The sequence below is a fragment of the Calonectris borealis genome, chromosome 3, assembly GCF_964195595.1.
Source record: "Calonectris borealis chromosome 3, bCalBor7.hap1.2, whole genome shotgun sequence".
NCBI lineage: Eukaryota > Metazoa > Chordata > Aves > Procellariiformes > Procellariidae > Calonectris > Calonectris borealis.
The window spans coordinates 5194781-5266869 of record NC_134314.1 but is presented as its reverse complement, the minus strand read 5'-3'; the positions used below and the strand labels follow the sequence as shown (position 1 = coordinate 5266869).

The window sequence follows — 72089 nt, the reverse complement described above, 5'->3', positions numbered from 1 at the left end:
CAGGAAAAACAAGGTTGGCAGTTGTGGGAAATGTGAGAGGGTTTTCTTGTTATGGAAGCTGTGGTCAAATATATGCCAGAAGAATTAGTCCCAGTTCAAACGTGAGACTAGGCCAGTACAAAAAAAAATGAAGGTGTGAATTTTAATGGTAGCAAATGAATTCTTCTAGTAAGAGCAAATGAACGCAAAATACTTAGCTAGGAAAATATAAGCTTTGTCTACTTCTCATTTTGTATGAACACATTCATTTTGCAATCCTCTGTAAATCCTATTGAAACAAAAATGTGTTTACAATGTTACATATTCCATAAAACATGTTTGCTACTCAGCAATCTGCTTGCTTCTCTTAAAATGTATTTTTGTGACAAACAATCATTAAACCTCACAACCACCGTGTGCAGATAAATGAAACTAGTGCAGATATTACCATTTGGTTGACACATTTGTTTTGACATTGTAAAAAAGCGTTACGTTTGGGGTTTTTTGTATAAAACTCTTCCTTTTTTCTCGGAAACAATAATATGTTCCTGCAAATGCTGCAAAAGATCAAAAGCTGTTCAGATCATATTTACAGTATTAAAAGCACAATGAATGCCCCTGTAAATGACATGTAAATTACCGAACGATGATTCAACTTCAGTCAGCTTTGCAGATGAATTGAAGGACCTTAATTCCACTTTAGCTTAGAAATCTGATTATTCTACTGCTTGTAAGAAATCAGCTTTAATCCTCTTTTAAATGTCATTCAACAGGTTCTTTCTGCACAAAAGATGTAAATGAATTTTCCTTTACAATATCTTTTCAAATTCATTTTCCTTCCACAGGACATCCTTAGAAATAATTTAAATCTGGGCTATCAAACCAATAACTCTCCTTTTCTACATCTGTTGAAGAATAATAGTCAGATTGCTTATCTTAGCTTTGTGATAACATAACTCCATTGACCTGCTCCTTATTCCTACTGATAGATATCAGATCAGAATTCATGTCCCTGATAACATTTGCAGCTGAATGTATATTCAAGAAAACAAAAAAAATTATCTTCCTTCATGGTTAAATTTTATCTGGAAAGCTAAATACATATCCCTAAACAAGTCATGGCCACATAAAATTGAACACTTTAATATTCTTTCATTATGACTTTATTTTATTCCTTCAGTTTCTTGTATTCATGGAGTAATTCTATGCTACACTGAGATGCTTCTAAATTAAGGACTGTCTTTTTGGCACCTAGCGGTACAGTAGGTCCCAGTTCCTGATTAAAGATATCCTTATCACAGGCAAATGATAATGCTATTTTCTGTTCATGAAGAAAACTAAGTGCTAAAAATCACAGGCTGGCTGAGCCACATGTCCAGTGGGTGTAAAATCAACACATGTCCTTTGGGAGTTGTGCTGATTTACACCAATGGTATATCTGGTACCCCCGGTTAGAATGCTGTTATTTAAAAGAAATGTCCTAGATGATCCACTTATGCAAATAAAATGCAACTCCACAGACCATGTGACATTTAAGCATTTGTTCCTCCCATTTCTCAACAGAGTTTTTGCTCTCTTAGTGGCTGAAAGAAAGAAAACTCAGCCCTGGGTTAGGACTTCAAACAATGCAAAATTGCAAATGAGAGGAAATTCACTCCTCGTTCACATGAGTTCACTCCTCATTCACATGAGGAAGCTTAATCAACACCTGAAATAGATTTATGCCACTAGTAGTATGTAGGACATAGCAGGAGCAGTGTACTGTAAAAGAAATTCCAGGTGACTAGGAATTCAGAACCAAAGAGAATGGATATGGGACCAAAGGTGAGGAACTGGCAGGGACTTCTAACTTCAAGCCTTATTGGGTGCAGAAAGGAAAAGGAAATATCTTTTTCCATAGCACAAGAATATTGCTTTTCTTGTAGCCAATTCAAGGGCCTGGCTGTAATATTAATAACCATACCTACTGTGGCAGTATTTCATTTACCAACGGAGACCAAACAACAAAGTCTAACACTTTCATTGGACTCCTCATTTTTCAAGCAATAGAGTGTCATTGTTTGCCAATCACAGTAGCAGACTCATACTTTTTATATGGACCTACAGGCAGGCCATGACACAGCAAAGTCTCTCAGGATAAGTTAAAGCGGAGCAAGTCCTTAAGCAAGTTGTGATGATTCAAGGTTTCATCCTGTATGTTACACTTCTTTTTTTTTTCTTTTTTTTTTTTTCCAAAAAAAGATGCAAAACGTTTACTTTTTGTATTTTGAGTGGCCTCAAGCTCAAATCAAGGTTCCTATTCTCTGAAGCAACGTACAGTCACATAGCAAGACTCAGTCTTCACCCTGAGGAGCCAACATTGCAGAGATAAGACATAAAAAGAAAAGAAATGGATATACCACACATGCAAAACATGAGGAATGTAGTAATAACTTGGTGGGTGATTTGTCCAAGGTGACATAGAAAGTCAGTAGCAGAGGCAAGGAGTGATCTTCCACATACAGCCCAAAATCTTTACTGACCCCCACCCCAATCATCCACTGTCCTCTAATCACATGCACTGCCTACTATGTCACATATTGCAGCACACGTCACAGTGACTTGGAAAATTCTCCCCTTGGTCTGTCAAGCATAAACTTATAAAATGTTCCTGTAACATGGTTCTAAAGGCTTTGAAAGCATTAAAGAGTCTGTCTGCTAAGGACGTGTTAAGGTCACAATGGCAGGAGCTGCTGCTGAAGGACAGACATTTTTCTGCATGACTTTGACAACAAGCAGCATCCACCTATGCTGTGTAACAGGTGTAAAAGACTTGCACTGACATTTCTCTTCCTAAAGTCCAGGGACACCACTTGAAAATAGAATCTAGCAGAAGCTGATAAAATTCAGTGACATAAATCATGATTAGTGTGACAATCCAGCCTGCAGGATAACAATAAATAATGCAAAGAAGATGCAAATGCATTGCATTTTAGCAAGCGGTGACATAACCCTATTGAAAATACCTGCACTGACTTGAGACTGAAAGGGAATTTCTTTCATGGCAGGAGGTGTTTTCACATTTTAAATGGTCATGTATAAATATTATTAGCCAAGCCTATCTTTGGCCTGATGCTTTCAGTTTGATATGATGTGACCCGAATTTCTGCCCTAATGTAGCTCTCTTATCTAGTCCTCATCCAAGCAGTCTCATGGGCAGCTGCGTTTCTGCTTTGAATACAAGAAACCATTCTCTGCTTTTGAGGGGGAAAAAAGCACAAAAAGGCACAAAGTCTCACAAAAAAAGACACCCTTTATGTTAAGGGCATATTCAGACACCCCCAAAAATTAAATTAGGCTGACAGATCTAGGAGGTATAAAACCCCCTAAAGCAGAGGGAGGGGTTCCACAAAAATAAATAAATTATAACAATAGATTATAGGAGGTAAAAAAATGTCTCCTGAGTCACTGTATATTGAATGTTTTTTCTTATCTTTCTTAAATCATTCAGGCATTCAGAAAGTCTTCTGGTCAGTTCCCAGGAATGCTCCTCTTCCATAGTTTGCAAGAAGAATGACCAGGCAATCCTAGAATAGGATGTTCTCTTCTGAATCCAAAACAACCGAGTGCCTAATTTGATGAGTCTTACCCAGGCCTCACCCCGTACCTCACCACTGTAGAACAATGTATTGTTTAGCTCATCTGAATAAAATCTGAGATTAAATCCCAGCACTGAAATTATATTCCAGATTATTGGCAGATATCTGTGCATTTTGGAGATGGGGAGTGTGCATGGTAATTTTTCTTCTGTATCTCTACACAAAGCCAGTGACACGGTATTTTTATTATATTTTTTGACAGAGCAGTCTATGTTGCTATTTCTGGAGGTTGCCTGACTCAGGATGGTGGCCGAAAGGAATTACCATGAGATCACGTTGTGCCTCATTGAAGTCACAGCAGAACTTCCAGTGAGACTACTCTTAATGTTGATAACTCCATTGATACAATGAAAATGATTGGCTATGAGTCGTTCTGCTGTTCGCACACTGCAAAGCAAACAAAGAACTTGATGATGGAACTTGTCTTGTCTTAATCCCTTCTTCCCTTCCTATGAAAGATCCAGGGCTTCTTTCTTGGAAAGAATAAATGTATATCACTCCACTGAGTTTTTTCTTATGAAATCAATAGTGGCAATGCACTCATTCATTTAAATGGGACCAGAATTTCACCCTTAGCTCATTTTTTACCCAAACAGCCTGAAATATGAATAAAGTAACTCTTGATTTAAACAGCAAAGAATTTCACTGATATCTCATTACCTGAGGTCTTTTTGAATGGATATGGCTACAGTATGGCCTGTAGAAGGAATGCCAGGACTAAGTGCAGAAACCTCTACGTGAGGGAAGGTTTAAACTGAAACAGTCCATCCTCTCTCATTAGTCACAAAAAAAGCCAAGTCTCACATGACAACGTCCTCCTACACACCAATTGCCCTCCCCAGCGAGGAGTTCACAGTAAGGCATTTCTGTACCTGCCTTCATTGGATTTATGGCCCCTGTTTCCTTTACTTAGTTGAAGACAACTTCTTTTGGACCCTTGCCAAAAATCATATATTTTTAGCTACTCCACTGAAAGAAGAATTACAAAGGAGCTGCACACCTGTCATATAGGGAAACTGAGGCTAAAAAAGGAGATGGCGTTAAACAAAGCCACCATCTCCCATGTCCCAAGACCTGTGTGATTTACTAAGTTACCCCGTTTTCCTAAGACAACAGCTCCTTACCTCTCCATCATCATCATCAGGAATAAGCAACAGGCTGTGGGAAGAAATGCCACACTCCAATTCATGCTGTTTTGTTTTGTTTTGTTTTACCTTAAAAGCCTCTTTGATATTTTTATACCACCAGACAGCAGCCAGCTCTTTTTTTTTTTTTCTTTTTTTTTTTTTTTTTAGCTTCCTCCCTCTGGACAAGTAGGATATTAATATTATCCCTGTAACAAGCAGCAGAAGGAATAAAACATCTAGGTAAATACTGCAAGTGAGATTAAAACTCTCTAGTTTTCTGATGTAACCCTGTGACATAGCGTTTCTAGTGAATTAAACCAAATGTACAAGTATTTAACGACTAATCCTTTTAAGTATTTTAATGCCCCAATGAAGATTTCTTATAGGGAGAGGCAAAGCATATGTGGTTTCCGTTAGAGTCTGCCTGCAGGCAGAGGATTGAGCAGATTGGCTTTTTTTTTTTTTTTTTTTTAGCTCTCCCCCCCTCTCTTTAATTAATTAATATTTCCCTCCTTTTGTTGGTGGTGGTTGTTGTTTTTTTTTTCCTTTTGGCGGGCGGGCAGGCAGCCCGTGGGCGCGGGGTGCTGAATGGACAGCTCCTGCCGGCGGGGCCCAGGGGGGACCCAGCCGGGGGAGGGAAAAGGGCGGGGGGGGGGGCGGGGATGGTGCGTCCAAATCGCAGCTTGCTTCTTGCTGCAAGAAAGAAGAGGGATACTAAACAGGCTTTCTTCCTCCCTTGGGTTACTCCAAATAACTAGCCTAGCTCAGGGGGCTCTTTGAAGACAAGAAGGAAAAGTAACTTTTCATTTTAGGAACCCATCCTGCAGGGCAGTAGGTATTAAGCTGATGGGAACATTCCACGTATGTATCTAAAAAATATATATAAAAAATACACACACATATATATTTATATATATTCAGACTAGATATAAGGAAGAAACATTTTATGATGAGGGTGGTGAAACCCTGGCACAGGTTGCCCAGAGAGGTGGTAGGTGCCCCATCCCTGGAAACATTCAAGGTCAGGTTGGATGGGGCTCTGAGCAACCTGATCTAGTTGAAGATATCCCTGCCCACGGCAGGGGGGTTGGACTAGATGACCTTTAAAGGTCTCTTCCAACCCAAACCATTCTATGAATCTATGATACATAGCTTCTTTTTATGTTATAGAACTTCCTAGCCATAGGGAATAATATTTTCTCCTCTGTTAATAGCCAGGCCAGTGTCATGCACTGCAGGGAGAAAAATCAATGCTCCTCACTATAAACAAAACCGATCTTCTGTTTAAGCTAATCTTTAAGGGGTGCAAATTTAGGGTCAGGGTTAAGGTTACATGGAAAGTGAATGTTCATATTTCCAGCTGGGGGAAATCTATCCTCTTCCTATGCACTTTTGATGCACAATAACCAAAATAGTAATCTGGGGGGATATGAGTGTGGATGCAAAGTCTACACTATACACTTGCATATATTCAGGCAGATGAGATTGCTAACAATATCTCAGCACTTCCTATTGATGTGATGAGGAATTGCAAGTGCATAAAGAGTGTATTTCTATATTTCAAAAGAGTAGACCAGAGGTTCAGCTGATGCAAATGGGAAGTGAAACAATTACACTAACATAGCTGTGTTGATTTGTCTAAAATGAAGATACAAAATAGCTGTGCAAAATATTGCAAAATCTCTCTCTTTCTCTAACATATATACATAAAAGTGCATGATGCATCTGTATGATGTGTATATATGTGATATATGTTTATAGAGAGGAAGAGGCAGGGTCTTTATTTATTGTTGTCACAGATTTGTTTCCTTAAGGAAATAGAAAAATATGCATGAGTATTGTTAGAAATAGCAATGTGGAGTCTTTTTATGATAAATAATGTATTCATTTGACCATCATTTAATACATGGCCCATGTCCCTTGCCCCTAAAACATATGAACCAAAATTATATATCCTGGTCTTTGCTAACCTGAATACAAGTTTCTGTTTTCATCCTGAATAAATGTTGCTTACTGGTGCTAAATGCACTTCTTTGCATTTCTTTTTAATTCTACACTCAAAAATGAAGTTAAGCGTTTGTTTCAGCTAAGCACTTTGCTGAATGGGGTCAGTAAGCTATAGCCCATTGTCTTTAAACTACTGAAAACATTGTACTTCAATTGCAGTCATTTTATTGTACAATCAAAAATTGTTGATCGTCCATGTTTCGTTCACTGGTCTGCAAATAATCATTTCAGAGCAGCCAGACGATATGAACTGAGGGAAATTACAGCTGAAAATCACACTTTAATTCACAGTTTAGAAACTGAATAATTAGGCTGTCCACAGTGCTAGTACATATATGTATACCTACATAATAGTATTACTATACAGTAGGGATGGAGGGAAGGAAGGAAGGAAGGAAGGAAGGAAGGAAGGAAGGAAGGAAGGAAGGAAGGAAGGAAGGAAGGAAGGAAGGAAGGAAGGAAGGAAGGAAGGAACGAAAAGGATTTTTTTCTCATGGTTCTAAAAAATATAATAAATGTTTTTCAGCTTTCAGGCTCTGGAGTTAACATTTTAAAATATTTTGTAAAGACATTTTCTAGGCAAACATTATTGCATTCTTGTTTTCCCTTTTATTCTTCTTAAATTTTAGGCACAATACAAATCCAAATACTCGTTTAGGACATTTTCCACAGCTCTTTGAATTCTAGGGAAAGAATTCTATTAACTTCAGATGATCTTTGGATCAGGTCCCTCATGCAAGAGAGTAGTAGTCTTTTACCGCCTGACCCCCCCACCTTCACTAGCGTGCTCAGGCCCATAGAGGTCAAAGAGACAACTGGCTTATACAGGGATTACTGACATGAGTCGAGGATGCAGAATAGAGGTCACAGTGAGCTCTATCAGCACATTCATTATCAATCTTCTAGTAGCTATTGTCAGACTGTGAATGATGTCTCTTCTGTCAGAGATACCATTCCAGAATCAGATCCTGCAGACAAGATCTTATTTCTGGAAAGAAATTAAAAATTAAAAAAAAAATCTCCTTCTGCCAAATGAATTTTAATGCTCAATTTTAAAGTAATAGAAATCCCAAAATCTCTTGATTTTATGCATGAGCCATTATGATCAATTGGGAAATTAAAATATGTTTTTAAAGCATAAATACTTATTCCCTTGGTGGAATCTTCTGTCTCTGAAGTAGCTGGCTTCAGTTTTGGGGATACATCTTATGCATTTTAATAGCAAACGCCTGAATACTGAACCAATAAAAAATATATAGTGGTTTCTTTGCACCTACCCAGTATTCTTGGGTCAATACAAGTCCCATTTTCAAATATGTTAACAAATATATGTGTTCAGTGAAAATTATATATTACTTAACCTAAATACAGATTTGTTTGAACTGTTCAGAGCAATTCCAGGCTCTTGAGGAAAGAATCTCTTTAAAATATTAATATTATTACACCTAATTTTGAAGTGTTAAGGCTACAAATTAAGTGTAAGGGATAGAAAAATCCATGAAAATGTATATCCTTGCAGACACACAGGTGGGGAAAAAATGGAAGAAGCCATCAATACATGACTCATGAGCTGAGGACAAAGATGTCAGCCTTACCTTTGAATTTACTCTTTTAAGTTTGTGACACAACCTTAATGCTATTTAAACATATAGTAGAGCTCAGTGTTTAATTAGGTAAGGAAACTTGCTCACTATTACTGCCAGTGCATAAGTATATGAACACAGTGGAGTACACTCAATAATCCAAAGAACCTGACACTGTATTATTTATTGGAATGTCTACATTCATTATGGATGATTCTAATATAAGGTACATCTTTAATACATCACAGTCTACAGATGTTTTCATTCTTCACTACCAGAGAGAAGTTTAATGATAAGATTTTGCCTCATATATCGAAAGACATCCAGAAAATAATGTGGGTAATGTTATCTTAGCCAGTTCATGATCAGGAGAATTTCTAAAGGCCTAGTTTAGCCGGTTACATGGAGGAGAGTTTGGTTTAAAATTACCCTGTGGGCTAAGACTAGCAAGACAAAAAAACCCTTTTAATTAGATGCATTAGTTAACTGTAAGATTTCCAGTTTCACCACCAGTGTTTTCTCCTGAGCAGCAAAATATTGGGTTGTGATGACAGTTCCCACTGAACTTTGATGGCCTGACACAAAATCCCTGTCACATATGGATTTTTCCTGTTGCCTTCCTTGAGTATGGATATTATGCTACATCAGTAAGCAGGGATATCCCATACAGTTTCCTGTAGTACTTTCCATAGAAGTATGCTTCATAACTTTTCTTTGGTAGTTAATTTTAAAAAAAAAAGTCAGTGTAAGTGTCTTACAAATTTTGTTGAAATCGGTCCATTTTAAGGAAAGTATGGACTTCACAGTTTACAGAGCCAAGTGGAAATGTCAGATAATAGTTTTGCTAACTCTAAATTTTCCCACTGTTCCATTCTGGTCCTGAGGAATATCCCTGTTGAAACCCATAAGCTTTTCCACAAATTATTCGGTCTAGAAGGAATAGGTTCAAATCCCCATATCACAAGAAGTGGAGCAAGAAGTTGAATCAGGACTGTTAATTTTCATATCACATTTTGAGGCTTTTCACCATCATGTGGTTTTCCAGAACCAGGTTTCATTCTGCTCTACCGCTAAATTGCTAACCTCATCCCATTTCATGAACAGAGATGGTTATGTCTGTGTTTCCTTTTAACGGGTTCCCAATGTGACATTAATAGTGGAAATAACTTACAACAGCAATACTGCTAGAGAAATCCTAGATGAAGTGGTTAGAAAGTACAGTCAGAGCAAGAAAATACATGATCACAATTTGGAAAAAAAAAATTGTTATCATAGAGAAAGATTCTTTAAGGGAGAATTTCTGGCTTCTTCCTTGATAGAAACTTCAGGGCACAAACCATTGCTGAGATATCTGTGACTGCTTCCTTTCCCAAAATGTAAAAGCATCAATTGCTTACAAGTAAAGAGGAAGTGACTGACGAGCTACTGATGTGAAGGAAGGCAAAGTTCTGACATAGAAGAGTAATTAGAGGCTAGTTAGGTCTGTGATTATAACCAAACATTCCCTTTCAGAACAGCAAAACACACAGAAGATGAGAAATTTGACAAATCATTAGATAGACAGGAAAAAGAAAGAGATTATTAAAGGATTCTCCAAAATTATGGTGATTCTGTTGTCCACAGCACTAAATACTTTCAGATAGCCATAGAATTGGAAAAGGATTTAAGGGTAAAAAAGGTGACCTATACGAGTGAGATGGATCAGGTAAAGAGAAAAGAGGTCTGGGAGGATTACCTAACGAAGGGAAGTAAGTGTAAAATATGTGAGAGGAGCCACGTTGAGGAATGAAAGAACTGCACAAGAGAGCACAATAAATAAAGTAATATGACGTGCTTCAAGTACAGAAAAGGTCAATAGAAAGTAAAAATGGCCTCTAAGAGATGGCAGGAGCAATCGACAGAAGAAGTAGCTTTTGCTTTCAAGGGGAAGCTGGAAGGAGGGAGGGAGGTTTTTCATTGTCTCGGTGTTTGCAGAACGGGAGGGAGGACAGCTGCCACACACAGTCGTCATGTTACCCCCCTAAGGGATGCAGTAGAGATGCTGAAAGAAATTAGGAACATGGCAGTAAAAGGCACTGGCAAAACCACAGTGTTGTGTGAATATTGGAAGGGGGGAAATCCCAAAAGGGGAAGAGTGGAGGCAGCCTGTTTTTCTTGATGCAGATGCCTAAAGGAGAGAGAAAAGGCGGGTAGACAGCTTGGAAACACAACAGTGGCAATGAAATAAATGCCTTAAAGCAGGAGTGTGTGAAAGACCAAGATACACCAGAGGCCGTTGTCAAGGAGGACCAGGTGGAGAGGCCTCCATGGAGCAGGTACAGCCCTAGGAGCCATGTAAGAAGGGGCCCTCGGCAGCTTCCCCAGTAGGATCTCCACGCCTCTACAAGCCTGAGCCAAGAGAAGCTGTTTTCTTGGGGTCTGGCTGGAGAGCAAAGACAGACGGGATGGGGCACTCAACAGCTCAGGGAGCTGTGGGGAAACAGGCAGGAGAGGGAGAAATGAGACGGCTGCAAGATCAGTTGAGTGGAGAGGATAAACATGAGGAGCAGCTCCATGTAAGAAGTAAACCTGTGGTTGTGGCACAGGGTGCTTGAAGGAGAAAACAGGGAAGTCACATCACTAAGACAGTTATCACAAGAAATAACAGGGCAGGGACAGGGACTGTGAGGCTCACAGCCCCGTTTGGCCAGCAATAGGCAGCCAGCAGGGAAGATAGAGACTAAGGAAGATGAGGACAGAGGAAGGTGAACCGGAAAAAGGAGGGGAAGAGGGTCTCTCATTGACAGGCAGTCAATGGATCACCCTTACTAAATGTCTGGAAAGTCACGTTGCGATGCAGTGGCCACAAACTCTGCCCTCCTGATCCTTGCACAGACTGGTATGAATGGCATTCACTCCCAGTGAGCACTGGTCTGGTTTTTTGCAAGGCAATATTGATCAATATTGACACCTTTGAAGCCATCTAGCCTCTCCTTTTTGCATTGACTCTGAGTGACGCCAGGCACCTGCATTGAAATATAGCTGCCCTTGAGTCTTCATGAAAGCCTCAGCAAGCAAGAAGTGCTGCTGCCATCAAAGAAATGACTGGATACACCAGTTATCCCCTTTAATTCTTGACTAATATATTCAGAGCGTTTTAATTGCTTGCAAATGCATTTTCTCTGTCCCATTATGTTGCCTTTCGGCTGTTGTGGTGAGGCAGAATACAAATTTGCAAGGAGGAGGAAACGTGGTGGTGGGCATCAGGAAGGATAGCTATGTTCAGAGGGAAAGGGAATGGGCAGTTTTTTGTAGGACATCTCTGGTCTTGCAGCTTGAAGAAATCCCCTCCAAAACTCCCCACACTCATTGTCCAAAGCTACAGCCTGTGAACTCCAGTGTCAAATCTTCCTCTCTCCTTTTTTCCCTCCTTGGAAGAGAAAAAGCAATATAATTTAACTTGTATTCTCAAAATAATGATTCTTAAAGGGAAACAAGGAAAAAAAAAAACAAAATTTCTCACTATGGATTCTTCTTTTTTTCCTTTAAGAATCATTATTTTGAGAATACAAGTTAAATTATATTGCTTTTTCTCTTTACTTACCAGACAGGGGTTGTCTCTCTCTGTTTGGATGAGCGGAGAGGTAAGCACACAGACAGGTTTGCCTGAAAATGAAGGTGGATAGTCTGTGTGTGCATGTGGGGGGTGCTACCAGCCCCCTCCCTCCAACCCACAGAGATCTGGGTCTCTCCCAGGGTTTTCCTTGCATGCGAAATTCAGGGAAGGGAGATGAGGTGCTGATGCTCAGCACAGAGGGGGCCTGTGTTCAGATTCACCCCCTCTGCCAGACAAGAGGGAGGAGTTGAGCGGGCCAGGGGAGCAGCAGAAGATTTGCCTGGGGGGATGAGACAAAGGATCGACAACAATAGATCTGCAAACAATGGACAGGACCCAGTGATGCACAAAAGTGACCCCAGGGCTGCTTTTGTTTTAGGTCAGCCGAGTGTCCCCAAAGCACACAGCCCCCAAACTTCAGGAACTGCAGAGGACAAAGGGGATGGAAAAGTGTATTAAGCAAAAAGGCTTTGCTGGAGGGGAGACTTCTCTTTGGGTCCTTTGCAGTAAAGGGCAGTGCAGAGGATGGACCCTACTCCAGGAATTTCCTGGCACTGCTGATTCCAGCTGCCTGTGGTGGCTTGAACTGCTCTCTGGTCTCACTCAGACACAAGAAACTCCAGGAAAAGTCGTCAGAAGTTTAGATCCAGCAAGGACCAAGTTTTGGTGACTCTTAGTGGAAGACAAGGCTCTTAATTAGGAAATAAAATAAACAATTATTGGGCGACCAGCAAAATGCAGGCGCTAAGGCAGGAAAGAAAAAAGAAAAGAAAATTTGTAAATGCCGGCTTCTAAATGTTGGGAAACGTTTGTAAGTCAAACACGAGGTAAGAGAGCTCTGTGAGTCCAGGGAACTGCTCTCACACAGCAGCCCAGACGTCCAGCCCAGCCTCTGTCCCTGCAGCAGCACCAGCCGCTTTGCACACTTCAGTGAACTACCAGGGAAACCGAGCTGATCCCAGAGAGGGAGTTTTTATTTTCTTGGGTTTTTTTTCCCCCACCCCTTCCAGCAGCCCAGTCAGCTTTTTTCTAGACCCCTTAAAAAAAAAAAAAAAAAAAAAAGAAAGAAAGAAAAAAAAAAGAGAGAGAGACCCAAAAAACCCTTTCTGTAGCTTAGGAGCAGAAACAAACTTTAAGCAAGGGATAAACAACGTGCCCAGCCACAATGAAATTCAACGCGAAGTCTGTCTGCTCTGACCATTAGCTCATGGCGCTGGTTGGAAAACCAGAAAGCTCCCAATTAACTTTCCTGAAAGATTTTCTTTGGGAGCAATTAATAAGTGCTTTGCAGTTTGACTCGCGTTATTAATTGGATTGGGGGGGGGGGGGGAGTTAAAAGCGCAAACGGTCTATATGATTTTTTAGGATCTGTAAGCGAAGCTAACAGATGGAACTGACCAGTAACGTGCATCTGGCAAGCCGGGTTTCTTATAAACTTTCCTCCAAACAAAACCATTTTGGTGGCTTTGTTGTTGTTTGAAGCGAAGTTGGGCTCCGAGCTGGCTGGTGTTGTGGCTGTGGGTTTGTCTGAGCTGCGTGTGCGTGGGGAGGGGGGATGGAGGGGGAAGGGGTCGAACCAGGAGGGACATCTCTCGCAAGACGGATCTCTTTCAGCGGGGTGATCTCCTGGCAGCTCGGAAAAAGAGTTGGGAAAGCATCAGCCCTTGCACCGTGCGTGTCCTCCCCCACACTCACAGGGGCTGGGCAGCGCTCAGGTACGGGTTCACGGTACCCACGGGATTCAAAAGAAGGGAACCTGCGCCCAAATCCTTTCCCCGCTCTTCCCACACCCCTAATTTTCTGGGAGGGGAAAAAAAAAAGGCATAGACGGCAAAGTGTCCCGTGGAGGTGAGCTGGTGGGGAGCGCTGCTGTCCCGGAGCGTCGTAAATCACGGCAGGGACTGGGCTGCGCTCCGCGGCCCCCTGCCCGGGCCGCCCCCGTCGTGTCCTCTCGCCTTGTGTGCCCTGTTTATTCACTGAGCTGGGCTTGCCTTGGCGAGGTCAAGGAAAATATCCCCCACAAAAAAAAAAAAAAAAAAAAAGAAAAAGACCCAGACAGGACTAAAGTAACACTGTGCAAATAACCGGCTGGGGGAAATCCGCCAAGCTGGGGTTTGCAGTGACCTGGATGTGTGGGAGGGGGTTTGCCTTCCTCCTCGAAGGGAAGGGACACTTCTACCTCTGTCAGGAGGGTGTGCTCAAGGTGTCTTAACTTTTTTTTTTTGTTAGGTCTAAGCCGTCCTGCTCAAAGCTGGTGTGGCTGCTAGCACTGCGCTTGCCAGGCTCCAACGGGGCATTGGAAAGAGCAGAGTTTGCCCATTTCTACATATTATTTTATTCTCTCAACTACCACAACCTTGACGAGTCCAAACAAAAGTGAACTTGGAAGAGTTCCTAGAATTTTCTCAAATATATATTGGGGAGAAATATTTTTATTTCATTAACAACATTAGAACTGTAGGAAATCCAAATGAAAAGAATTCCTTCCTTCCTTCCTTCCTTCCTTCCTTCCTTCCTTCCTTCCTTCCTTCCTTCCTTCCTTCCTTCCTTCCATCCTGCCTTCCTGCCTTCCTGCCTTCCTCCCTTCTTCCCTTCCTCCCTTCCCTCCCTCCTTCCTTCCTTCTTTCCTTCCTTCCTTCCTTCCTCCCTCCCTCCTTCCTTCCTTCCTTCCTTTCCTCCTTCCTTTCCTCCTTCCTTCCTTCCTCCCTTCTTCCCTTCCTCCCTTCCCTCCCTCCTTCCTTCCTTCCTCCCTCCTTCCTTCCCTCCTTCTTTCCTTCCTTTCTTCCCTCCTTTTCTCCCTCCCTCCTTCCTTCCTTCCTTCCTTCCTTCCTTCCTTCCTTCCTTCCTTCCTTCCTTCCCTCCTTTTCTCCCTCCTTCCTTCCTTCCTTCCTTCCTTCCTTCCTTCCTTCCTTCCTTCCTTCCTTCCTTCCTTCCTTCCTTCCTTCCCTCCTTCCTTCCCTCCTTCCTTCCTTCCCTCCTTCCTTCCCTCCTTCCTCCCTCCCTTCCCGTTTTCCTACCACTTCCCTGTCCCCGCTAGTGAAGGCGGGGCGGGGGCCCGGGGAGGGAGCCCACCTCTGCCCAGCCGAGCCCCCCCGCAGCCCTCCGGAGCGGCTGGAGGTGTTTGCTGCTGACCCCTCTGCACGCCTGGATCATCGCACTTCCCCAGCTCAGACAATGCATTTCCATTCCAGACGTGTGCCTTTGTCCATTTGTAGACAGAAAAGGGAGCTGAATGACAGCTCCCCTTAGCCTGCAGGAACAGATACCAATAAACCCTCCCAAAACCCGGACCTTAAAATAAAAAAAAGAGGAAAGAGAGAGAGGGAGAGCGAGCCACATGCCTATTTGCCTGCGGCTTATTATCAAGACACCTTAAACGCTTAAAAGCAACCCAAATTAAATGGCAATTAAAGGCAAGTTACACCCTCTCCTATCTCCAGGCTTATCATTTGTGGAAGCTAGCCATCAGCAGAGCCGCTCCGCCGGGAAAGGCCATTTGAGCTGGCATCTTCTCGGAGGGCATGTGCCCCCCCCCGCCCCGAGCTCGCCCCCCCTCCCGGGGCGCTCCCGGTGCGGAGCCCGCGGTCACTTCGGGGGCTGGAGAGCCGCTACTTGGGGGCAGAGGGATGGGGAGGGGGGTGCGCAGGCAGAGAGGATTTATTCCCCGAGTGACAAGTCCTCGGACCGGTGTCACTAAATAAATAAATACCGTACCCCTTCAGCTTTGCAACCCAGGGCTACGCAGCATCCCTGCATTTTCCATCACTAAAATATATCGGCACTTGGAAACGTCGAAGGGAAAACTGCTATCAGTGGTCTTTAGCTCATACGTTCCCTTCCCTAGTTTTCTTTCTCCTATATAGGCAGATGTAATTCCGTAGATCTATATGTATTTTATGTATAATTCCATATAATATGTCACTGCAGTGATACTTTGTGGTCTCACCCTAGTTTTATGTTTGAAAACGCTATTTAAAGAAGCCTGTAAGATAGCATATTAGGAAGCTTTAAAAGCAGGTTGGAGTGTGGGGTGGACTTAAATTCGATGTAAATGCAAGGGTAAAAAAAAAAAAAAACACCAAACCAAAACAAACCACATAGTTTTCATTTAGATAAAAAAAATACCGTTCAACAGACACACATACAAATGTGCAATCTTAGATTCTGGTCAGTATTTAAAAGCAGTATAATCAACAGGAAGGAGCACTTACCTATTGAAAAGGATGGTTTAATAATATATATTAATATATATTAGCTTTATGTCTTCCCAATAAAATGTACACAAAATACCCCCTTCGATCAGATTAGCTCCCACATTAGCCTGGGTAAGAAAAAGCATTCTTAAGAGTGGAGGAAAAATGTATAAAAATGTTGAAAGAACCTACAGTTCCTTATTAGGCGAAGATACAATATTTATTCCTTGTCTCCTGGGATGAAGCTCCTCTATCTATTGTCCTCCCAGTTCTCAGTGCTGATGCTTAATTTTCAAAACTTCTATATTACCAAGGGACCTACGACATCAGCCAAAGAAATACCCAGCAAGTACAAAATCTGATCCAGGGAGCAGCTTTTGTGCAGAGGGAAAATTTTGTTCCTACAGGTTTTTAAGGAGGTGCATGGAAAAGCGAGAGATCTGATCTATGCAGATACATTGCAAATTCTCTCTGTCTGTAGAGATTTTTTCTAAAAAAAATTGGGGAAATACATGAACTTTGGATTTTTCAAATTTTTTCCTTTTTTTTTTTTTTTTAATTTGGAGAGGGGAATTTTATCCAGAGTTTTTTTTTTTCCTCTTTTTTTTTTTTTTTTTCGGAGAACCAAAAAATGTCAACTACCTTTCCAGGTCTCGTCCACGATGCAGAGGTATTTTGTGTGTGTGAGTGAGTGTGTGTGTGTGTGCGCGCGCGTGTGTGGATGTGTGTGTGCGTGTGTGTGCATATGTGTGTGTGTATGTGCCTGTGTGGTTGTTTCCATTTTTTTTAAATCCATATTGGACCGTTACATTTAATTATAATCCGGCTTCAGAGATAACTTAAAGAAGTATAGAGAGAAAATTCGTTATGACATCTGTCGCCAGAAAGGGCAACTCATTACCACGTTAAAACCGTTGCCAGAACGAAAATCAGAATAATACCCCTAATAATATAATGAAGTGGAGAGAAATCACCACCAGCTCGCCAGGAACGGGGAGTTCTCACTAAAAAGCAGGACTCCCCTTTTCTTTCGAAATGCAGGAAAAGGAGGGGGGGGGGAATTTTGGATCTGATTCGTTATTTTAAAAAGAAAGAAAAATAGGGGTTCAAAAAAAAAAAAAAGGAAGGAAGGAAGAAAGGAAGGCAAGCAGGCGGCAAAGCTTTCTCAATGTGTAACGCTGTAACATAGGGACGGGGCTTGTGTGTGTTCTCGGTAGTTTCCTCTGTTTGATGACTTTTTTTGTGTCAGCCCCAGATATTACAGCTGTGATCAGGAGGTGGATGGCTAGATGGATGGATGGACAGACAGAAAGATAGATAGTTTTTATTTCAGTTCGTGGATTCCTTTCGCTTGACGGTATTAAGGGCAGGCTGGGCTGTTTATGATTTTTTGAACAGACCTTTATGGCACCAGCCCAAGGTGGGAAAGGATCTTTTGTTGCTGGCGTTGCCGCTCGCAGGCTTAGACGCTTCTGCAGGGGGAGAAGCTATGCAGGACAGCGTGCTTGGAAGAACCGCACCCGGGGTTTTCAATGACAAACCTCCAGTTTTGGGGTCTTCTTTTCACTTCTTCCTTTCAGATACGTCATGACGGATCAAACAGTTACCGTTTGATGCAGCTTGGATGCCTGGAGTCTGTGGCCAACTCGACCGTCGCCTATTCCTCCTCATCTCCTCTCACTTACTCTACCACGGGCACCGAGTTCGCCTCCCCGTACTTCTCCACTAACCACCAGTACACCCCACTGCACCACCAGTCCTTCCACTACGAGTTCCAACACAGCCACCCGGCAGTCAACCCCGACGCTTACTCCTTGAACTCTCTCCATCACTCCCAGCAATACTACCAGCAGATCCACCATGGGGAACCCACTGATTTTATCAACCTACACAATGCGCGGGCGCTCAAGTCCTCTTGCTTGGACGAGCAGAGGAGAGAGCTGGGGTGCTTAGATGCTTACCGCCGCCACGACCTGTCTCTTATGAGCCATGGATCCCAATATGGGATGCATCCAGATCAAAGACTCCTGCCAGGACCAAGCCTCGGGCTTGCAGCCTCGGGAGCAGACGATTTGCAGGTAAATAGCATGCGATCTCCTTTCGAAGTACCTTCTTCTCCCCTCCCCCTGCCCTGGTCCCCCCCACCCACCCCCACCCTCCCCATTTTCCTCTGCTCAGAATAGCTCATACAAAGGAGGGGAGATTCATCCAAAATCCGGTCCAGAGCCCGTCCCCTCCAGAATAGTGGCAACAACAACAAAAAAAAAATGTGGAAAAAAAACAAGTGGTCTTTCTTGGCCAAACAAACAAACAAACAAACAAAAAAACCTCGCGTCTGACTTCCCCGCGTGGGTTGTGTCTCTGTGATGGCTGAGATCGTGGGACTCATCCGGAGACCTCCGGGTGCGTGTGTGCCTGTGCGGGTCCGGGTGTGCGTGTACCAGCTCTTACCAAAGTCACACAGAAACTAAACCAAACCAAAGCAAACCCACCTTCTCGCTTTTCCTAAACTTTTCCTTTCTTTCGGCGAACGGAACCGTTTAAACAACTTGCACTGACATAGCAGGGAAATGTGTTAAGGAAGGGATGGAGTAGGAAAAGAGAAAAAGGCAGGGCAGGAAATAAATCTGCTTTCCGACATACATACAAAGGCAAACCTTCCGTTGAACTCCGAGGCATGAGGCAGGGAAGAAATAAACGGGAGCAAACGTTCGTCAGAAATATTCAGTATGATAAAAATCCCTCGCAATATCCGATCTAGATGTTAACAGGGAGAGAGATACAAGCAGATAAAGCTGAATTAATCTCTCTATGTGTCTAATCATTCACTTATTCCCCCCTAACCGGCATCTGGACCCATCAAAAAAATTCTATTTCTATGTATCAAAACCTCAGCTTTATCCGCTCAGAAATCCTTTCCCCCGCAGTAAAAATTCACCTCCGGTAAATTGAGCTGGTTGCTTAAATGAAATTTGTTTCCAAAATTGCAAACAACGCCCTCCTGTATCTAACACCCAGTTCGAAAAGTCTCCCAAATCAAAAGCAAACCTTCCTTCTCCCGAGGAGCTGAGGAACTAAAGGTTTCCCGATCAGCGGGGAGAGACAAATAGCACCGTATTTACTGTACTTACTTTTCCCCCAAATTCGCTCCCAGTCATACAAAGCTGGTTATGTTGGTCTTTCCAAAAAGACGTAGCGGTCAAAGGCTCGGAAAAAAACCCGAAGTTTGTAAAACTAAGAAGGTTTATTTTCTTCCCTTAAAAACAAAAAAAAAAAACAAAACAAAAAAATCCCCAAAACCTCTATTTATGTCAGAGAAAAGAAATCTTTTTTTTTCTTTTTTTCTTTTTTTCAAGGAGGAAAATAATCCAACAACCCAACAACAAAGAATGTTATCTTTTATATCTCTGAGGAGGAAACCCTAACTATTTAAACCTAGCTTTCTCCATTAAAATTCACTATATAATTTTATCCTCTCTGGCCATTTTTTGTTTACATTTTTCACAAGGATCTCCTTATGTTACCCCCCTCAAAAAAAAAAAAAAAATCTGCCATTCACTGCTCAGCCCAACTAAAACCTATTTACTCCTTTTTATAACCACGTCTGCTGCTGATTTTTTTGTATCTGTACAAATTTTTTTTCTTTGGCAGGCACAAAGCCTTGTATTTTTCAAAAGAGGGGATTAGGAACGTTTGCAAGACAGCAGACAATGCCTAAGTCCCGGGCAAAAAAGCACCATAGTTTATCCAATTTTCGACTTAGTGCCATTCAACTGGTCATTTATGCAATGTCATCCGACCAAACAACATGTTTCCCTTTTTTTTTTTTTTTTAAAAAAAAGAGGTTGGTTAAGCTGCTAGAGGCACATTCTCTTTAAAATTTATTTAAGGAAGAAAAAAATAAACAGCTTTTCTTTGGAAAATATTAATTTTTCGATCACGCTTTATTCAAAAGTAAAAGACTTACGTCTTTGTACCTAGTCTTTTCTTTATTTTTCCTCCTCCCTCTTTTCCCGAACAGAAGAGGGAGTGTATTGAGATATCGAAAAGCCTGAGTGGTGAGAAGTTGAAAATAGTAACATTTGTCGTTATGATTTAAATGATTCAGAACAAACTTGGACTCTTGCGAGTATCATCTTGGGCTTAGAGGGAAGCGTTTTGGTGGCGAACAGAAACAGGACTGCACACAAATACTTTTAAACTAAAATTGTGGTCTAACCAGTCTTCCCCTTTCCCCTTAGTCTTTCTTTTTAAAACGTTCATCAGCATATGCCTCATTTCAAATGCAACAAATGTAAATATACTTTTCCCTGCACAGAATTTTAAGTGAATGTCCAATAGTTTCGAGGGCGGTTTAAGTCAGCCTAACAGATGCAAACAGTCTTGGAGCTGGAGTGGCATCTTTCAGTGCCCTAAAAAGATTTTCCATGGGCAACAAAGAAAACTGTCACACCTTTTCCCATCACCGCTTTAATTTATGCTCAGTCGCCAAGTTTTTTTCATATTGATTTCATAATCACTTTAAGGCAGAACACTTAAAATAAAAAAGAGCCTTGAAAAGGAAGGTCTTACAGGGCCAGCGCCAATATGGTGAAAGTGGGGGAGAGAGCCAGGACTGTAAAGGTTGTTTTGTAAAGTGGGGTTTTTATTATGCACCGACTCTCTCCGCATTTACTTAACTCTTCACGGGCTGTTGAGTAGGTTAACACCCTTAAAGGCCTCTTTCATGTCCAATACCTCGTTTGTTTGTAGAGGAAAATGCGTCTTTAACACGTTTCCACTGGGCAAAGATTTAGGTTTGGTTTGTTGTGGTTTTTTTAACCCCAACATAAGGAAAAACCCAAAGAAAACCCAACCCTTTCAAGTCTTTTATCAGTCCAATAAAAATATTTATTAAGGAGGGCGAAGATCCCCAAATAATCAGCCTTGTAACAGGAGAATAAAGAAGTGAGAACTCTTCGGATGTGCACCAGAAGCCCTAGGCAGGTTTTTGGATGGTTCTTCACGCCACACTCACACATGGGTGCCTGTGGCTGTGTGTGCACACAGATGTACATTCATCCCCACCTACGTGCGGACACACGCGTTGTTACAACACCCTTACGACTCTGCGTAGCCGGCAAAGCCCAATAGGTCGTCTGTTGTTTGTGCTCTTTGTCTACTTCGGTGCACACTTGTAAGTCGGTATATAAGTGTCACGAAACATATATATGAATTTAGCTGTGTATATATATAAGTATACAGCTAAACATACAAAAATACTATATAAAAGTGTATTTTTACCTTTGTGCGTGCAACTGTAGAGCGCGAACACACTTCTCCCAAGACTTCTTGTTTGTCTCTCTGTCCTGCCAGGTAACTGCCGATATAACTCCCCAGCTGAGGAGAAACTCGTATTTAAATGGCAATGAAAGAGATAATTATTCTGCATTTCGTGGGGTAGGGGCAGACTGCAGGGTGGCGGTGGGATTTCGCCAGAGCACTTGAGTTCGATGAGAATAACTGTGTTTTTCCAGTTCACCTTAACTATTGTTCCTGTGCGCGTCGTGTAACAAAGCAAAAGCTGTGTGATCTCTCTGTGGGTTTCTGTATCTGATTTCTTTCTTTCCTTTCTTTCCTTTTTTTCCCCCTCGTTACTTAAGAGCTCAGTGGAGGCCCAGTGTGGACTTGTACTGAACGGGCAAGGAGGTGTGATAAGAAGAGGTAAGAGGTTACAAATACTTGCGTCTAACAATTTTTGTAAACATAAGCCCCTCTCCATTTCTTTCTCTCTTTCCCTCCCCCACTGTTTAGTGTAGTTTGGAGTTACTGACGAAATAGTGATAATTTGATGTTGACACAAGTACGTTTAAACTAGCTTAGAGCACTTCACATTTCACACGCCATTTGCACTTTACAAGGGATCTGTTCCTCAGTAGCTCTCGGATACTCCCGCTGAATCCAAAGCTTTCTTGACTCGTTTTATCATTCCCCGTTTAATCGAGTTGATCCCTGATAGTTTGAGAAACGTGTTCCCTGGCTCCGGGCTGTTAAATCGGCGGTTTGATCTTGTGTGGAGAAAGGAAGAAGGTTTTTTGGAAATGTGGTTTCAGTAGCGCTACAGACCGGAGTGGAACTCGCTTTTGAGTGTCACTTCATTTGATACCCATCTGCCAATGTAAATATCTAACGTCAAAGTTAGAGGAAAGATTTGGGGCTCTTGTTGAATACGCATTTCTTCAGCATTTGCGAAACCTGAGTGTTCTGGGGGGGTTGTTATTACAGTCATTTACCGTGATGAGAAGCAAAAGTAGTCTAAAGGCCTAACGTAGGAAGACATTCTTCTTACGAGCTTAAACGCATACTTTCATTCACAATATAAAACGAATAATGCAGTCGGAAAGAGAACATTTCGCCTCTTGGAATGCGCGTATCTTATCCCAATATTGCCTTTCCTTATTCATTACACCCGCCATGAAAAATAGATATTTAGGAGAGATTTTAAGCCATGTGATACTCTTGTGCCAGAGAGCTGATTTTAACCACCACTTCCCTAGACAAACTTCGTGCTGAAACAATAGCCACACACAACTACGGTGAGAGGAGATGGAGAGTAGGCGCACACGCGGTTATCTCCGTGGGAGGGGACGTTTCGGGGTGCCTGCACCGACTCAGACCAGGCTTTGTCCGGGCGTTCCGCAGGGCTGGAGCCGCGGGGTGCGGAGATGTGGGTGGGCCGGGGCCGGGGCCGGTGCTCGGCGTCCCGGGGCCGGTGCTCGGCGTCCCGGTGCCGGGATGGCGGCGGGGGCGGCGGCGGAGCGGTGGTGCTGAAGGGACAGCTCCCCCCGGCCGCTCCTCCCGGCCCCGCCTCGCCGCGGCGGGCAGCCCCCGGCCCCGCGGCCGGCGCACGGGGTAGAGCGGCGGGGTGAGGGACGCCAGGAAAGGGGGGGACGGGACTCCAAATATCCCGGCCCCTCCCCGGGCACCGCTGGCGGGACGCTGCGGAGAGGGCTGGCAGAGCGGTGGGCTCGCAAACTCCTGCCCAAACCCTGCTGTCGGTGCCTGCCCAGGTCCTTGTCTCTCGGATTTCAACGGATTCTGATTACCCCTAGGAAGAGGGATGATTCTTTCGGGTGTGATCCGAGACCTGACCTCCGAGAAGAGGAGATCATTAGCTGAAAGAGAGAAAGACAGAGTCCCCATCAGCTGGGGTCTGTGCCTGTGGTGTTTGACTGCGGTTCTCGTTTCCCTGCTGAAGGGTGGCTCAAATCTCAGCTCAGCTCAACTCCAGTGTATTCAGCTCGCCAGCTCCTGTTAAGGAGATTCCAATTACCTGTGCAGATGACTGTAGTCAAGACTATCTCTTCCTCTCTCCCTCTCTCTCTTTTTTAAAGCTATCAAATTATTCAAGGATTTAAAGATTGATAGTAAAGGAAATCCAGCATGAAAATGCAAGGTTTTCTCTACCCTGATCTAAGTGCTGAACTACTACTGCACTGCTATCTATCTCTTGGCATATTCAGGGAATATCAAAGGCGAGAGTATAAGTTTCAAATGTATATTAAAAATACATAATAAATATTTTGTCCGACTTCAAAAAAAGCGATAGGTGTTAGCAGTAATCAAAACATCCTGCGCCTAAGCGCTATACAGTATCCCATATAAATAAATCACACTTCTTTTCTAGTAATACATCAATAAGAATATATTAACTCGAAAGTGGCTTCCCTAATATTTTAAACATCTAGTGTCAGATTTTTTATTTTATTTTTGTCACTAATATATACATATATTTTTTAAGGTTTCTTTGAGTGGTTTAGATGCAATAGTAGGAAGGAAAGGGGAAAAGGAAGGAAGGAGGGAAAGAAGGAAGGCAGGAAGACAGGAAGGCAAGAAGGAAGGAAAGAAAGAAAGAGAAAGAGAGAAAGAGAAAGAGGAAGGAAGGAAGGAAGCAAGCAAGCAAGCAAGGAAGGAAGGAAGGAAGCAAGGAAGGAAGGAAGCAAGGAAGGAAGGAAGCAAGGAAAGGAAATAAAAGGAAACTTCCCATATACTTTGCCAGAGGAGCACACCATTCCCTAGTCCTCTCCAAAAAAAGCAATTTCTAAGTAGTGTCATGGTTTGCAGTCCTGGTATTAACACCGATAGGAATGACAAACATCACAAACACGGCTCTTCCCTGCTTCCATCTCTGGCTGCCATTGCACATATCAGCTGCCTTCTAGATTGTTTAGTGCAGTGGTTTGGTGTTTGCTTTTAATGAGGCTCGGAAAGTAAAAGATTTTTGCAAGGTTTAGGTGCTGGCGAGCTAATTACTAGCTAGAGAAAATATTTGCCACCGATTCCAGGGCAGAGATCCCCATGCTATCACTTTCAGTTAATGGTGTGCAGGATTTAGCCCGGAGCTTCCCTGCTCTAACCATCAGAACCAATAATCTTTACTTTTCCTACTGCTCGTGTATCGATAGCTTCTCTAGCCTCAGGCAGCGGCTTTGATATGTTAATATTTCTGAGTACCAAATTCTGCAGAGATCATATTAATGTTGTACATACAGAGTGGAGCTTTGCCTTAAAGTTGAATATTCAGATCGCTCGTTTCAAAAGAAATCACTTGAAGAAATGAAGCTTCTATTTACAGGAGTCGTCTGTGTTTTTTAATCATTAAAAGAATCCCTCCCCTCTTATACTTTCCTATTAATCGTCTCAGGCTTTTATTACATACCCATTCCCTTTTAATTCCTTTCTAGGTTGCCATTTTAAAAGCAGAATAACCTGATTCCTGTTTGATTTTTCTCTGCCTTTTCCCTTCTCTCTCCCTTTTTAAAATTTTCTTTTCCTTTTCCCCTTTTTTTCTTTTGTGGGCGCTTCTTTTTACAATGCCCTCCAAACCCCCTTCCACACCCATCCCTTCCCCATCTCTCGGACATGAAGTGTATGCAAGCTTGGTGTCCTCACCTCCATATATTTGGATTAAAAAGACAACACGGTGACATTTGGCCTGCATCGTTTTATGAAACCGAGATGGCAAACTCCAAAAAAAGCTCTTGTTTTGCTTTGTGATCATCCATCGTTCCTGCCCCAGGCTAATTTCAGAAGCTTAAATACTGCTATCGCCTCTGGGCCATGAAGAGAGAAGGGCCAACCTATCGGCAATAGCTCTTTTTCGATTGCCCTTGGCAACATAAAATACAAACTACTTTGAATCAAAACATTTTTGGGGAATTAATATGATCTGAACTCTGCACGTTTTAAGAGATCTTGAGTTTGTCAAATCGCTTAGAGGTGACTGACATCCGAATGCATTAGTGCCTAGCTAAGAACAACCCTCAGATCTTATTTGATTAAAAAAAAAAAAAAAAAAAGAAAAAAGAAAAAAGAAAGAAAGAAAAAACACCCTTTTCTTAAAAGCTCAAGCATCAGTCACCATAAAGTCTGCCAATAAAATCCGGGGAAAGACGTTCCCCTTTCTCGCCTCTGCCTTTTATGTACTTAGTCGTGGTATCGCCCCTCATTTGAAAGGCACTCGCTGAGCCTTGATCCTCTCCCCCGTTCTAATTTTAATTTTTGAGACTCCAAACTACCTGCCTAATGACTCAGTCATTAAGGGCGAGACTTCGGGCAGGAGGCTGGAGGAGGCGGGTGAAGGCAGGGGCTGAGAGCTTTGCACCTCTCCCCAGGAGAATCTTCTCTGCTATTTTGTGTGCAGATGAAAGGGAAAAAACAGGGTGCTGGCGTGTTACCACCTCCCCGCGGTATCATCCCGGCACCCCGGGATGCAGGAATGGGCAGAGAGGACATCCCCCTGCACCTTGCTCTCTGGCAAACCAACTGGAGTTACCTGGCCAGCTCCCATCCCCCCGAAAGGTACCTAAGGACCCCCTCGCCGCCCCCCAGCACCCTCTCCCCCAAAGCCCTGCTGTGTCCCCCCCAGGGGAAGGCAGGGCCGGGCAGAGCAGCTCTCCCTGCCCGCTTGGCAGCTCCAGGCGGTGAAGGTGGTCCTGGTGCGGCGGACGGGGGGTCTCCCGTCTCCCCGCGCCCAGCCGGGAGCCCACCGAGAGCAGGGCAGATCCCTTCCTTGTCTTCCCTTTGTTGCCCTCTTCCTTCCCTTTTCCCGGCTCTTCTGAACCTTACAAGAGCCTCGGGACTCTTGTAATAGCCCCTCATTGTGTTCAGATCCTAATGCACTGTCATTAGCACTGTTGTCTTTTTCTCTTCTTTTCTTTTCTATTCCAAGGGCCAATTTAAATCGCATTAAAATCCTAAATAGCTGGCTTAATTAATGGCTCTCGCGGCTCCAGCTGAGATAATCTCCAGCCGACTAAAGCCAAATCGGTCGGCGACTTTCAGCTCTCCGGGAGTTTCGGGCTGGGGAAGGGGACGGAGAGGAGGGGGCTGAGCAGCGGGTTACAGCGGGCTCTGTCCGGACACCGAGCGCTTCGCCGGGCCGGGAAGGGAGCGGAGCCGGTTCCCTTAGCTCCTGGCACCAGTAAGATCTTTGGGAGAAGTTTGGGGAAGAGATGTGAGGTTTTGGGTTTTGGGTGAGGGTTTTTTTGTTTGAGGGTTTGGTTTGATTTTTCTGCGGGTTTTTGTTTGTTTGTTTGTTTGCTTGGTTTTCCTGCTGATCTGCAAAGGGATATTTTCTGGCTGTGCACGGAAGGGCAATGGAAAGCCCCCAGGTAGGGATCTCGCCTGCTTTGGGGATCTGTGCTGCTCCCCTCGCCTGCTCGGGTAGAGGTTGTGTATTATGTGTTTTCTGCCTCCCTTTGCTCCATTCCGAGCTGTGGGCTGTCATGATCTGCACAGTCCTGGCTTGGCTTGGCTTGGCCAGCAGAGATTTCGGAGCCAGGCACACACGGGTTGCACACCACGCAGAGCAGTCCTTGGCATTCCACAAATTCAGGCACAACCCCAGGGAACAAAGTGTGTAAAAGCAATACACACATGCACACACAACACACACGCACACAACACACACACACCACACACACACACAACCTGCCAGTGCCTCCTGCGGGGAGCACAGCTCCCCCCCTCCAACATCACTCGCTCTGCCCCATGCAGAGCCCACTCATGGGACACCACGGGCAGAGCCTCTAAACCTTATCACATCTTCACACACAAAATCCACACCACACACAGCCTGCCCAGGCCTTCCTCCTGCAGCCCCACAGGCTCACACACACTGTCCAGCAATGCACAGTCCTTTTCCCAAACCACTATCGCAGAGAGGGCCCGGAGAGGCATTGAAAAGTACTGTCGAGTTCTTACGGCTTGTGCATAGGAAAAAGGAATGAAGCAGATGTCTTTTCTTTTGGTTCTAGTTGGGGTTTGGGTCCTATCCTTCACCCCAGGAGCCGTGAAAGTGCTCCTGTATCAGGGCTGATACATCTCGCTGACAGAGGGCTGGTCCTGGGTGCCTGAGATTTAACATCTCTTGCATGTTGATACAATCTTTAAAGTTGAGTTCCTGTAACAATCCCCCTTATTTATATTATTCTCTTTTCCACCATAACACCTTGCTTCTCCCAAGCTAGTTTCTAAACTGAAAACTATTAACACTCCTAACAGCCTTAAAAACTGCATGTAACTAAGAGGCTGGTCTTAAAAACTGCTGACCATCCCCTCAGTCCTACTGAATCTTCTGGTTCATATTTTTAAAAAATTGTCTTATGCATGCACGTCCACCTTTCCTTAGCGTGAATGTTGTAGTGAGGGACATTATCTCAGAATTGTTTATGTTCATGGAAAGAGCTGGTTTACATGACTAGTTACATGACGCAAAATTCGTTAACTTAAGTGAAACCAAAAGAATAACTAGAAAAAAGCAGCACTTACTATTTTTCCTGACAAATGTAGATGAGTTTTAGAATTTTGAATATTTAGTTCCTGAGATTAATGACTGGGTGATGTGAGGATAATTTGGAGAACATTTTAAATTGCTTATAAACCTTTGGGAACTGAACATGGGATTAAATAATACTGATAAACTCTATACAGTTTGCTTGCTTAGATTTGCTACTTGCTAGGGAAAAAAAAAAAGCTGAGGAGAGGTAGATTTTCATGTCCTCATTTTGTAACATACTGTAAACTTGCCAGAATTTCAGAACAGAGCAGAAAATATACTATAAGCTGGAGACTCCTACTAACAGCACCTGTAGACATAGATAAGACTAATAAAAAGCATAGCATGTTATTAAGATTTTATATAAGATTAATCTGTAGGCACTCACGCATGCTTATGCTTAATAATGTACACAAGTACACAAACATGTATATATCCTGAAAACCAAAATAAACAGTACTTCTGCACTGTTGTCACCAGTATATTATGATTTTTCCTTCCATAACAGCATGATATTTATGTGTGAATATCTTGGAGAAAGGGACTACCTTGTCTTGAATTAATATAAAATACCCATCATATTGCAGCTGTTACGATTAACAAATACGAAACGACCTTGCAGAGTGTAAAGATGTGTGTATCTATACAAAGTTATAGACACACATTCAAAAAAATATTTGTATCTAAAGCGCAAAAAAACTCATCCAGTGACATCAACGGATATTACCCTCTCTCATTCCTAATAAAGCCATAGCATTACTTATTATGAAAAGCATAAAATATGTGAGAATATGGATTTTGTCAATGAAAAGATGCACAAATACTTAACTCTGAGGGCGTCAGGGAGACTTACATTTCAGCAGATGCCCAAGCTCATAACTAAATCAGAATAAATCATCACACTCCAGCCACCTATTGTCCTCTTCATCTATACAAAGGGAAACCTACAATCAAAACAGACTAAGCTCTTTTTGCATCACGTGTTATTGGGATTTTCATTGTGTTGACAAGACTGTTGGGTTAGAGTATGGCTCTGTTGTTCTTGCTGCTGTCATCTACACAACCCATCATCAGCTTGTGTTGGCATTTTGTACTGACTTATGCTATTTGATGGGGAGACAGGAATAAGGAAGGGAAAATATTCTCCCGATCTTTGCTGTGACTACCTTTTTCGGTATCACATAGCCTAACTTTTGTTCATTCTACGCGTGGGAAATGAAGCAAAAGCACAGTTCACACAAAGGAGTATGTTGGGTTCAGTATGAACCAATTAGCTAGAGGAAAAGGATTGAGTCCAAAAGTAAGCCAGCAAAAATGCACGTAGTCTTTTGTTATTCCTCTCCCTCAGACCACTTGACAATAATCATAGAATAGAATAGAATAGAATCATAGAATGGTTTGGGTTGAAAGGGACTTCTAAAGGTCATCTAGTCCAGCCCCCCTGCAATGAGCAGGGACATCTTCAACTAGGTCAGGTTATGTATAATCTCCTGAGGTGATTCGGTAGCTGAGACGATTCAGTATATGGCAGTATCAGGCCCCAGGTCTTTCACCCAAATGTGGTCTGCTGCACAAACCATATCTCTTCCTCACCCATCTTTTTCCTCTCAAACAATCATATTTGTTGAAATCAACATGAAGTTCGGAGGGTAAAACTCTATCATGAAGAAAGAAGTAGTAATTGAATAGAGTTGGATAAAAGAGAAGCCCTGAAGAAGAGTTTGTGTGCCTGAAAGCTTCCCTTCTTTCTTTCTTTTTTTTTCCCCAAATCTATCAGTTGCAATATAAAAGGTATTCCCCCCTCATCTAAATCTTGTCTTTAAACCTCTGCGGCTGCAAGAGCACAACTATCACGATTTACAGTCATCTCTAACACAGTATCTTATGGCAACAGATGATGTCAGCCCAGACCACGTAATCGCTTCCCTGTGGGAATACACAATTGTCCTAAAAAGTGTCTTTTTAACATTCACATCCCCATTTCACGTGGTACCCAGAGCACGAAATTGCTGAGACAATCTGCTGGATGATCCTACCAGTTATCTCACCTTCTGCCTGCTCTCATTTTCTTTTTCCTAGCCGTGCAGAAGGACCAGCGGTGTGGGTAACTAGTCAGGGACCAATGGCCACAGTATTCCTTTCCTTCTGTACACTGGTGGGCGCATTACTTTGCCGTGGCTATGTGTGGGGCTCGTCATCTGATGAGCTGATGTTGTCTTATGTATCCTGGCACCAGAAGCTAGTCTGTAAAGATTTCTAAAGCACCTAGAATCTGCCAAGAGGAATAGAGATCTCCAGGTTGAACTGCTAGACTCATGAAAGGCATTATTTCCATTCTATTCTTGAGGGCATTTTCTTCTGCTTCTTCAGCTGGTGTCTGTTAGCATCTCACCTCTCAAATACCCTGCAATGATAAGACCAGCTCAGCAGTTGAACAAGGATTGACTTTTCCAACACCTCCTATAGAGGCATTGGGTTGACGGGAAAGAAATCTTGTTGTTGCCACTGCTGTTTAGTGCAACTTAAAACATACCTTGTCCTCTCCCCATTGAGCTGCATTTCTTCACAAAATCATTTGTCCACTCTAATGCATGATCAGAATATGGGGGAAGGAATAGACTAAATTGTGTGTGTTTGGCAAGAAACCTAAGCCTTCATCTTCCAGTGTGGTTGCACTTACTGTTTCCTTTCCCTTTCCAGCAGCCCTCCCTTTGTTTACTGTCATCCCTTTTTCTGTTTTCCACCTGGTGTAAAGGCCAGGACTTCATCCATCTCCTCTCCAAGGTGGTGTTTGTGGTAGGAGATCCATGCCTTCAAAATTGCATGCAGTTTGTGACAAAGAAATAGCTTCGTCTAGAAAGCACCACACCACTCTCTGTTGCTGTGTCAATGAATAATTAATAAAGTGAAAAAATTATATGTAACGGATTTTACCTTCTTGTAATTCACAACTTATTCTCCATGTTTCTGGAAAGCAATGACTTAGGCTTGTTTTCTTTTGCTTTTAACTCATACCTGGCTTACCTGGAATTGTTTTGTTTAAGATCATGTTGCATAGGCATGATATTTTTAAATATTGTAGACTGTAAACAACGTTCTACTAAATAGTAATGAGAAGTGTTCCAGTAAATTCTGGTTAGGGTAGAAGCAACTGCAGAGTAACAGGTTTTTGGATTAAAGTAACAATTATTTATCTGGTATAAATGGTGCACACACTGGCTTAACCTGGCAGGAAGATAAACTTTAATATGACACTGATTTCAGTACAGTCTCACTCATTATAAAACGTACAGACTTATTGAAGTAAATAAATATGTACACATTGCTACTGTTTTCTTGACACGTATATATGTACACCTGTGTATATGTATTGTGTGACAGGAGATGCCAAACAAACAAATCCACTCAGTGTTAACACACTTCACAAATGTACCTGACAGACCAGAAGTCTGAAATGTTGATTGAAAATATTTATAGGTTTCCGTGCAGCCCTGCCTCAGATATGAAAAAAAAAAAAAAACCCCACAGCAAAGAAACCAATCAAACACCAAAACAACAAAAACCCAAAAACATTTCAGGCATGTGGCACCAGATTTCTGTATTTATAGAATGGTTTGGGTTGGAAGGGACCTTAAGATCATCTAGTCCCAATCCCCCTGCCATGGGCAGGGACACCTTCCACTAGACCAGGTTGCTCAAAGCCCCATCCAACCTGTCCTTGAACCAGGGATGGGGCATCCACAATTTCTCTGGGCAACCTGTTCCAGTGCCTCACCACCCTCATAATGAAGAATTTCTTCCTTATATCTAGTCTAAATCTACCCTCTTTCAGTTTAAAGACACAACCCCTTGTCCTATCACTACATGCCCTTGTAAAAAGTCCCTCTCCAGCTTTCTTGTAGGCCCCCTTCAGGTACTGGAAGGCTGCTATAAGGTATCCCTGGAGCTTTCTCTTCTCCAGGCTGAGCAACCCCAACTCTCTCAGCCTTTCTTCATAGGAGAGATGCTCCTCTGGTCATCTTTGTGGCCCTCCACTGGACTCGCTCCAACAGGTCCATGTCTTTCTTATGTTGGGGGCCCCAGAGCTGGACGCAGTACTCCAGGTGGGGTCTCACCAGAGCAGAGTAGGCGGGGAGAATCACCTCCCTCGACCTGTTGGCCACACTTCTTCTGATGCAGCCCAGGATACGGTTGGCCTTCTGGGCTGTAAGTGTACATTGCAGGGTCATGTTGAGCTTCTCATCAACCAGTTCCCCCAAGTCCTTCTCCTCAGGGCTGCTCTCAATCCATTCTCTGCCCAGTCTGTATTTGTGTTTGGGATTGCCCCGACCCATGTGCAGGACCTTGCACTTGGCCTTGTTGAACCTCATGAAGTTCACACGGGCCCACCTCTCAAGCCTGTCAAGGTTCCTCTGGATGGCATCCCGTCCCTTAGGCGTGTCAACTGCACCACACAGTTTGGTGTCATTGGCAGACTTACTGAGGGTGCACTCAATCCCACTGTCCACGTCACCAACAAAGGTGTTAAACAGCGCTGGTTCCAGTACTGACCCCTAAGGAACGCCACTCGTCACTGGTCTCCGCTTAGACATTGAGCCGTTGACCGCACTCTTTGAGTGCGACCATCCAACCAATTCCTTATCCACCGAGTGGGCCATCTGTCAAATCCATGTCTCTCCAATTTAAAGACAAGGATGTCGTGCAGGACAGTGTCAAATGATGTCAGTTGCTCTTCCCTTTTCCACCAACACTGTAACCCCATCATAGAAAGCCACCAAATTTCTCAGGCACTATTTGCCCTTAGTGAAACCATGTTGGCTGCCTCCAGTCACCTCCTCATTTTCCATGTGCCTTAGCATAGTTTCCAGGAGGATCTGCTCCATGATCACATGGGCACAGAGGTGAGACTGACTGGCCTGTAGTTCCCCGGGTCTTCCTCTTTTCCCTTTTAAAAAATGGGGGTTATGTTTCCTCTTTTCCAGTCAGTGGAACTTCACCGGACTGCCACGACTTCTCAGATATGATGGATAGTGGCTTAGCAACTTCATCCACCAGTTCCCTCAGGACCCATGGATGGATCTTATCAGGTCCGATGGACTTGTGCACCTTCAGGTTCCTTAGGTGGTCTCAAACCTGATCTTCTTCTACAGTGGGCGGCTCTTCATTCTCCCAATCCCTGCCTTTGCCTTCTGAGACTTGGGCAATGTGGCTTGAGCACTTGCCGGTGAAGACTGAGGCAAAAAACTCGTTGAGTACCTCAGCCTTCTCCATATCCTGGGTAACCAGGTCTCCTGTTTCCTTCCAGAGAGGGCCCACATTTTCCCTAGTCTTCCTTTTATCATCGACATACCTATAGAAGCTTTTCTTGTCGCCCTTGACATCCCTGGCCAGATTTAATTCTATCAGGGCTTTAGCTTTCCTAGCCTGATCCCTGGCCGCTCGAACAATTTCTCTGTATTCCTCCCAGGCTACCTGTCCTTGCTTCCACCCTCTGTAGGCTTTCTTTTTGTGTTTGAGTGTGTCCAGGAACTCCTTGTTCATCCATGCAGGTCTCCTGGCATTTTTGCCTGACTTCCTCTTTGTTGGGATGTATCGCTCCTGAGCTTGGAGGAGGTGATCCTTGAATATTAACCAGCTTTCTTGGGGCCTTTTTTCCTCCAGGGCTTTATCCTTTGGCCTGAAGAGGTGAAAGTCCAGGGTAGTAAGCTTGCTGGATGCCCTCCTCAGTGCCCTAAGGATCTTGAACTCCACCATTTCATGGTCACTGCAGCCAAGGCTGCTCTTGAGCTTCACATTCCCCACCAGCCCTCCTTGTTGGTGAGAACAAGGTCCAGCATAGCACCTCTCCTCATTGGCTCCTCTACCACTTGGAGAAGGAATTTACCATCAACACATTCCAGGAACCTCCTGGATTGCTTATGCCCTGCTGTGTTGTCCCTCCAACAGATATCGGGGCGGTTGAAGTCCCCCATGAGGACCAGGGCTTGTGAACGTGAGGCTGTACCTACCTGTCTATAGAGGGCCTCATTCGCTCAGTCTTCCTGGTCGGGTGGCTTGTAGCAGATCCCCACCATCACCTGTCTCTGCCCTCCTTTTAATCCTGACCCATAAGCTCTCGGTCGGCTCCTCATCCATCCCCAGGCGGAGCTCCATGAGCTCCAGCTAGTCATTGACATAGAGGGTGACACCCCCTCCTCATCTCCCCTGCCTGTCCTTCCTAGACAGTTTGTGTCCTTCCATTCCAACACTCCAGTCATAGCAGCCATCCCACCACGTCCCCGTGATGCCAAGAAGATCGTAGCCCTGCAGGTGTGTGCACATCTCTAACTCCTCTATGCTACGTACATTTGCATAGAGGCATTTAAGTTGGGCCCCCGATGAAGCTGACTTACTGGCTGGAGTGGCTGGAATTCCTCTGTGCTGCTCTTCAGGTGCTCTCCTGCTGACCTGTGATCCTTCTCCAGGCTCTGGGCATCTACTGCTGGCCCTGCCATCAAACTGGTCGGAGTGGAATGGATTAAGGTTCCCCTCCCCCGACATATGCTCATATTTGAGTATATGAGCTCATGAATTGTATCTTTGAGCTGTGCAAAAATGTGCCTAAGTGCCCTTGTAGTGTCTATATGTTTGGTGATGCATGATTTGTCTCTATATTCTGTCTGAGAAGTGGACAATAATATCTACCCTGTAGCATAATTAGAAAAGTCATAAAATACCCTGCTGTACTGAGTTAGGATCTCACCCATCTGGGATTTATACCAAGAGATGTTCTTTTCTGGTTTTGCTGTCAGCACAAATGTTTAAATATACCTTCAAGAGCTGAAATATTTGGAAAGAAATTCTGTTTGCCTTATGTAAGCAAGCAATAGTCTGCCTTTAATGAAGTTTCATCCTTCAGTTATATTCCACTGTCTCTGCTAAAACTGGAACATACATAGTCACCTTAATTTTAAGAGGGATCACATGTGGAAGAAGATAAAGTAAAAGTGTTAGGATCTTGTCTAAAGTGAGTTATTCTTTTGGGGTTTTTACTCTATTCTATTCTATTCTTCTATTCTATTCTATTCTATTCTATTCTATTCTATTCTATTCTATTCTATTCTATTCTATTCTATTCTATTCTATTCTATTCTATTCTATTCAGTTCTATTCTGTTCACATTACAGAATTTAGATTACAAACTAAAATTTTTAAGCATAATAAAGTGAGCTCTTGCAGTGCAAAAAGATTAGGGTGTTCACAGGAAAGAAGAAATTAATATGATAGTTTAAAAAATACAATATCTTTCCTTTAAACATGAATGACGAGCACAGATTCATTCTGCCGTAAGAAGGTTTTTATATCATTGTCCTCACAGAAAACACCAGAACTCCTTCTAGTAGTGCATTGAATTATGTTATTTTATATCACTGTCATATGCAGCTCATTCTTTTTTCTCATCTTTCCCCCAGGGAAGAATTGTGCATGCAGTGGTAAGATTTATTTCTTCCACATTATTTTTTATTGTAGTTAGGTTGGAGAAGGCAGGTCAAAGAGAAGTGTTTTGCACTTGGTGGTAAAATATGTGCTAGTCCTTAAGAATTTTTTTTTTTTTCCCTGGGAGTTTGTACTATCCTCTTGCATCAGCTGCAGAGAAAGTTTTCTCTCTTGCTCTCTCATATATTAACTTTAATTTAAAAGCTTGATTTTGCCTGAGGAGTTATTGATCACAGTCTTCATAGAAAGATTTGGTGATCATTCAGCAGTTTTAGACCCAGGCCAAGCAATTGCCACTTTCAAGAAATAAAAAATTCCAGAACTATCCTGAGATAAACTGATGTAGCTCAATAGATTTCAATCATTAACATCAGCTGAGGGTTTGACCTAACTTTAGAAGGAGTATATGAGAGTTCAAAGGCGTGGAAAGCCGTTCTGGCTGCAAATCACTGCAAACCTATAGTGCCGTTGCATCTTTGTTATCCTAAACGCTGCTATGAGAGTTAAAATGAACATTTCTCATTAGAACCAATGTCCTAAATTTTTCACCAACTACGTTTTTTAAAATCCTGAGTGATACCTGAATCTGGTTCTATCTTATGTTGTTAGATATAAGACTCGAAAGACTGACAATATGTAATTTTTACTGAGCATGAAATCAAATGAGGTAGCCATAATTATTTAATTTGACTGTAAAGCTTATAAGATCTAATAGTTCACTTTTCCCAGACTGAAATTTCAACCCATTCATCTTTCTCAAAACAACAATGTGATGCAATATTTAAAAACAAAAACAAAACCACCACCCCCAAAATACTCCAAAAAACTCAAACAAAAACAACAACAACAAAACCAACCACAAGTAAACAACAGAATTCATGTTCTTCATGACTGAATTTGTCAAAACATGGAATATGAGGTTTCCCCCGCTCTAACATTTCTTTTGTTTCATAGGTGGCACCTGCGTTGTTAACCCCACCGACCTGTTCTGCTCTGTTCCTGGTCGCTTATCTCTACTCAGTTCCACTTCGAAGTACAAAGTGACCATTGCAGAGGTGAAGAGGCGCCTTTCACCACCAGAATGCCTCAACGCTTCCCTCTTAGGAGGTATTTTGAGAAGGTAAGTTGAAGGTGAGACTAACAAGTCCTAGACGGTGCTGTAATTTCTGTAATTTTATTTTCCATAAATGGGTTTTGTTCTCTTTCCCCACTTGGATAGGTGGTCACAGTTTGGGAAAACAGAAGGAGATGGATTGGGAGTGAACACTGTTTCTAGGGAAATTTTCAGTAAATGAGAAAAATGAAGATTGTGTTGACATTTTTCACAGAAACTTTACATTTTTCAGTGAACTGATTATTTTTTTACACCCTCAGTTCAGTTACCCATCAGAGATGGATAGCTGTCATTTTGCTTTGTTTTGAATGAAAAAAAAAAAAAGACCCTCAGTATGTGGAATATTTCACTAGAGCTACAAATCTGACTTCTTGTTGAGAAACTATTTCAAAGTAAATTGTTTTACCAAGTGTAGTTACAGCCCTCACTCATCAAAAAACTAAAACAGGGAGGCGTAGGGATGCCTTTTTCTCCCGTTCTCCCTTGCATGCCTTTTGAGTACAGAAAAGATAGACTTAGCAGAATACTCTGGGTTTATTTTTCTCGTGAGATACTGGAGGAGAAGCAAGTAATTAGGTAAGATTTTGCTTCTGACCCTTCACTGACCAGAGTAGACACCGGCAGAGAACAGTAGCAGAGGAAAGTGGCAGACTGTGCCTCATATTACAAGCGGAAAGCAAGGAGGCAACTGTAATTCAGTGGAACATATGTAAGTCGCAATGTCCCTGAGGCGTCAACTTAGATGGCATAGGCTACTTGAATGCCCTTTGATCAAAATTAGCTGGAAAGTCATTGGCTATTTCACTGCTGTTGCTGAAGGCCACGCTGATCCTTATACTGAAAGTCATTTTAACCAATCTGCGATATTCTAAGATATGTAGTAGTCCAAGAGCTGTCTTGAGCCATCTTGCAGAGTAAGGACTATAGATTGTAAAATTGTTTCAGGGGCATAAGCCCCATTTACCTGCCTCTATAGGCGTTGAAATCCAAAATCTACATCCACAAAAGTTTTCGTCTGTTACTGCTTCACCTTGGAGAGGCCTTCAACTAATGGTCACAGAAATATTCACTTTAAATATTCATACCGCAGGCTTCATCAATACCAGTACAAGCTATTAAGAATGCAAGGGCATCAGCCTGAACGTGGGGACTCATTTCTCTCTTCTGTTAACATGCTAGAATGATCCCCATAAGTTTTTGTCCCAGACCAAATATCACTCTTCCAGATCAACCCTGGGCATGGTTCAGGAGTTCGCAAAAGCCAGGGACTAGTCCCAGTCAGCAGTTTGGCTGTGCTAATTCTGTTTTACGAAGCAGAGAGTGTAAATGAATAGATTTGGTCAGGCTCTGCCTGTAGGTGTCACAACTAGAGAACAGAATCAAACACTCTGTAGTTGACCAGCAGAGATGTAGCAAAACCAAATCTCATTCATGGTTTGCCTGAGACCTGGCAGGGTTGGTTTTGCATCCTGCCAGCAGTCACCATCTAGGTATTTCCTCAGCTAGTTTTTCTTCAGAATTAAATGTTCTCAGAAGACATTTCCTGACATACAACATGGTCAAAGTTGTGGTATCTCTTAGTGTGTAAAAATGACCATCCAAATGGTGGTATTCCAAGTTTGGTTCCTTCCTCTGCCTGAAGGAACTTGAACCTGCACCTCAAAACATCTAGTTAGACATGCTTAATACTCAGTGATTGGTGATTCTAAGCTGAGGGCCCCTCAGTCTCATTTGGGGTGTATCAAATATTTATTGGACAAAAGCAAAGGTGTAACTGTAGTGATGACTCTATTATCTAATGATCAGGTCATTCTTTTGGGATGGGAGAGATCTGGGTTCCGGTCACTGCTCTACTCAATGTTTAAGCATTTTAACATTAGTTATTTGCTGCCAGCTGGCTGCTGCATTCGTCTAAATGACACAGGTTAAAATTCCCTCAAGCTGAGCAAGAAATTGAACCTACATCTATTGCATAAGTGGATATGTCTCAAATGCTTCAACTGCCAAGGTACTGCAGAAAAGCAGGTGTGGGATGCACCAGGAACACTTTTGTGAGAACAAAGTGACATAGGCATCTGGGATAGGGACATAGATAACCAATGACGGCTGGGATTTTAGCTTCAGCATTTCCTATTGCCTTATCCTTCTTCCTTGTAAGTATTGGGCTTTGTAGACTACATTTCTAAGTACCCAGGTCTCTACATAAATTACAGAGGGATAGCTGGAGCTGGGTTCCACATAGATGTCTACATTTGAGTAGCCATCTGGCTTTTATAGTGAGGTGAGAGAGATGGGTAAAGTCCCCTCATTCTAGATATCTGTTTGATATCACTCTAGAAGTTCATGTTTCTCTCTTGATTGTCTTGGGAGCCTGGGGTGGCTAAATCAGATATAAGCGACTGCACTGTCAATATTTACATTCAATCATTGCAATCCCAGGCTCTGTGCCCAAATCAGGACCATGGGTTCCACTAGGTGGAAAGCTGTCTGAAGATCTGATGCCCCTGTGACAGGCATTAAAATGCCTAATTTTGTCAAAGGACCAACGTGAAAGACTTGCACTGTGCAAGCAGGACGTTAAGAATACAGCTGTGAAAGATTTTCCATTGATGTCATTAGTGCAGGCATTACCCCACACATTTGTCAATAAGGTGTGTACAATTTCTAGACTTATATTAACATGGGAAAAAAAGTGCAGAATAAAGACAAGTTTCTCTCTCCTATTGTTCTCTTGTGATAGAGCAAAATCCAAGAACGGAGGACGCTGCTTGCGAGAAAAATTAGACAGACTGGGACTGAATTTGCCTGCAGGAAGAAGAAAAGCAGCAAATGTCACACTCTTGACTTCCTTGGTAGAAGGTAGGGTTTATAATATTACAATATAATATAAACATAATTAAAATGTTTCCTTGTATACAACACTTGTCAGCCACAGTGTTAAATATCATAATCTGTATTTTGTACAAAGAGGAAAACTGACTTGCCTAAAGTCACAGACAAAACGAGCAGCAAAATGGAAGTTCACTCCGAGATGTCTTGGCTCCCAGCAAGTGGTTTGGTCCTGCAGCTTCCTCAGCATTGATCTGTGCTTTCTGTGCTGGGATCTGACTTATAAATCGATGATCCAAGTGTTCTTGTGAGAGAGATGAATGTCATATACCAACTCTATAAGTAGGTTTGTTTATCCTCCTTTTTTTTTTAACTTGTGAATTTCCTGGAGCTGATCCAAAAATGTGATTTTTTTTTTTCCCATAAGAAGGCATAATATTTAGACAAGACTTTTCCCCCCCCACATAAATGAATGAAATCTGTTTTCAGATAAACTCTAGACAGGCCCGGGAGATATTTTCTTGGCCTTTATTTGTTGTTTAAATATCATTCACCAAATACTGCCTGGCTCTTCAAACCTTCAGCTGGGAGATGCAGGTTCAAACCCCTCAGGCAAAGGGAAGAAACTCTACCTGAATCTCTTCTATTCTGGATGAATCCACTAAGTACTTGATTTGTTGTCTGGCTGCAAGTAGCAGCTCTGGGAATTTCAGATCCCTCCTCCTTGATGTTGAGAGCACTCAGCTCATCCTAAAGGTCAACACCTTCTAGGATCATAACCTGAAAGGTCCATACAGATCTAGGCAAGTAGGCTGAGGTCTCAACACATATTACCACAGAATTACAGAAAGGTTGAAGCTGGAAGGGACCTCTGGCAATCTTCTAGTCAAATCCTCCTGCTCAAAGCAGGGTCAATTAGAAGAGGTTGCTCAGGACCTTGTCTAGTCAGGTTTTTAATATCCTAAAGGATGGAGAAATAGTGCTGAATCCACAACAATGGATGTTTTTCATCCATCTAAGAGGAGGGACTAAGGTGCTCAAGGGCCACTGAGCACACAGAAGTACAATGGGGCTTCTCTGAAATACAGGTGTGTCCATATCACACCTGCTTGTAATAAAGAGAAAGCCATAGAAAAGGGAGTTTTCTTCCCCCAGTTTAGAGGACTCACAGTCTTTCATGAATCTTGGCTCTTAGCAGAGAAGAATAAACAGAGTTATGTGGCCAGCTACTCATTCATTAGAAGAGATTGAGACTGAGGAAGCCCTCTTTCAACTGCTGGTCTGGGACTGATGGCAAAGTACCTTTACTGTAAGTCACAGTTAGGTTCCTTTTTCCCAGGGATGGAGCTGTGCTTGCCTCCCTGCCCCTCAAAGCCAATAACTAACTTACTATTAAGCTTATGGTATTACTTTTGTGCTTGGACTGCCTTAATGTGAGTCCTAAAGATACATACTGAGGAGATTGATCTCATTTTGACAGAGACCTCTTTGCCTAGACATCCTAATCATGAATTTTGCTACTGGAATTTTTGGGAAAGGCACCACCATGTGCATTAACATTCCAACAGAAAATAAAATGAAGCTCATTTTCTGTTTATGTAACCAATCCTCGGTCAAACTTGGCAGTGCTCATTGAATTTTTTGTGGTATAAGCTGTCCTCCCTTTGTATGTGCAGATATTATTTCCAAGTAGTACTAAATTGTAGCATAGTTCCTGCAAGAAAAACCCATTCCTCAATGGCTCCTGCTGCTGGAGGAGGCAGAAATGGAAAGACACAGGCTTATTCTTATGCCAGATTTTAGAGGAGAAGAAAAAAGTAAGAAAACAGCATTGGCTTTTTCTGTGTGATGTCGATATACTAATTGACATAACGATTTATTAGTCTTATTAAATCCCTAAATATCAAGTGCACTGTGGATTTCTCATAAGGACCCAGGATTGTGTCACTCTTGATTACATTAGATGGTTTTAAGTTTATCATTACTAAAGGTCCTCACAGCCTTCAAAGTATCGAGGCCTTTAATATCTCTGTAAGGTAAGAAGGTGCTCAGCCTCTTAAATATCTGTTTGAGGTAAGAAAAGGCAAAATTAGTTGTATGGTGATTAGATATATTGAGCCATCTTGAAAGTCTCTGGCATGACTAAGTCTTCTCTTCCTTTAAATAGCAGTACTCCCCAAAACTCAATTATTTTAGTCTAAGTTCAACAGAGGAACTGCGTGAATTTCTAGGCTGTTATGGTCATGTGAAGATCCAGACTTTATGAAAATTATTCTATGACCCCTTGTTTTCTGCAAACTTACTTCTTTTGGGGTTCTGCAGGGCTGCTGGGTGTTTACTGTTATTCTTGTTTTGGTCAGGTTGCATCTTTAGTGTCTTTGGTAGGAACTTCCGGGGCCCAGAGTAGGAACTGTTTGACAGATCAGTTCTGTTCTTTATGTTGTCATCCACATAAATCAGCACAATAGGTGGAAAGACAGACTGGGAGAATGAGCTGAGCATTGCAAGACTCTCTACAGCAATATGGGACACAGCTTTGTGCAACCTGTAGGTGAGGGATGCCCTCTAGTGCCTAGATCAGATGAAGGGAAAGGTCATTTTCTTACCAGCTCTAAAAGGAAAATTCCTACATCTTAGCTAATACAATAAAGGCTCCTCCATTAAACATCTAAATAAATAGCATTGCCAAGGCTAAGCCTTACTGATGGCTCAAAGGAGTCAAAAGCCTCCACAGCAGCAGCAAGGAAGGATGTGAGAAGAGGGGAGATGTCCCCATCTGTTTGGACAGGTCACTTATAAGGCAGAGACATAGCATAAATGTTATTGCAGATGTAGGTAAAACCAATGCATGAATGAATTTAAAACCATCAGATTATTTACAAAAATCAGAAAAAGCACTTACAAAAAATCTAGAAATGTTTTCCTGTCAAACCTAATAAGACACTAAATTTACTAGACATAGAATTGACTACATTCATTATTTGAGGACAAAAATTCTTGAGAAAAATAGGTCAGTGGTTACTTTTTTCACCCTGCTATCAACTGTCACACTTCTCCCCCACCAGCCTTTGTTTAAATATCCTTCCACTTGTTCCTCCTCCCTTCTCACCCTACAAATAGAAAAAACTTCCCTTCCACCTCCCGCCTGTCCCTCCTTTCCCTGGGTAGCATTTCTGCTGGGTAGAGCATCCAGAGGAGGCAAAGCCGAGGAGAGAGGAGGAGGTTCACATGCTGAATGTCCCTCTCCTGGGACACAGCTTCTGCCTTCACTCTGCATAGGAGCATCTCTCGTTCTTGCTAGACCCAGGAGACGCCCACGCTGCTCCTTGCGCCTGCCCACAGAAGCCTGTCAAGGTACGCGGGCTGGTCTCTCCACTGAGGCTTTCCAGAGCTGTCTCTGCCAATTCAGCTTCAGCAACTGTCCTTTTCCATCATGCAAAGCTCTCTGGTCAATTGTCAAATTATATAGGAAAGGCAGCGCTGCCTATAGCTGCAAAGCCGTGTGCTGGATTTAAGGAGAAAGAGTCGACAATCCCCAACACCCATTCTTTGTCTTTGCCAGGAGGAAAGAGCTGGGGATATTGCACATAGTGAAATTTGATTTTAGATTGAAACAAGGCAACTGGCTATAAAAGCCAGGGATTTTATGGGTTTCTATCTTTAGTGTGATTCCTCCCTGACACAAATAATAACTAAGCAGAAGGTGGCAAATCTAAGGTGAGAGAAAAGAGGTCAGTTCATCCATATTTCCAACATTTCCACATTTTCCCCTAGAATAAATGTTTGTCCAAATTATGATGTAGAAAAAGAAAGAACATCTTTTATGATATTTTGTACAAACTACTTTCCCCCACCAAGCAGACTTACTTCCTACTGTGCAGTAATACAAGGGACCTCTACTCACTGAGATTCACAAAAAATAATATGTATAGAAGTATAACACAATCCACTTCTAAATACCTCATCATTTGGTCCCAGTTCAAAATGAGATCTTTGCTCAACAATGAGATATGAGAAATCATGTTCTGCAGAGCATTTTCATGTGCGGTTTTCTATTTTTATTTAGAATTTGTTGTTGTCATTTAGAATGCCTATTCCTTACATCATATGGAAGTGCATGAACACATATGCATACTTATAATGTGCATTCCTGATATATATCAGCTTTCCATTTCCAGTAAAAATATATTTTAAAAATACATTTGAAAAATTTGTAGATATATTTTTTCACAGTAGATACATTTGTATATACATTTTTACCTATATATACCCCCAAGAATATAAGTAATTTTGTTTCATTTTGCTTATGATTTTATCTCTTCATATACCATTAGCATTCAATCACAATCCCACCTCCATGTAAAATGGACAAGTTTTATACTTTTGTATAATTTTCTCAGATCATCAAAACAGTTTAGTATAATTTTCTCAGCTCTAGTAAATAATATATACCATCTTTGGAAAGATAAGTTTTAATGATAATTCATATTTTCATTCCCTTTCTTTTTGACATTAAGTAAAAACATAAAAATTTCAGTTTGTTGTTGACCATGTTAAATAAATGCCTACATTTCATCACATAAAGTTTTGTTCTCTTGAAGAAACCAAGACTTTTCCAATGGCTAAATGCTTAAATGCTTTGCTGACTACATTCCTTGCATTGTTACTTGGGTCTGACTGGACCACGATAGAGCTGTCTGGAGAATGGTAATTCTACCTGATGACAGCTTCAATGGGTTTGGCTTTTATCTTCTTTCCACGCTGGCATGAAAACAAACCTATCAAGTGTTTTAACGGAGTTTGGTTGAAAAGCAAAACCTGGTACTGTTCTGCAGTTAACTTACTCTTTAAGTCTTTATTTAAGGAAGAGTAAAAGCGTAGCTGAAATAAAAACTTTGAAACAACTCTACAAAAATTCAGCAGCTATGGTTTAAATTTACACCCTTTCTCATCCATGAAGAAGTCTGGGATAGACATTTTAGATACAAAACTGGCAGCTATATGCCCGTTCATTCTGACTCACTGTTAACGTACCACTAAAATCCATTTTAATTTCACTGAAAGTTATTTTCATTTTCCAGAAGATGTAAACTAAGTGGGAATCATTTCTTCTTTCAACTAAGGGATGGTGGTTGCTTGTTAACTTCTTATTCTTTTTAGGCATACTGGAAATCATGTTTAAAAAATCCAAATAATGCAGATGATTTTGAGTATGGTCTTCAATTTTTGCACGTAAAATTGGTTACAGCTGCAAAGGTTGTTTTTGACTGGTGTCAGCAAACAAATTCCCTGGGATAGTGCATGTATTTTACTAGTACCTGAATCCAATTAGGTCAGATAAAAACACAACAAAGTATTTACTTGTAGAAACGAAAGGTATTTTTCTGGTAAAAACTCCAATGATATAAGGGGAGACAATAAACTCTGAAAAGGTGGAGAATAGAGTCTGGAATAGAGGTCAGTGTGTGTAGTTCCTTAGGCCTCATGCTGCTCCTGGCACAGGACCACTGCTCCCATGGAAGTTTCCATCTTCCTTGGCTTGGCCAGGTCTGTGCAGACCAGACTTGGTCTTTCTGGGGATGGGATTCGTCTCATCATCTCTATTGTAGTTGTATCTGTCCTCTCTGTCTCCTTGTAGTCAATAGGGAGAAATCAGCACTTCTGGGTGATTAGCAATTAAATTAATAATTAAACATTTGATTAGGTTGCTCAGAAAAGCTGTGGAATCTCCAGGGTTGGAAATATTCAAGTCTAGGCTTGAAAAGTCCATGAATAACCTAATCTAAGGCCATGCTTTCAACAGAAGGTGATTTCCTTCAGAGATTTCCCTTCTAACCTGGACTTTTCTGTAATTCCTGTGATCCACTTTTGCCTTCTACTTTAGTATGGGATGATACATGCTTCAAGTGCTAGCTTGTCTCCATTTAACCAGAGGAATTCCACTGCACATGTTCTCAAAGGGAAAGGTTGCAGGTCCTCCACCCCTCCTAACTGTTCACCTGGAGCATCAGCCTGGTCTCCAAAGAGCCACCAAGGCAACCAAATACACAACTCTGAAAAAAAGAAAAATAAAATAAAAAACCCTGCAACGCCCTACTCCAAAACTATTCTGGAGCACATCTCTCAGTTATTCATGCAGATGTGCTTCAGCATACACTTCTGGTAGCTGACCTATTTCTACCTTCTACGATGAGATGAGAGCAAGTGTTATCGGGAAGTGCCTGTTTCTCACCAGGGAAAGACTAACTTAGGCACAGATGTTAACACTCCAGGCAGCTGTGTTTCATCAGATAAATCCCACAGCAAGGTTGTCAGAATCACAGCACACAGGCCAGAGCGTTCAGTAATCCCTAAAATAAATTGCTGAGTTCTCTAAGCTAGTGGAGAGGGACAGGTTCTTCCAGAGGTATTTGGCACCCAGCATGGAGTTGGGTTATGGTGTCCAGTGTCTGTAGTGAGGTAGAGAGGTGCTCAGTGTCCGCCTGTCACAGACTTCTTATAAAGCCTATTCAAGCCATGTACTCCCTTTGCCTTGATTTCCCCACCTATAAAACATCAACTGTGATCGTCATTATCATCCCTTTTTATTTTGTCTGGTCAATTTTGATTGCAATCTTTTTTGGAAACAGGATTGTTTCTTGTGCTTTACTTTGGGGTCTGCTCATCTTTAGTGTGGGGCACTTGTATTGTGCCTGCTGGCTTAACCCCTAAGGAAATACGCTGAAATGTATGTTATCCCCACAGCTCTCTCCTGGAGTAGAAGGCTATTCTTCCTTTAGAGATAGAAAGTGAAACACCAAAGGCTGAATCTCAGCTCTTCAGAGTGATTTATTCCTACCTTCCACTAATTTCCATGCCTTAAATATCAATGATGAACTGGACTTACAGAAGTTGAGCAGCTGCCCAGTACTCATTGGTGGCAGGAGAGGGAGTTAAACCCAAGTGTCTTGACGAGTATTTTCTCATGAGAGGAATAACCTCCCTATCTTCTGGCTGGCACCATCTGATGACTAAGCATGAGCAGGTCAAATGGGCTGAGATCTGTAACTGAGATTGGCAATGAATGTCTACAAAAGTGATTTATTATTGTATTACTATTTTTTTTTAAGAGTGGAAGAAATTCTGTAAGCATAATAATAATAATAATAACCCTAAAAACTAACTGACCCATTTTATTTACCCACAGGGGAAGCATTACATTTGGCCAGAGATTTCGGCTACACCTGTGAAACAGAGTTCCCTGCCAAGGCAGTAGGAGAGCACATTGCCAGACAGCACATGGAACAGAAAGAGCAGACAGCAAGGAAAAAGATGATCCTAGCGACAAAGTAAGAAGGGAGGGGAAACTAAAAAAAAAATCAGTCTGTCACTTCTCCATTTTGGATCTGGGGGTTGGGGGAGGGAGGAGTGGGAGTGCGGAGCTGGGATTGAAGTGAATGCTATTACAACAGTACTCACTGACAGCAAGTAAGAGCAATACTCTTTAGAGATGCTGTAAGAGGAACCTTATTTACTGCAATGAGGTTTTAGTGGTTATGCTCTCATTGCCTGCGGTTAAGGAAGCACATACATCTTCTCAGATGCTTTGGTTTAGATGAGAGGAGGGGACATTATTACATGGTAAAATCTATAGGATGGAGACTGGCTTTGTCTCTTGTTTGTGTGTGAGCAGGACGTTTAAGCTTATACTGAAGTACTAGTTACTGTGGGATAATTATCATTAGTCTGCTGAGGGAGAGCTGGTTTGCAGAGGAACAGATCCTCTCTGGATGGAAATTGCAAGAGTTCCCCTGAAGTCAAAGGCGCTGGAACAATATACACTGGCAGGAGAGCTTTGCTAAAGCCATTAAAGACACACAGAGACACCAGACTTTGCTCTAAACAAGCCACTCACGTCCCTGGAGCAGTAACATCATGTTAGGATAACATTTCATCTAGGTTAATTAGCCTTGATGAGGGAGGAATTAGCCTTCATGAGCCATGGGAAACAGGAATAAATAGTCTGCAGAGAACAACATAGACCTACACTAGGTGTGTGGTATCCCTGCATGGGGTGGCCTTGAATATAATCATACTCTTCCTGCGCTTACTGCCGTGTTACACAGTGAGGTTGCAGAAGAGCTGAGGACAGAAACCAGAGCTCTCAAACCATCATCTGCCTCTTTCTCCCCGTGCTGGAAATGTTTGGGAATCATCCAGGCTGGGATATATCCAACACAGAGGAATTACCTTGCAGTAGGAGAGAAGGCTGACCAGCCACAGGATTGTCCTTTGTATCCCAATATCCTTCTGCTTTGTCTATTTGTGGGGACAGGATTTCTGGCCTTGGTGTCCTTTTTGTATCCAGATCTCTTCGCCCTGAAGGGGACCCAGAGAGGACATGCATTGAAACATCTCAGGCTTGCAAATCCCATGAATATAGCCCGTGATCCTTCCCTGGGGTGATAAGCAGAGCACCATGTGGCTCAGGGGACATTTGCTGGTTGTGAAGGTGATGAGAGACCTCACGCATCGTGCTCCTAAGTCCCTTGTAGATTAAAAGGAATAATATAAGTGGAATACGATCTTATTCTTACCTACATCCACATTTGTTTTAAGGGCCCAAGGGTTTTCAGAGGCATGAGAATGAACCAGCAGGCAAGAAGCAGCCCCTCTCTGCAAGTTGTGTCTCCCCAGGGCCGTATAGCCCATTAACAATCTGCCCCTCTAATTATGTAAGAGCTGGTTGTACTGCCGGGCAGTACAACCTAAGCCAGAGTTAAGATTGTTAGTTGCTCCAGCTGGAGGATTTGCCCCATTTATAAAATGTTACTCGACCATAATGATACAAATCTTCCCCCTTCTTTTCTGGCTGCAAGGAGAAATCACATTGCCATGGGTTGTAACGAGTGGGTAACTGTTATGTCCAAAGGCTGTCCGACTGAGAGACACATAAGAGCCTCACTACTCTTTCTCACCACTTCATATCTACTTTCTCACCCTCCCTTACTACTGAAGTGGAGAGTCGAGGGCATGCATTACTTCTAACCCCCACGAACTTTGGGCTCGTAAGGGGTTATCCTGCGCTTGGAAGGAACCAAATTACTTTTTCCCCCCTTTATCAGTTAAAAGCACCAGCAAATTGATCAGAGAGGTCTGTCGATGATACAAGGATGCAGTCAGAGTGCTTGTAACAGGGACAGATGGGTCAATGTGTGTGCTACTACTGCCCTCTCCTGCCTGGAAGGAGAACAGTGAGTCGCAGACCAGCCCTGTCCAGATACTACAGGAGACACAGGTCCATGACATCGTAATATTAGCATGGTATTTCCCAGCCATGCTTCCATGTATCTGATAGTAGGTACTGTACTTCAGTCATTTGTCAGGAGTTTCAATTATTCGCTAGGCATATATAAGCTCTAGGTTTGTAATTTCAGTAATTTCACAACTGCCCTGCCTCATGTGCTTGTGAGTTATGACACCAGAAAAAGTGGTGGAACGTTATGCTGTCACGAAAAACAACACTGAAATTCCAGGGTGGTGAAATCACTCATTGCAAGCTTTGCCTATGGAAAGAAACGGAATGCCATTGCCTGTTTGTGTTGCCACTGTCCACTCTGGGACAGAGCCAGAAGCCCATAGAAATGTGCCTTTGGCAGAACTGGTGAGATCTTCCACAAGTGGGGTCTTGAGGAAAAATAAGGGGAAAGAACAAAATTATTTCTACAATTCCTAGTGTAAAAATGAAACTCCGTTCTGGATTCAGACATCCAACTTCAGTGGCTTGATATGGTTGCCCAAACATAGGCACCTACTGCCGTTTGAGATGAACTGGGTTATCCAGCTTGGTTACCAGCTGCTGCTCCAGAAGCACACAGGTCTCTGTTACTGTGTTGTATCTGCCAGTTATTATGGATGTCTTGGGTACTACCTATGTGTGGGTAGCTAAATAGAGCCCTTAATGTCTACAGTGCAGAAGTCTTTGGTGTCCAGTAGAAGCTCCCAGTGTTATCAAGAGCATCTATATCTTGTAATCAAGCAATCCACCCACCCTGAATGGAAGCAGTTCAGCTGCCATGCACAGAACAGTGGCCCACGGGCTAGTGAAGACTAAAGACTGCTACTTTAGATGCCGATAGCCCTCTTTAACACATGGAGGTCACTAAGCTTGAGGTAACGCTCTCTTCACTGCCCTGCTCAGCCCCACCTGGTCTGACGTTATGTTGATAGTAATACAGTGAATGAAATCAGGACCATTTTCTATCATGGAACAAACCATATTCATTGTGTTAAACTACCTGATCTTCCAGAGCTACCTCTTGGAAAAGGTCTCTCACATTTGCTAACTTAGGACATGCCTAGGACAGTACTAGTTGATGCAACAAGTTGGTCCCATGGCCTGTTCTAACAATTTGGTGGTCTAGACAACGAAGAATCCGAGCCTTACCTGACAATTACTATGGGAAGAAGAGATGGACACAATGTCACTGAACACAAGTGACAGCAAGGGCAGGACGGGAGTGAAGCAAGCTTTAGTTAAGAGCTGAAAGGATAAAAAAAGGGTAAACAATGGGAGAAGCCAGTCTCCTATGATTCTCTTTCTCTCCACTCACCTCCTGTGACTGAGTAGATGATTGCCTGGGCACTCCAGAGTAAGATGCTGCAAAAAAAAGACTGAATTGTCATAGTTCTGGCCAAAGGGTGCTGATATTGGCCTATTAACTCTGGACTCTTTAGAAAGGCTTCAGGACATGTCTATGCAATCCACACAGAAATGAAAAAAAAAAAAAAGAAAAAGCTGGTTTTAGAGGGTTTTTAACATGGGTTAGTTCACCTTGCAGAGGTGTGGGAGACCCTGAATGGCTTTACAACAGGGAACAGAACCTGATCAGGTTGCAGCTAGGGTAGATGCAGAACTGCTGAAGGCCACATCAATAATTCCACTTGATGGAGAGGTACACTGTCCTACGGGAAACATCACAGAATATCGCAGCACAAGGCCTTCCACATGAGACGGAGGGACAGATACACACATTTACACAGACCAAAACAGAATAGTGTGAATAACAATTTTATTGTGGGGTTGCTTACAGCCAGTACAGAATAATCAATATCTGGCTCATGACACTATGTGCTCAATTTGCTAGTTTTCTGAAAAGAAGCTCTGAGACTGGACACACAGGACTTGCTGAACATCTCTCTGATACGTGATCTTTGGATGCCTGGCAACTCTTCCACACTTGGAATATATCAGACTCATGGGCACACATTTGCCCCAGTCTTGTACTCTTCACAAAGCATTTGCTTTGGCCACTGCTAGCAATAAGATCATGGACTAGATGTGCTCCTGTTCTGATCCAGTACAGAATTTTTTATCTTTTCCTGATCATATACTGGAACATCTAACCATCTATCATAAATCATTAGGTGCCTCCCTTGCAGGAGTGCCCAGGACTCTTTTTTTTTTAATTAATCTGTGGCCCCTAAAACAGCATAACCACCTTTCTTTGCTTTTTCAAAGTCACAGTCCAACTCAGCAAATAACTGTCAGCCCCCTCCCTGCCATTACCCCAGGTGATGTTTTATTGGTAGGGGAGGCTCTGAGACATCACTTTGCTGAGAAATCCCCTTGAAAAAAGTAGGTTACTGCTTTTTACAGGTTTTCATGTATAATAAAAAAGTTTTTTTCTTTTCTTTCAATCTGCCAACACTCAGTAAAGACTTTTGACATACGAAGATAGAAGGGAACTTAATTGCACACTTGGTTCTGACATTTTCCTTTGTCAAAATACAAGAACTTTTAAGATGAACTTTTTCAACAGGTAGAAAGTAGAGGTTGGAGGAAGGAGAGAAGAGCAGTGCTGACAGGGCCGACTGGGGATAGTAGATTGTTTAGAAGCCAAAATGACTGACTGTTTTCAGTTGTTGAAAGGAACTGTTTTTCCTCTAAGGACCTGATTCATTAAAACTGTATGCTGCATTTACATACATTTCTGCTGAATACCTCTCTTTGCCTAAAAGGCTAAGACGATGCTGTCTTTTCAAGCAGTTGGTGTCTAGGTCCATACAGATGACAAGTGTTTACAGAAATCTGGCTTGGATGAAGTCCAGCAGCACAGCAGGAAATAGTTTTCTGCATCTGCTCTCCTCTAAGTCAGGAGAGAGCTGTGGTAGCCAAAGTCTATGTCCAAAATTTGCAGAACAGTGATATAATGAAGGGTAAAAACAGGTTAGTACAGTTGCCTTGCTTGTAACTGGGCAATGGAAGACCTTCTAAAGACCAAGAAGCTAGGTTTACCCACTTATTTTCCATTATGCCTCTGTCCCAAAGGACAAAAGTTACAAGGTGATAATGAAGAACTTGAACTTTATCTAGGACCACATGTGCGAAGAGTCTTCTGGCAGAAATCATGGACCACGGAGATGCTCTTTAGTATTAGAAACCGATTCCAAGCACAGTGGTTTCATCTACGCTAACAAAGTAAACCGTGCACACACTGAGTCATCTGATTGCAATTGTCCATATTATTAAAACATTAGAATGGCTCCTTGAACTCTCCCAAATATCTTCTGGGCATGTTCTGAGAGATAACCCACACCAGGAAGACACCGTGTTTAGGAGGCTAGAAGAGCATAGCTATACAAACCTTATCAGATGGTGCCAATTTGCATGAGGGTATGAGAATGACCCCTGGCACTGTATACTTTACCAGGTGGCACTGTTTACTAGGTTACATGTGGTCACTGTGACCAGTATTAGGTCAACCTAACTGAGTGTCAGGCTAGCATCAGGCAACTCAGCTGAGCGTTCTGATAGTCTGGTGGGCATCATGCCCTCCTGGCCCCACATTAAGTGCCTGATTTCCAATACAGACAATGTAGAATGGTATGCTCTTTTGGAGAAGCCCAGACATGTCTCCTTTTTTTAATTAACTGTATCATAAACTAATTGAAAGTAAGTGCTGTTCATCCATGGTCCAGATATGGTATGCACTAAATGCAGCCAATTTGATTTCTTTTAGAAAAAACACATTGGCAGAACAGAACATTCCTAGATTAATTTGCAAACTAGCCCAAAACAACAATATCATAAGAATGAGAACACCTTATTTTCAGGTCTCTCTTAGTGTTAGATCCTATATAGGGTTATCCTAGGGGATTTTTTTAACCCCCAGGTGTTAAGGCATCCTGAAAAGCAGAGGGAGAGGGAAGACAGCAAGATCATCCATCCTTTCCAAAGAAGTTGGGCTACTATGCTGATAGAAGACCAGGCAAGACAGAGCCTAAGTTCCCATTGCTGGGTGCTGAATTGGCTCTCAGTGGGTCCTGCCTACTGAAAGTGTATGTTGCCCAGGAAACCATCATGGAGAAAAAGTGGAGATGATGGGATTTGCCTTACTTGCCTCTCTGTTGTGTAGGCACTGACAGATGAGTGAGTCACCGAGCTCCTCCTACAGTCACCAGGGAGAAAGAGGCACTGTTAGGATGCAAGTCCTCTGGACTGCTATAGACTTTAGGCTGCCTGATACATGGTCGAAATGTAAAACAATTTAATGAATGTTTCAATAAGAAATGTAAATACTGCTCCTGGAATGAATTCTCACTCTGGGCAGACCTGTGGGAGAGGTCTCAGTTGAGGATCCATCAGTTCTTCTGCCCCAGACTCTACAAAGAAGCAGAGTATGGACACAAATGGAAACTAGGAGAGCAAAGGTAGCATTTTCCTTCACAAATCCCAGTGCTCCATCTGTCTTAATAGTTGGGGGTCAAGAAGGCAAGATAAAAACTGCCAGGACTTCTACTTGCAGATAAACCAGTGCACACAAGGAAATGTACATAACCCTGGCTTCTAATGTAGGTGAGCTAAGCCAGACTTAACACTGCTGAACTGGGTCCAATTCAGGAGAGAAATCACATTTTAAAATGTCAATGTTCATATGGTTCCAGAAGGGTTCCTGTTCAAGAGATTCTGTATGTTGTTGGCTCTGAGAATTTGGGGCAGGGAGGCAAGAGGGGGATTCATTTGCCTTTAATTTCTTTAACAATGCTTCTGTCAAATATTTCTGTTATGAATGAGATCACTTAGAATAAGGTGACAGTGTTATGGGAATCAGCTTTATGGAAAGGATTACACCTGTCTTATTTAAGGATTTCCACTTTCCTTTTAGACAAATATGTAAAGAATTCCAAGACCTTCTAAGTCAAGACAGATCACCCCTCGGATCCTCCAGACCGACTCCAATATTAGACCTCGACATCCAGAGACATTTAACACATTTCAGGTATGATTTTGAAAGAGGAACAATTAACTAAAATCCATAATTTTGATAAAGACTACATATGATGTTATAATGATATGTGTTCCCTTACTTAGAAGACTATAACGTCCATAATCCCTCTGTTATCTGTGCCTATTAAAAGCACATGTTTGCCCAGCAATGTAGTTCAGGCTAGTTGCACTCACCCTGCTTCTAGGACCACAGTCTGAGTTTCAGTAAGTCATTTTCTACATCTGCTGGCCAAATCTCCCCATCTGGCCAGAAAGTTGTCTTGCTCTAGATGTGAGCCAAATCACAAGCCAACCAATGAAGCGGATGGTCCAGAAATGTAGAAACTCAAGTTCAGAGCCAAAATGACAATATAGATTAATCAAAGTAGCAATAAAAAGAGGAACAGTTAGACTGCACCCTTACCAGTTAACTAAATAGTTCTAGAGCCTCCTCTATGCTACTGAAACCATTTGACATCATCTTACCATGACCATACTATTAACTCTTTGACCTCCAAAGCAGACTGGCCTCAAAGCAGACTACCTAGTGGAACAGTCTCTACTGCATTCATGAACAACACTCTGGAAAGGTCTGGGAGGATGCAAACTGGCAGACCAAAAAGCCAGAGACTGCAATATATTTAGACTCAGTTCCTGGGCCCATGCCTTAGCAATATATAATTTACTGGTGTAGACAGCCAAGAAGCTGTTGTGAAGCCAAGGACCCATGGTACATGCACGCCAAGTCCAAACTTCATCAGAATTTTATCCAAATTATGGATAAAAGTGTATAGACAGTTTGGGATCAGAAAGATTTATTAGCCCAGGAGTTGCTGTGCAATTTCACATTTTTGCTTTAAGCGGCCTCTAAACCACTCACTCGCGACATTGCTTTAGGCTATATGCTAGATACAGTCAAGAGTGAAATGGGAACTTCCAGAAGGCCACTTTGAACTAGTGGGATCATCTAAGATATTCATCAAAGATAAGTGTGAGGAAAAATCCTAGAGGTGCTCCTGTCTTTACTTGGACCACAGAGGGGAATACATGACTAGCTGAGGCTACAGATTTTTTTTTTTTCTAGCCATTAGCTGGTATCTGAAAAAATCAACATGTAAAGGACTGTTTCAAAGAGTTGGTTACAGATCAAGCAGGTTTGTTAGGCCTATAAAGCCTTAGAGTGATGTTGCATATTCTTTAGCATAGCCAGCTAAGCCACTCTTCATTCATTGGCTGGGCAGACAACTTCTGTGCCCCAACATCTTTTAGTTATTAAGATTCTGATAGAGCATGAAGCACCTACCAGCCAGGTGGTGGTGTGGTACCTAATTTTTAGTCCCTCAGACTTTGAATGGAATCCAAAGTATGTACCATTCCACCTCTTCCATCTATCTGTTGGGGGGTGGGGAGAGGCAAGGATAATGCCTGGTCCACAAATGCACACATTCCTGTTTATGCTTACACATACCTGTGTGCATCCTATGCATATACAAACACTTCTAGACAACCCCATTTCTGTTCTCATGCAGTGATGTGCACACATGTACACATACCACCTATGTCTATGTACACTTTCTCTTATACACACACACTCCAAAATGCCTAACTACACATGCACACCAAGGAAGACATGCTTATTTATACAGGATACTCATAGGGGGATTTTAATGGGCTACCTAGGATTGTGGGAAAATAGGTAATTCCCCATTACACGCACACAAAGTAAACGTGATACAAAGTAGTTAATCCCCAAGGAGTCCTGTGTTTAAAGAAGAAGCAGCAGTCAGGATAAAATGCTGAAGGCTTCAGCTGCAAAAGCTGTCAACTGGTACAGCTCCCATCCTTCTTTCTCTGCTTCACTTCAGGTTGGAGTAAAAAGCTTCTGTAGACAGCTCCTGGATCATTCAGTGCTTTCTTTCATGCCTGCTGTAGGCAATAAGTGTTGGACTGAAGATGGGCACCTAGAAGAGCATAGGTCTTGATCCTACACAGATGCTTCCCTGGGCTTAAATCAGAGAGCTTTGTCTGATGTCTGTGCTTGGGGAATGATGAGTACTGCCACACCCGGACGTTAAGCTGAGACCATATTCCTTTTCCATCTATTATAGAGAAGTTGAGGTCAGATCCAGCTTCTGACCCAAACTTCTAACTCTACTCATCTATATGTAGGTGCCTCCATTTCAGCCAGGTGTATATCTTCTGCTGTAGTCTTTAGGGATCTCCCCTGTATAGCCCGTGAAATCTGCATTACAATTAAACGGGCCTAATGTAGACATCTACGTTAGTGTGACTTGAATTTCTCTCTAAAATCCATTGACTGAACAGTCTGGTCTGGACCTCCAGCTGAATGGGAGCTTAGCCAACCAGTACACACTAGACACTTATATTGTAAATAGCTAAACCTAGTGTAGGCAAAAAAATCGTTACTTCCATGCCCTAAATCTGGCAGCCTTCACAGCAAGGTCATCTGAACCCCTCCTACCACTACTTGCCTTCTTGAGATTACATATCACAGAAGGCACTTAAGTCTGTCTCAGATGCCAGAGGAGATGTGAGAATGCAATTCATCATGTTTTCCAGGAGCATTAAGTATTTTCTGAGTCAAGTTTTCAACACAGACTGCTTCTGACTATCACTTGGTTTCTCTATCTTTCTCTGAGGGATGATCCTCAGACTGAACTGACCTCTGTCACAGGAAATTTGCACCTGATCAGTTGGGGATGAGAGAAGAGGAAGAAATTCTTGGTACCCCAATGCACAGAGAAAGTCGTTGTAACCCAGGAACAACATGCTCACTGCTGGTTAAGGCATAGTACAGCCTCCTACTGGTCACAAGCACAAATAGCTGCTGTCATTATACATCAGTTGGAAATTATTTCATAAAAAGATGTTGAAGGAATCTGCCTAACAAAAAGCACATGCCTAACACTAAGAATTCAAATATTCAATGTACAGTGACCTCCACATCCCTGATCATAGGTCCCACCTAAAATTAGATTTCCAAAAGAGCAGGTTGTCCTTATTTATTACAATGAAATGAACATAATTATCATGTATCTATACCTATAGATAAAGAGCTTTGCAACTGTATGCCAGAGAGGGATTTGACCTTCAGACCATAGTCATTGTCAAATACTCTGATGACATCTACAATAATCAGAGTCTAAAATCAGACTGTCTTAATAAGTTGCTGGTCCTAATTATACACATGAAATTAATGTTATTTGTGATCAAAACGCCCAAGAGCTGTTGGTGCTCTACAAATAGGTCTTGCTGAAGAGACATAAATCTGAAGCAGTGACTCCATATAGTCATCACAAATTTTATAACATGCTTTTCCAATAGTGAAATTTTCATCTTCATTTCTATTTCTGTTCCAGAACTGTGGGCTTTCTCACAATAAATTCTCTGCCTCTATGCTGTATAAATCTCTAGATTGGGATGGAGCCAAAATAGTGTGTTTGGCAAGGACAAGCTGTAGTCTTTCACTGGAATCTCTGACAAGGTTTTGTGAATGTTTTTAGCATAGATATAGCATGTTTTTCAACCATTATCCAGTATGAGCTGATTTTTGATCATGGGAAATCTCATATAGTTTCATACAGATTTAATATAACAAGAAAAGGTTCAGAAATTCTGCCTTGTAAACCATCAGGCAGCAAAGGCAGCAAAGAAACCACAAGATGAAAGGTTGGTATTTTATACGTGTGTGTGTATATATGCTTATGCCATATGATGTCAGAAAGTCGAAGAGATTTTTTTATGAACAGAAAAATTCAGAGGAATCACACAAATCTCTAGTATTAGAATAAATTCTAAGATAATGAAAGACTTCTTGAAGAGCTATGCTATCTGGTACCTTCAACAGAATCCAGACTCCACTACCTTGGGTTAAAAGTGAATTTTCTTTAGGAGTAAATTACCCTACAGCTGGTAAGTGTAGAGTTATGTGCTCCACTTGCTCCCGATGTTACTTGCTCAACGTTAATAATTAAGACCAGGGTTCACAGACTGGCACAGGTCAGATTAAAGCAGTGTTTCCCGTTTCCTCTGTTTTAAATCTTCAAGCTCACACTTCTCTCAGAAGTTTTTCCACTGAGTCCCAATTGATCAAGATCTGTAAACATGTGTCCACCCTGAAGTACAGGATAGTCCCCATGAAGGGATCAGAATTGCTGGGTTTGCTCAAACTCCAAACTCAAAGTTCATACAAAGCATAAAACAGGGGAAATCTTCAAAGGAGCTGCAGTGAGCCTGAAAACTGCTGAGTTTTGCACAACTTTACCAGATACGCAAAAACCAGAGGCTCTTCTACACTCCTGGTTCAATCATGTTTGTGCAGCTGCTCTCTGAGATGTCCATCTGACCTGAATACAGAAAACTCAATGCTGCATGAAGAATGATTTCCCAATATTTTTTGACCATGAACAGACAATTCTGTAGACCTTTACATCCATAGCAGCAACCATTGTGCACTGCTTGAGCCAGGGTAGTAGTATGTATGCTTTATTCAAGATTTCTCCCTTTTCAATACATTTTGGAGTATCTTACTGCAGAGAAGTTATATTGATATTAGTAAATAAAAGCAGTGCCAAGGCACAGGCATGTATTGACTGCCTGTGCTGCTTTTTTGCAAAATTCCTGGGTTTTCATTGCCTGGTCTAACTAGCTCTGTCCTAAACTATTCCTGGGCACAGTGGCACATATATATCACTAATATATATGTAGCTTGAGAATTCAGGGAAGCACCAGACCTTATTACAGCCCAGTTAGGTGCCTATCTGTGCTATAAATACTGTACTAAGATTTAGAGAAGTCCAACCTTGTCAGGGCTGGATCATAAGCCACTCCATAAGTGTTGGAGCAGCTCAGATTTCCAAGAATATACATAAGTGTGGGTTCAAGAAGAGGTGATATGTTGCAGGGCTACCCACGCTGTCTTTCAGCTCTTCTTTGATTTCTTCATGATAAATACAGAGGAGCAAGTGGAATAATCCTGTGGGTTGTATCTGGCCTGAAAACCACCACTTGAACTACCCTGTCCCCTGTTTCTGAAGACAGAATCAGCATTAAGCCACAGGGCAAACAAGGAAACCCTGGAAAAATCCATTTCCATTACTAAGTGCTGAGACTTTTTGTCCAGATACATGTGTGTCTCTTTGTTGTCCTCTAAAGGTTGATCTGTGTAAGTGCATTTATGAGTCTACTACAGTAGAGAGCAAAGTCAGCACATCAGTACTAGAAAAGAACCCAAAAGTTTCTATAGCTTTAATGAGAGGAACTTATTTCTCTCACCCTTTGCTTTCAAAATGGAGTGAGCATCAGGAAAGGAAGAGTGAGAGAGTGAGAAAGAAAGAAAGAGAAAGGAATAAAGAAAGGAGAGAAAGAAGGAAAGACAGATAAAAAATAAAGAGAATGAAAAAGAATAAAGAGAAAGAAAATATTTAAATAAACTTTAGTTTCTTTTAAACTGCCTTGTATTACTTATAATTCAGAGGTTCTTCTCCCAAAACCCCCACAGAATCATGCGAGACTTTTGTGTACATGTGTCTCTGTATGCAAGAGGGAAAAAATAGGGTTTTAATTTCTCCTGAAACTTAAAACATTTTCAAATACCACTGATGTCAGTAAAGCTGAGATTTCATCTTTCTTTATTTTTTCAGGACAGAAAGGTTATAGAAATCTCTTTTCAGCATTGTAAGTTGGTTGGTTTGGGATTCAGAACAGGTAAAAGCCTCGTTTCATGCTCAGCGAAACCAAGAGACAGCTCTCAATTATTCAAGGTGATGGGAGGAAAAAAGGGGTTGGAATAGTTAGAGAAAGGAAAAAGATGGATGTAAACAAAACAAATATAGAAGGCTTTGAGAATAAATCACTGTAGAAAAGCCTGAAAATGGTGAATCAGGAAAAGCCTGCCTGGAAACACAAGAGTTCTGAGACACACACCCAGAGAATAATGGTGCAGGCAGTTGTGATGGGAGATGGTGAAGCCTTGGATAACCCCCAACACCCATAATCCTGCCACTAACTCAGCAGAGCTGAATGGTGACATTGCACATCCAACAGGTTCTTCTGCTGGATCTGGAACAATGTTAACCAGCACAACCATCAAACCCTATCCTTTTCCTATTAATGGTGTGCAGGTAGATCTGAAGCATGTCAGTATGGGAAATGGTTGGGATTAACTTGCGTATCATTCATCTCTCTAGTATTTTTGTACTTCCTGGACGTTTAGGGCATCCAACCCTCTCCAGAGCAGAGAACCAGACCAGGTGAACGAAAAATTTTCAGTTGTACAGATCCCTGTTATGAAGAAGGGAAATGTTTCTATCACATTTCAGAGAAGGAATGGAGACATGTAGAAATTAAGACCCCCCCAAAAGATATAGAAAACTAATCTAATAAACTGTGTGGGTATGCTCCTGGACACTGGAACACAATTGTCTGTAATGTTTGATTGCTACTGTATTTGGCCTAGACCAACTCTTTCTGTCCCAAACAATTCCCAGGCACAAGTCAGCCTTATCTCGGTCAAGAGGATGTTCTCAGTTGGAAGCTTAGATATGGTCACTACTTTGCAGGTTAAAGTGCTTGAATAATGGAGATGAGGCCAGGCTATGCTAGATCACTCATGATCTGAGGAGGAGCCTGGGTACTCTTCACTTCGCTAATGCAGGTATAAGTTACTAAAGGCATCCCCTAGCTTCAGTTTAAGAACCTTAGGGTGATTCACCTGTCTGGTGAATCTAGGAATCTAGGGTCATTTCAGGTATAAAAGGACATCCTGTCTCACATTCATTTGCCATTCCTTCAGTTCAAGGGTCTTTAGTAAGTCCTGCATCACATCTACCAACCTTATAGATACTCTAAATGTTCCATGGCATCTCTGGTGGCATGGGTGAACCCGTGTGTTCATTTTCCATCCCTCCTCTTGAAGCTGTTCCCTTTTGCAGAGGAAAATTTAAGGCTGGACTGAGAATGAGAGCCCATGAGTATCGTTATCTAATGTAGTGGCTTCTGCAATAAACCAAAGCTAAAGTTCTGGATTAGGATCCTGCTTTATTCATTTCACACTTAATTCTGTTGATAAAGTATCAAACCAGCCTTCAGTCTAAGGATCAAAATTTAGGACATTCCTCCAACTGGACCAAATGTCCAAAACACTAAATTAGTATTTTTCTTGATTTTATACCATACCTCTCTCTTGTTGAATGGAGAGAGTGTGTATCCACTTCTCTCTTCCATTCCACTATTATATCTGAGCTTCGCATAGATTCAGCCGGGAACCTGAAAGTGACACAAACATGTGTCTTCTTGCCTTTGCCTTCATAACCTGCCCTTGCATCAGCACAGCTTTGATTTTTTTTTTTTTTTTTGGTGGAAGTCTTTTTTAGCTCCCCAAAATCTCACAAAAACTAAAGTTACCAGAAAACCCACCAAAAATGACCCACATTCTGTGCTGGGAAGCCAAAAAACATGACATAAAAAACTTACAAGGAGAAGACTGGCTGAGGTTATACTCAAGAGATCTGTGTATGTTCCTTGACTTACACATAGAGACTCCCTGACCTCATTAGTCAGCGTCTTAATCTCACTTTCTTCACTTGTAAAATTGGGTATATACACACCTTCTACATCTGCCTTTGGGACACTTGTGTCTCTAAGAATCTGTAGTGTTTGGAAAGTTCAGATATCCTACTGTCATCCTTCCTACACATAGTGGAAAATGAATACCCACCGATTACAGAAGTTGGATTTGATCCTTTAACTTCATGGTTACATTTCATCAAGATGCAAAATCACATCCAAATCACCTATCTTATATATAAAAGATAAAGACATCAAAACAGCAAAGGGAAAACTACTTTCTTGCAAGTGACACTTCTTTCAGTGCAGAAACCTTATAAAAACAGACAAAAAATAATAGGTTCAGCATACTAAAGCTAGATAATGAAAGCAATCAGCATCCTCACAAATTATTCTGTGCTTTGCCTAGCCATCCAGCTGATACGAAACACCCTTCCTATGAAATCGTTTGAGACAAGAGTTTTGTCATTTAGCTAGTCTCTGGAGCTGTCAGCCTCCTGCGAGTGCCTGGCATCACACTGACAAGGTGACACGAAAAGCGGCAGGCAAGAAACCAGAGGCTCAGACTCTGGGAGCAGCAAGAAAGTAACATCCTTCTTTCTGAAGGGTAAAAGGGAGCAATGAAATGTGTTTTGAAGCTCAACATGTTTTTTAAATTGTAACAAAGAGCCCAAAGCTTTACTGGTGGGTTGCCTTTACAGATGTGCATACCCCTCTTCTATATTGTTCTCTTTTTTTTACACTTCTTTGCTTATCAGGAGGTAGAGCAGCTGCTGTCATAATTCCAGTCATCTTGATCAGCAGCAGCAGCCTTCTGTTTGGATCCACGGACTGGAAGAAACCTGGTGCGCAATGAAGTTTGTGGTGAAACACCTCTGGTGCCCTCTAGAGTTCCCTGATTTCCATGATCTCTCTTAATCTGGCTTTAAATTCAGCTAGCTGAGAGGGACAATACTTGTTCCTAGTGCTGAGGTACAAGTAATCAACAAATTGTTCCTTTCTTTTTTCTTTTTTTTTTTTTTCCTTCTTTTTCCTTGGCTCTTTATTTACCATTACAGTTCCTTCCTCTGGGATTTTTCCCTCACTCCTTTTCCCAGGAATTCCCTCTTTGATCTCTTTCCATAGCAGGGGTTTGACCACCTTCTCCTGCTCTGCTTATAATCAAAATCCTTTTGAAAGGATTGGGATGTTTTTGTCCCAATTTCTAATATTGCCAATGATTTTTATCATGAGTCTTATGATACCATATTCCCTTATAGTCACAGTTTATAGAGCCAAGAGAACAGACAAGAATCTGTTTTGTTTTCTTTATCCTCTTCATTAACAAATAAGTTCCATGATTACCAAGGAAAAGGCAAATACAAGTTCATCAAAGAAGGAAAAAAACCTTGGGGGGCTTGATTTGTTTTTCAACCCAGTACTTAAGATTTCTTAAAACATTTAAGGCATTCTCATGTTTCCCAAAAAAAGGAATGCCATTGCCTCATTTCCAAATTACTAGGTTACATAGTTGCATTGTCCCTTGTCATCAGCATGTATATAATGCTTGCTTCTTGGTCCTTCTCATTTGAGGAGGGCAATGGGGCTTCTCAGCTACGTTAGCTGCCTCGCTGGAAAAAGTCTATGCATGGTAGCAAGTTGGATGAATCTCATTCATTTCTCTGTCTTCCCATAGAGCAGGGATGTGACCATTAACTAAGTGAAAAGAGAAACTGAAGGAGCTGACAGCTGTGTGAAGGACATGCTCACTCTTTTCCAAAAGTATCCAGTCATCTTGGATCCGTGGTCTCACTGATGTATTTGGCTCCATAGGTGATAATGGGTGGTGAGGCCACTTTTCATCCACAGCTAACCAGAAGCTTGTACATCTTTTTCTCATTCAAAACCAGCAAGTCACAGCATTATCCAGTTTTATTTGGAGGATATAATGTGCTATGCTGGAAACATTTCTTGGCAAACAGCCAAGGGCTTCTGTGAGCGCCATGCACACCACAGTGCTGTGGCTTAATCTTTGGTCTATAGCTCAGAAACACTCCATAGTCACAGTCTTGGATGTTTCAGATATGTTCCCTCAGCACTTCTCCTAGTGTGGAAAATCAGTCCCAAGATCTAAAATATACAGAGCTGAAATAGCGTATTTTGGAAATATGGGGCATCAGCTCTAGCACGCTCTTCTTACTTTCTCCATTGCTCTTACACATGGTAAAAGGAGGTTGATCTGCTTAGGAGAACATATCTTTAATATACTTGTTTGGTTATGAACAGAAAACAAGCATGAGGGCCTACTTTGCAAGGCAACTTCTGTATGTGCTGTTTGCCACTCTGATCCTATCGACTATATATCCCTGTAATATATACTGGCCATGTTCCAATGTTTACCTTGACTATCAGTCTAACTTGTGTCATGGTTAGGCCTCCTGACCTTCTGAAGTAAAGTTATCACAATTTAATTCTCTAGGCAACCTTCACAGGACAGACCTTGAAATCAACAGAAACACCCCAAAGTCAATACAGGCACCTCTAACTTAGGATGTTACTTGTATCAGTGAAGAGATTAAAATCTTTTTCATTTCCTTTACAGCCATCAAAAGTCTTGTCAGATCTTATTATTTGTCATCTGTCATGTGTTGTTAAATTTGGGTAATCACAAAGTTGTTTTCACGTTCAAAGTTCTGAGAAAGTCCGACCAATAAGTTCAAGCTTGCTTTTTCTTCATTATTATCATTTTAAAGTATTTATTTATTTTAAATGAGGGTGTAAGCATTCAGTGCAGATGGCCTTTTCCCCCCTGCCAAGAAGGAATCTGCTTCTTCTGCCACATGTCGGAGTTTCACCAGCCTGGGGTATGGAGGAGTCCTTGAGGTAGTTGCCAAACGCGAGTCCAAGCCTTCAGGCACAGTTGGATCTTTTCACTTTCAAGTAAGGCTATCATTAAAACATGAGCAGACGTAATTGCATCATAGCGCTGGGCAGAATTGCAGGCAGGTCTGGATGTCCTTAAGCATAAGGATTTATAATATGTTGACCTGATATTCATTGCCTTCTTACTGCAGCTCTCCATCCACAGTACCAAAATCAGAAATTTTAGCCTTGCCTTTTAGAACAATAGAGTTAGTTTATAGGAATTGCAATGAGATGCACTACAAAGCTGAGAATACCCAGAAGACTCCATTATGAAACCACCATGTTTAATTTTAGGCTTTTAAGCCCAAATAGAAGTATTATAATGAAAGTAACTTGTTTCATAGGTGTGGAGCATACCAACAATGAACCAATTTCAGTGGGAGCTCAGTTAGCCTGAAAAATCAGGCAACTAAATTTGACTTTCAGGAAATATATTTGAATGCTTTGCCATTAATCTTCTGTCTGTCATGTCTGATTTAAATGTAAAATCAGATTTTCTCCCCAACTTGAAACTTACTTTCATCAGCAAAGGGAAATTATCCAACTTTCTTAGATTTTTCAGACTTTAACCTGCAGAGAAATAAAGTCCACCAAAATTAGAGCAAGGGGAATTACTGATAAAAATGTAAGAGTAGAAGATAATATCTTTCGGCCTTTTTATGCTCATTACATAAAGTGAGGCTAAAAAAATACACTCTCACAGGAGCATGGCAAGGAGGGCTGGTCAGAAATTTTCCATAAAATGGTTTCTCTTAATAAGTTTCATGGGAAAATTAATAGGCTCTACATATCCCCATCTGTGGAGAAGAATATATTCATCAGGAACTGAAAGTAGAGTTGCCATGAGACTTCTCACTAAAAAAAGGTTGGTTTTTTTATAAGAAACACAATGCTATCTTGAAAAAACCTGCCATATTTGATGATTAGTGGTACATAAGAGGCTAAACTGTAAAGGAGATAGACCCCTAACTCACCCCACAAAATCTTTTTCCTATGAACACTAGTTTTCAGACCAGAAGTTTAAGATTCTGCTCAGGATAAAATACCCATATCTAGGTGTTTCGATATAAGCGGGATGTTGAAGCTTCCCATGTGGTCAATGAAGATCTAGGACAAGATATAGCTGAGTAAACAGTAGCATGCAGCATCTTTTGGATGCTATTAGGTATGCCATCAGTCCATTGCTGCTTTAAAAGGGTGCTATTCTCCTATAAGCCCTCTGCATTACCTGTTCACCTGATGCAGATGTCTTGTTACCACAGGGTATCTCAAATAGCACTGAACACACATTTTTATTCAGCTTGATGGAGCCATCAGTGTAGCCAGAAGAAGGTGCAGCTCACCAAAAAGGAGACATATCCATTTCATGTGCTAAATCATTCTCCAGAATTCTCTGACTGTATTGAACAAAGCCCCAGGGCTCAATTCAGTTGCCTAAACGTTGGCGTCTAGTGCCATGTGAGATACACAAGGGTAACCTGCCTGGCATCAAAACACCTAGAAGCAAGGTGGACTTAAGTCCCATACCATATCTAGCAAATCTGTGCAGATGTTTCAGATGTCATAGGACATCTCAAATCACTGTAGACTCTTATACATAGGAAACTACATTAAGCCCCCTTTGATGGTAATGGGAGTTTAGGGACTGTTGATGTATACACCTACTGGTTGGCACTTATGCTTATGTACCTTAATATCAGATTTTGTCCCCTTTCTGGTATTTTCTACAGTCTTGTTCAGCATTTGAGAACATTAAAGTTTTCTATCCTTGTTCTTAGCCCTACAGATTATTTCTGAGACAATCTCTAAGTTTTCACTGTAGTATTCCCACTTTACTCTTCAGGGTGTATTGAGCTATCAAATGAACACCGTTCTATTCCTTTTGCTCAGGAGTCGAAAGGTTCAAAGAGAGCAGGCCGGAAGATTTCTTTTCTATTCAATCTTTTGTTAAACTTACTATTTGCATCTACTGGAAATGAATGATTGCAGATATTGCCAACTTTTCAAATAGATAAATTAGGTTTTTTTGCATGCAAGATCAAAAATATTTTTATATATGCCTTGGTATAGTCAGTTCCCCAAATCAAGACCCAGAAGATCACACAAGTAGTGTAAAAATCATGACATATTATAACTAGTAATGATACATTTGAATTTCCTTTTCTTGCTTTCTGTTATTGTAAGCTCCATCACATTTTCATTCCTCTGGACTTCTGAAGACTAGAAATGATGATAAAATGTAACACTTAATTTTAAAATCACCTGACTCCTAAAAGGACTTGAAAGGGTTAAAAATACTCTTGTCTATATGCTACTGCTGATCTTGTTTTTACTACTATTATAAACATGACTTACGGTGATGATGATGATTTTTATTTTCCTGCTATGCCAAGCATTTCTAAAAAAAAAAAAATTAGTGAGCTATGTTTACCTCTTTTTAACGCTAAATTAAAAAGATCCAGATATTACTACAAAACCAAACTTCAAGAGTCTAAACTTCAAGAGTCATGTGATATTGTTAATTGATGTCTGCAAAATAGTCCTTGTAAATATTTAATTATCATTTTCCTCTCATTACTAACTGGGGGTAAACATAAATTCCTGCTCTGAAAAGTGCCTGGAGACTGATGGATAAACATTCTAAAAGCAAGTTATTTGTCAATAGCCTTTGGGAGACCTTTTATAACAGGCTGGTCCACTCCCAATCTGAAATGGAGACATATTTCCAAACTGAGCTCTCATTTTGGTTAGGAATCCTATATGTTTGGTGGCTTCCCTAGGATACTGGCTTTCCTAGCAAACAGGGTTCCCATGTCCAGCAGACAGAAAGATCACCCTAAAAGATATCTTGGAGCCTTTCCCATGGATTTTTTTGATACTTCCAGCAACCTGGCGATTGTCCATGTCCTGTATAACCTCTTTTCCCTTGGTCCCTACTTTTTCACTTTTTTTCTAAAACAGCTGGAAAGACTGAGAAACTACAGTGCAGAAGAGACGGGTTTTCACTGAAGTGAAATGTTCCCGTTTCTGACCCACACATGGTTCTCTGCATTAGAGCAGGGTTTACTGATGTGGTGCATGAGACACCCAGAGGGTTACTGCAGGGATGAGACCTTAGCATGGGATAGGAAATAGTTATTGTTTTATCAGAATCACTGTAATGTTTTGTTGTGGTTTTTTTCTCACCCAAACCAATATAAAGTATTGATTTCTCAAAAATGTCCACAAACTCAGAAATCAGCTTCTGTTCTTGTCTTCTTTTTGCCCTGAGCAGAATTGTGATAACTGAAGTCAGTCTTTTAAAAACTGCAATGACATTTTAACCTTTGAAATAATTTTTCAGTTATGTTTCTAAACGAAAATTAAAAATCTGGAGGATTTGTTTGGTTTGGTTTTTTTTCACTTAGCACTTATCAAAATGCATCATTATAACAATGAGAATAATTTGTTTGCTCATAACAAGATGTCTAGTACAACTTGAGTTTCCCTGGCCCTTACATGAACATCTTATACTGTACACATAATATTTAAGCAAATAGGGCTGAAGTCGATTGCCTAAAAACTGGTCTCTAGTGCCATTTCTAATATCCTAAGGTAGCTGAGACATCCTTATAGAAATGGTATCTAAGAGACGGGACCTGTGGGAAACTTTCACACTTCTGGATCTGCAGGTGGAAACCAGGCTGGAGGCCCAAAACATCTCAGATGATTGTAGATACATATGTGTGCACAGAAATGCTCCTCTAAACTGAGATGAGATTAACCCACTACAGCTCTGTCTGGCAACTGCATTAATACATCATTTCAGTAGCTGTTAAGTGAGGAGCACCACTGAAATTCAGCTACTTTGCAGTGCAGAGAAACAACAAGAAAAATTCAGTGTTATCTTGAAAAAACACCTTATTTGGATGAAAGGTGCAACAGAGTAAATCTATACTAGTAAATTCAACACCACCAGGGCAACGTCATTGGAACTTGGTTATTTTTACTTTTAATTGGTTAGGATTGTCTGTGAATTTAGCCTGGCTGAACTAGCCCTATGTGAAACATGTCCTGGGCATTGTTTGGGCATTAGCATTGGCCAAGGACTATTCCAAATAAGCAGTTTGGATTCCACCCTGTTGGATGCTCAGAGGGCATAGCAGTATGGATATGGCCAAACCACGCCAATTGTGCTGCGGGTCAGAGATTGCGCTTTGGCGTTGCTTGATTTCCTAGTACAGATGCAGCCATACATTAATGTAGAATATCCAGGTCTTGTTGTTCAAGACTCTGATCTAGGAGAGTGAATAAACCACACAGAACCGGTTTCGTTTACCTGAGAAGGGGGAAGCCAAACCTTCTGGGACTGGAAAATTAGGAATACTAGAAAGCCTAGGGCACGGATCCTCTCTTGGCCTCTCTGAAGTCAACAACTTTGTGTCAATCTGCATCAGCCAAGGATCTGTCCCACGGTGTTTCAGAACTGAGGCTTCTACCAAAACCAACCTTTGAAGCTGTATGTAGTAGTCTGCTCTTCGGCTCTACTCTTTTCTTTTCTGTTTCTCCCATAGGTAATAAATAGTTTAGCAAGCAAATCTTGAATTTCACTATAGCAAAATGAGTGTACTGTAATTTCTTCAATGTATGTGAGTGCATTTATATTTATATGCATATGTGTATTTCTTTTTCTGTCTCCTTCCCATTTGTAGTTTGATCACTCATGGTTTTGGAACTCCTGCAATATGTGCTGCCCTAAGCACTTTCCAAACTGTTCTCAGTGAAATGCTGAACTACTTGGAAAAGCACACATCGCACAAAAATGGAGGAGCGGCAGAATCCGGCCAAGGACACGCCAACTCGGAGAAAGCCCCCCTGCGGAAAACTTCAGAGGCTGCTGTGAAAGAGGGCAAAACAGAAAAGACAGACTAGCTACATCAAACAGAATCTATTTCAAGAGAGTCTTGCTGCTGATATTTTTTTTAAATATATATATCATTGAGGGCAATTTATCTCCAGTGGACCAAATCCAAAAAAAGGGGGAAAAAAGAAAAAAAAAAAGAGGAAAAAAAAAAGAAAATAAAAAAGAGAAAGATTAAAACAGAGAGAAAAAGAGAGCGTGAGAGAGGAAAGTATTCAACCCTAAGAACAGCAGTGTACAGTAATTGTGTGATGAAATTGTCACTTTTTTTAAATTTATGTTGCTCTAAACTACTTTTTCGTGCACGTAGTATTTGATTGTTCTGAATGATACACTAACACTGGTTTTTATAAGCACTTCTGGACTTGGCTGAGGTGGCACATGAAATTTGAAGCACTTTTTTCTCCGGCAGCACAGTTAGGGCCAGCGCATCAGTTGTGGGACATGCAGTTCCAGCAACCTGGCTTTGCTTGCGTGCTGGAGAGATTGAAAGAAGGGCTTCCTCTGATCCATCGGAAATGCCTGATCTACTCACCATTGGGAAAACAATATGGAAACCTGGCAGAAGAAGAATTCTTGGGTCATGGGACAAATGAACCGTTTGGTGTTGGGGGCTGCTCTTCCCCACGTGGGCATGTACAATAAAGCTGCACTGGAATGAGGCCAGAACCTGTTGGGAATCTGTCATGACCATTCAAGCAGCAGCCGTGGTGTCTCTTGTGAAAAGAGCATGGCAGACTAAAATGAAAAAAACCTTGATAGTTTCAAAAAGAGCCCTGATCCCTCTGTGAACTTCAGATTAAACAACAGGACGGGCTTCTGGCCTCTATCTTCTCAGCCCCTGGTCCCACAACACTGCAGTCTGCTATACCTGGGTCTCTGTTCAATGGGATCAATGCAGGCAATTGGAGTCACCTTTTGTGTTGCCTTGTTTTTATGATGCTTTCTTTTCTTCAACAGCTTGTTTCTGCAGCTTTATTGTCTTTAGAAATCCAGCTGAGGTGCAGAGGTCTAACAGAATCTACTCACTTACCGGAAAGAAAATAAAATAAAACCAAAAATGACAAATAAGACAGATAGGCTTGGTCCACAGCAGTTAAGTGGTAATAACCTTGCTAATGTGCTTTTGAAATATTATTTTACCAACTACCACTCATCCTCACACAGAAAACATTGGAGGCATAGTTTGAGCTCAAGTCTCTTTGAGTCAAGAGGCTTTTTCCAGCCACATTCTAACTTCTTCTTCAACAAGACTTTTATTCCATTCCTTTTCTTGTTTCTCTGACATCCCTTCATTGAGAAAGTTGGGAAGGATTGGTGTTACAGGGTGGGATTATGCTGGCCAGCTAAACTCCTTTTAAGATCAGCGGAACTAGACCTTTTCTTCCAAGGGACAATTCATTTCTTTCTATGGTAGGAAATAATATAGTTGTCCACGTGTAAGTGTTTAGAGCCATTTGAGATGTTTTAGGCTATCTAAGACAGCCACAGAGTTTTGACAGATATGACATGAAACCTATAGGAGAACTGGACTCACCTTGAGGAGGAGCTGGACGATCCCAGAAGACGGCACTAGATACTTATGGGTGGTCACTTGACTTGCACACCAAATGTCTAGGACAGGTAGAAGGGATCATCTGGAAGTGCCTGCCATTCTCCCCAGATAATAGCTGAAGTGTAACAGTGGCATTTTGCATTGTACATGACTACAACTGGATTAATTACCCTCCTCTCCCTATAATCAGTGGAGAGAAAAAGGCACTTAGCACGCAGTTTATCTAACCTCAAAGTAATGATGAATCATGCCCTGAAAGTGTGTACTTTTCTCAACTAGGTATAAAAGAAGCCAAGGATAAAAGCTCTCATACACATGTGTCTACATCGTAGCTTTCTAGAACTAGTTAGCATGCATTACATCTTGGATGACCAGCTTTAGACCAAACCTAGGGACTATGATGAACATCCGAGGGCGTTTACAGCCATGATGTAGGGAGTCAAACTGAACTAACAAGATCAGCTTTGCCTTCCAAATGTATGGAAAGAAATAGAGCGCTTACAGCATGATGCTGTTTCTCCTGGCCATCATGGTGAGAAAACACGCTAGGAACTAAGTCGTCCCTATTTGCTTGCGTAAGGAGATCTACAAAAAGAAAGAAATCCTATGATTTTGCCCAGATTTGTCCTTGCTCACAGTAGGTATATAACTTAGATACCTACTTTAGTGCTATCTAGGCACCCTCTGCACTGAGGGAAATATATGTATCTCCATGGGACTCCACCTCCTTAACACACTAAGATCAGCTAAGTGCCTAACAGAACTTAAACTTTACTGAGTTAATTTTTCACTCCAGCGCCTCTGGAGAAGTGCTAAAATCAAATGAATGATCCTCAGAGATGTCTTCGACAGAAACATTGTGGGACTGTTCTAGAACATGAAATACTTGAGTGTGAAAGTAGGTAAACATGATTAAAAGTGAAAAGGAAATTCATTCTGCTTTTTCTATGGCCCAAATTGAAGGAGAGAAAAGAAGAGGGGAAAAAAATTTAAAAGTTTGACTGTGTCAGATACACAGATTTGCCACATGAAAATGTTCTGTAAAGCAATTTAATTGTGGTCCTCTACTTCAAGATGTGGATAAATTTAAATTACATTTTGATGGAAGTAAAAAAGAGAAGAAAAAAGTTTTTAAATTTCTTTTCAATTTTCTTCACTAAAATATCAACCTTCTGGAGAAGGGGGAATGACTGGCTGGGTGGATAATTCTGTGAAACTGTTGAGAAAGCAGCATTTGATTACAATCAAATTCAAATGTCTGATATTGGAAAGAATATGTATACAGTATTATTTGAAATATTTACCTATTCAGAATATGGTCCAAGGTCCCAACCATAATTTATTTAAAGACTTGCATCTTTTGTTGTTACATAATCACTATGAGCCTCTGCTCTGCAGGCAACAAATTATTTTTGACCTGGATTACCCTTTGATCTATTAATATTAATAAACCTGAGCACTCTTGAAGCCCCAGAACTTCCAGTTTTTGATTTAATGACCCCTACATATTTTTGGTAAGGTTCAATACAGATCTGA

At 41.8% G+C, this 72089-nt stretch overlaps 1 protein-coding gene across 2 annotated transcripts; it reads left to right on the top strand.

Moving 5' to 3' along the window:
• The first annotated feature begins 16624 nt into the window (after positions 1-16624).
• TFAP2D (transcription factor AP-2 delta) lies at positions 16625-69159 on the top strand. 2 transcript variants are annotated; one of them, XM_075144883.1, is made up of 8 exons: positions 16625-16792; positions 17703-18200; positions 21765-21825; positions 36371-36536; positions 39271-39389; positions 46546-46687; positions 53507-53620; positions 68790-69159. In XM_075144883.1, exons 1-8 carry the CDS (start codon positions 16754-16756, stop codon positions 69007-69009), a joined length of 1359 nt encoding a protein of 452 aa, XP_075000984.1. In that variant the 5' UTR covers positions 16625-16753; the 3' UTR covers positions 69010-69159. The 2 variants fall into 2 exon arrangements, with proteins under 2 accessions (XP_075000984.1, XP_075000983.1); XM_075144882.1 differs by lacking the exon at positions 16625-16792 and having other exon boundaries at positions 17655-18200.
• Positions 69160-72089: the final 2930 nt, after the last annotated feature.

What these genes read in the sequence shown, in the direction of transcription:
- TFAP2D (XM_075144882.1), top strand. Translation starts at nt 17,655, where the DNA reads ATGACAAACCTCCAGTTTTGGGGTCTTCTTTTCACTTCTTCCTTTCAG. An exon ending in AGGAGGTGTGATAAGAAGAG is followed by an intron (nt 21,826 to 36,370) that starts GTAAGAGGTTAC and finishes TTTGTTTCATAG; the next exon opens with GTGGCACCTGCGTTGTTAAC. An exon ending in AGACATTTAACACATTTCAG is followed by an intron (nt 53,621 to 68,789) that starts GTATGATTTTGA and finishes TCCCATTTGTAG; the next exon opens with TTTGATCACTCATGGTTTTG.